At 39.6% G+C, this 60,948-nt stretch overlaps 1 long non-coding RNA gene across 1 annotated transcript; it reads right to left on the bottom strand.

Moving 5' to 3' along the window:
- Window positions 1–15,083: 15,083 nt before the first annotated feature.
- LOC135743724 (uncharacterized) lies at window positions 15,084–54,540 on the bottom strand. The gene is made up of 3 exons (XR_010530566.1): window positions 54,321–54,540; window positions 37,217–37,263; window positions 15,084–15,368 (listed from the first exon to the last, which is right to left on the bottom strand). It is a non-coding gene; the product is annotated as an uncharacterized lncRNA (long non-coding RNA).
- Window positions 54,541–60,948: the final 6,408 nt, after the last annotated feature.

Genomic DNA, 60,948 nt, shown 5'->3' with positions numbered 1-60,948 from the left:
TCAGTTCCTATCCTTTAGGGTCACGTTTTGCGGAGTTAAGTTTGAACCCTAGTTAAAAAAACTGAAACGACTAATCAAGGTCTTTGATTACATGAAAATTACAGGCAGGTGTGTAAGAACAAGGCCGGAAGTGAACTTTGCGGGATGTGGCTATCCAGGAACTGAACTAAACAGTGGTATAAAGACAGAAGAATGGTTTGGGATAAGTAGAAAAAACTATTTGAATATACAAAAAATTAAGATAGATGACGAGGACAAGAATTAAACAAAATGGAATCCACCAGTCCAAGGGACAAACCATCACCCCAACCTTCAGTCAAACTCTTGCCCTAAAAACCCTTGGCAGACTACATCTAACTCAGCTCAGCGTAGATCCACTTAGCTCTGTCGGAAACTTGGTCTATATGTACCCCAGCCAAGCCTGATCCACACGGGACCTGGGTCACCTATAGCTGAGCAGCCTTGGCTCCTGGGCCTTTGAGCAACTGATGTCTGAGAGGCTCTGCCTGGATCCAAACATCAGCCCCTCCCTGGTCTCCCTCTTCTCTTTCTTTTTCTCCTCCCAAGCATGGGAATTCCAGAGTGACATTATTACTATGATCAAAACAGACCCTATAAATACCAAAAGCTATGATGAATATAACAGCAATTACATAGGCACTGATAATTGGAGCAGGAGGAGAGGGGAAAATGCACAGAGATGGAACAGGCATTGATGTGCACTGTTTTTGTGTTCGGGAAGAGGGTATATGTATGAAATTAGGGTGGTAAAGGAAACGCTGATGGTACGGCTTTCAATCAGGGCCTAGGGGAACGTATGCTCGCTCGCTCGCCCTCTCTCTTCCGTCTTTATTCTCACATCTTAAAAAAGAAAAAAAAGATTGCATCTGCTTTTGTAATGATCACTTAGCCAACAAACAATTAATGGCCTTCCTTCACAGATGTTCCTACAGAAAAAACAGCAGGCCGTCCCAGAGGAGACACAGTGAACTTACAGCTGCCTCTCCTACTCTTAACTTTAGCCTGGCTCGGACCGGCTCTCGTTGCATCACCAGTATTCCAGAGCCCTGGCATCTGTTTTTTTATGCTTGTGGGAAAATAGCAGCTCATGTTTCATAAGATGCTTCTCACATTCCTCACCCCGTCTCCAGATCACATGGGCTCAATGAGTGGGCCGCACCGGGAGCACAAACACAGCAGCCTGATAATGCATGGAGCTTTTCCTAGCAAAACGAGAACAGATACCAAACAGTTTTTGGAGTGTATGTTTGTGTTTTGTATTCACCAGGGTTGTCAAGGTGACATCTAGAGCTTTCTATAAATTACTTTTTGCCAACAGGTTTCATAATACTTTGTATGATAGTCTTTAATATGCATGTGTATAATCTGTATTCATTAGAGAAAACATCTTAAAGTCATTCTGCAGTCTGGATCCAACCCAAGAAACAGTTTGAAAGCATAACAGAATAACACAGAAGTGTACAATCAATTATTCGTGGTTGAAACCAGCCAAACCATTTCATGAATCTTATGCAACAACAAATATGAGTGAAAAAACATCACAATCAAAGCGGAAAGATAAAGTATTACAATAAAATGAGACTGAATTTGGGTCTCCAAAGTTAGCTGTGACATTAAGGAATAATGCACTTACTGGATATCATGGCAACACTTTACAAAGTTGTTTTTGTTAACATTAGTAAATGCATTAGCTAACATGAACTAACAATAAGCAATACGGTTTTTCAGCATCATGAATTAAGATTATAAGATGCTGTAGAAGTGATGTTTATTGTCAGTTCATGTAACCTAATGCATCACTTGATGTTAACAGTGTTAGCAATATTATTATGCGTCTTCCCATTTTGAGACCATGATGCATAAATATTTAAAGCATACCCAAGGACACAATGGTAATATCACACGGGTCACCATTTTCAAGGTTTGAACCAGCATCCTTCCATCACCAACCCTTTAGCCTGCAAATTCCGGGTACCACTCTCATCATCCTAACAACTAATTCTCAACTAAATCACTCACCCATCAGCTCCCTTCTGTACAAGGTCTCTCCTGAGTTTAGCTTCACAAAATTCTACACTCTACAAGGCGCCTTCCTTATAAATCTTTAATGGCGGGGGGTCGAGTAGGGCCAATTACAGTGAAGCTGTAGTCTTCAGGGTCTTTGGACAGAAGGGGTGAGGGCAGTCAATGCAGGATGTGAGAGGGAATAGTCATCAATTAGCACCAATGAATCTTAACTTGGCTAATGACTGCTGAGTCCGTGTCTGGCGCTATACTGATGGGAGCACGGGAGGTACGGCCTACACCAACATCTCTGGACGTCACAGACTAGCCCGAGGCGATATGCTAAGTCCTCCTTCGTATCGCACATATACTCATTTACCCCCTGTCATTACACCAATTGAAGCAGGGATTCGGTCCGCATTGAGATTCAATGCATATCCATTCCATGCCGCAACCATCCCCACAAGAAACATTATTTCATTTAATATATTATGCATTCAGCCCTGAAAAACTCAGTGAGGCAGAGTGGCATGTGTTAATGTGTGTGTTGTGAAACCTGAATTTGAATCTTAGGTCCAGTGAATTGGCAAGCGTGTGGTTACACTATGTTTGGGTGTTGGAATATATTACACTGAGAAAATATACAAAGCTTTTCCGGAGTCTAAAATGTTATACATGTGACATTGTTTGGATATCAATTAAACTCACTTTGTCCGGGTTACGTAAACTCCTTCACTTGTAATTTGGAATGTAATTATTTACAGTGGTCTAAAAGAGCATTTTATTGTAAAGAATAATACTGGTGACATTTTTCAAGCAAGGCATGTCACAGAAACCGTTAACAAAACAATAGATGTACTGTTTAAAACAAAAATTTACATTAATATTAATATGATATACTATTAAATATTAATGCACACCCGTGGTTAAAAATCATTACAAAAATGAATAAGAAAAGTGAAGACACCACATGGTTTGGTATTATCTAATTCAAGCCCTCACACATCAGAGAGCAGCATCCTGGGCCCTCAAACATCAGAGAGCAGCAGCCCAGGCCTTAAGAGGTCAGACAGCAGCAGTCCAGACCCTCATACATCAGCAGCCCGGGCCTTCAGACATCAGTTATCACCAGCTCCAGCCCTCACACATCAGAGAGCAGCATCAAATGGGCCCTTAAAAATCAGAGAGCAGCGGCTTGGGCCCTCAGACAGCAGCAACCTGGGCCCTCAGACATCAGCAGTGCGGGCCCTCAGATTGCAGCTGCACGGGCCCTCAGACATCAGAGAGCAGCAGTCCAGGCCCTCACACATCAGAGAGCAGCAGCCTGGACCCTTAAACATCAGAGAGCAGCAGCCCAGGCTCTCACACATCAGAGAGCACCAGCCTGGACCTTTAAACATCAGAGAGCAGCAACCCGGGCCTCAGACATCAGCAGTGCGGGCCCTCAGATTGCAGCTGCACGGGCCCTCAGACTTCAGAGAGCAGCAGTCCAGGCCCTCACACGTCAGAGAGCACCAGCCTGGACCCTTAAACATCAGAGAGCAGCAGCCCAGGCTCTCACACATTAGAGAGCACCAGCCTGGACCCTTAAACATCAGAGAGCAGCAACCCGGGCCCTCAGACATCAGCAGTGCGGGCCCTCAGATTGCAGCTGCGCGGGCCCTCAGACATCAGAGAGCAGCAGTCTAGTTCCTTAGACATCAGCAGCCCAGGGCCTCAGACAGCAGCAGCCCAGGCTTTTCAGGCTTTCAGCAGCCCAGGCTTTCAGCAGCCCAGGCTTTTCACCAGCTCTCGAACTCAAACATCAGAGAGCAGCAGCCCAGGCCCTCACACATTAGAGAGCACCAGCCTGGACCCTTAAACATTAGAGAGCAGCAGCCCAGGCTCTCAAAGATCAGACAGCAGCGGACCGGACCCTCAGACAGCAGCAGTCTGGGCCCTTAGACATGAGAGAGGAGCAGCCCAGACCCTAAGAGAGCAGCAGCCCAGGCCCTCACACATCAGAGAGCAGCAGCCTGGACCCTCAGAGATCAGACAGCAGTGGCCCGATCCCTCAGACAGCAGCAACCCGGGCCCTCAGACATCAGAAGTGCGGGCCCTTAGATTGCAGCAGCACGGACCCTCAGACATCAAAGAGCAGCAGTCTAGTTCCTTAGACAACAGCAGCCTGGGGCCTTAGACAGCAGCAGCCCGGGTTTTCAGACATCAGTTATCACCAGCTCTCACCCTCAAACATCAGAGAGCAGCAGCCGGGCCCTCACACATCAGAGAGCAGCATCCTGGGCCCTTAAACATCAGAGAGCAGCATCCTGGGCCCTTAAACATCAGAGAGCAGTCGCCTGGACCCTCAGAGATCAGACAACGGCGGCCCAGGCACTCAGACAGCAGCAGTTTGGGGCCTTAGACATCAGCAGTCCGGGCCCTCAGATTGCAGCAGCTCTGGCCCTCACACATCAGAGAGCAGCAGTCTAGTTCCTTAGACATCAGCAGCCCAGGGCCTCAGACAGCAGCAGCCCGGGCTTTCAGACATCAGAAAGCAGCAGCCTGGGTCATCAGACAGCTTTGCTCCAGATGTCAGTCGAACAAATATTGTTTATTCATGTGTCGTGCTTTATGAACCCTACCTCAGAGAGGCTTCCCTCTTTCCGCTCGAGTCTTCAAGTGGCTCAATTAGAACACAAGACAGCCCTTGTCTGCACCAAACTGGAATCAATTTGGAAAAGAAACCATTTCACCTCCGATTAAGCTATTGGCTGTCTGTTCTGTGGCATGCTGACCTTTGCTAGGCTCTAGTCTTGTTCTGTGGGGACCGGCTGACCAGATGATGTGCTGCATTAATTAAAGGTCCTGACGTCAAACTCTCTTAGAAGCGTGAGCGACTTATGTTCGAACTCATAGCCACAGGTCAGATGTCTTTCAGTTTCAGAATAGCAGGAATGTTGTAGCCGCCATCACTGATGTATTCAACATTTCATTTTGCAGTTAAAGGCTCATTGAATTTTCTTTTGAGAATGATATTGATTCTTTCGTGCCCCTATTAACCTATTTCTCTCACACACAGACAGATACTACACTATACTTTGAGTTTGCATTTTGGAGTCCAGCCACATACAAACAGCTGAAAACAGAAAAGCAGACTGTAGATCTAATCTGATTGGTTGCAGGGTTGTTTTAACTCATGGTTGGGTAAAATATAACCAAGCTGTTAGTTTACATAGCAACCTAGAAAATGCCTATTTTGCCCACCATGTGTTTAAACGACACTGCTATGATTACTTTAAACCCAACGGTTGGATTTGTGCATATTTTACCCAACCATAGGTTAAAACAACCCAGCTTTTTTTAGAGTTGAGCTTCATGAAACTTCCAGAAGTGTCCACAACGTGCCAAAATTATACAATGAGTACTCATTTTAAATGTACCATCTATTTCAGCCCCCCCCCAAATGCACATAAAACAAAACCCCCATCGGTATCAAAAGCAGTGACTCTTCACAGTTTGCAGTCGTAGCCTTGTCCAGTAGTCTGAACTCAGCTAATAGACATGACGGCCATTGAAGAGACACCTCTACATGTTCAGTTGCATCCTCTGGCCTTTTATACACACTTGTTTGGTTGCGCTAGGAATGCACTACTGCCTGACCCCAGGGCACTCATCCAATCAGCTCGCTATCTACTGAAAGGGCTTCCATAATAGTGACATTTTTCCACCTCGTCAATAAGTGGAGAAAGCCACCCTCCACCCGCTACTTGACCGTTTAACTTCTTCCTGAAAAGGCCCTTTTCTTTCTTCCACCTTCTATTTCTCTCTGTAATCAATAAAAGTGGAGCAAGAAAGGCAGATCCGGAACCCACATTAAGCAGAGACACAGAGAAAGCGTGTGAGAAAAACAGAAGAGAGACGTGGCCTCCATAGGTTTCCATTCCATACAAGCCACAAAATCATATTATCATACTTATATTTACTACTCTGTATGCCCTGAGGACACATTACTGTACACCCACAAACACACAGAACATGCAGATTTATGAACTATGCACATATGTACATACATATGAAATTATATACACTATCGGTCAAAAGGTCATTTACTCATTCATTTTTATTTTTTCACATTTTAGAATAATTGTAAACTAAACTTAACTCTGGTATTACACAATTGGACAAATATTTTGAGACAAAAATATCACCTTGTGATGCTTAATCTTTCTTTTGTTATTCTTTACGCCATTCAAGAACCAGTTAATTCCTACACAAGTAGTGGCCTGTGGGAGGAAACCGGAGTACCCGGAGAAAACCCACGCTGACACAGGGAGAACATGCAGAGATGCTTATTAAACAGTATTGAAAGAGTTCATATCTGTACAGGGCTCTGCTTTTTCTTAATTATTCAGCAACCCATTTCAAAAACAATGTTAAACTCAAATTATAGTTTTAGAAATGAACAAAAAGAATACAGTATGTTGGCCAAATTTCATTTTCAACCAATTTTCAACCAATTTTCAACTTATTTTCAACCAATTTCCAACTAATTTTCAAAAAAATTTAAACAAATTTTCAACTAATTTTCAACTAATTTTGTCTAACTAATTTTAGACACTTGAGCATGTGCTTTTAGATGAAAAGGATTTTAACATCATGAGAAACATTTCAGTCTAATGATTTTAAACTTTGGAATGGTAATGGTATAGGCACAAAGAAAATGCTCTATATAACTCACTATAAAAAAAATCTCCATATATGTTACCTTTGATCTCTGGAGACTTTTCTTACAGAAGACGATGTTTTAATTTGATAGATTATTGATAAATATATCATACACACATATATCCGCTGTATGTGAAAAATTGCCTTATTCATTTCTAATTTTACCTCTTCAATATAATTTAGAATTTTGATGCTGATCTCTTTTAACATAAAATTGTCCTCTATGAAGAAAACAATATAGAGGAGCAATATAGAGGCCGAATGGCAGCAAGTAAGATAAAAAGGGAGAAATCTACATCTCTAAATCATTAAAGAGATATCTACGTATAGACATGCATTCCTGTTTGAGTTTCCTTCATTTTGCAGCTAATGATATACACTCGGTCATTACTCATTTGGCACTGCATTCACACCTCATCACTTGTGCGTGATGATTGACAATAATGGCGGTAGAGTGAGAACAAAATGTCTTCCGAGGAGGGAGGGAAGCGGAGGGGAGATGAGCGCGATAGGTTTCGTGAGCACACATGGATGCTAGGATGAGCATAGCGCTTTGTTTGGTTCCACTGGCTGAGCTGAAATTGATTTCTGTGTGAGACGCACACACCACGAGTCCCTCTGCATTCTGATGGAATAAATAAAACTGCTCTTATGCACCGAAAGCTGGGCCGCTGTATGAAAAGGTAAAGAAGGGATAGCAGGTAATGATGGATCAAATCCAGGAAAGAGAAGTGATGTGATTAAACTTGAGAAAGGCAAGCACTTGAGGGGTCGATCTCACAGAGTGCATTCTTGTGTACATCTGGGTTTAATTGTTAAGTCTATGTTCATCTACCAGATGAACGCCTTTGAAAAACGTGACGTATCTCGCACTAAAAGTGACTTCCATTTATACAACACTGTGTCAAGGTAAAACGCTTGACTTTAAAAATGTGTCTCGAGACCCCTGTGTTATATTCGCTTCACTCCATCTAAGTGGTTTTGAATGCAAGAATGCATCCTGTGTTAAAGGCCCCTAAAGCAGCTCTAGGTTCCTCTATCACCAGTCACCATTGACATACTGGTAGTACAACCTACATTTACATTAATGCGCTTATCCAAAGCGACTTACAGGTATACATTTTTTATCAGTATGTGTGTGTTTCCTGGGTTCGAACCCATGACCTTTGTCCTGCTAACGCAATGCTCTACCACAGAGGAACACTATAGCATAGTACACATGGCAATGCTAATGCTTTACCTGTGTATGTAGTACCGTATATGTGGGGGTAGCATCACAGAACAGGCCTGATACTGAGAGCACTGCATTGAAACCTCATCTTGTTCCAATTAGTTGGGAGATGAGTAGCTTTCATGGTTAATTTAAAAGTCTGGCTTAATTAAACCAACCCCTTAAATGGCTTGACCTATGTGACTTTGCCCAGGGCTTTCAAACACATGGTGGTTTAAAGGTAATGCCTGATCAGTAGGGCAAGGAAATATATAGAAAGAAAATATATTCACGCATCCATTGTGAGTCTTTCTTCAACATGCTTAATTTAAAATTTAAATTATTATGTGTTTATGGAAAAACCATGCATAGGTTTTTTTCTCCTTTTTTTTGTGCATATTAGAAAATTAATCCTGGACCATCTGATTATTGTAAGGTTTTTTGAAGAAAAAATGTATTTGAAAAAATGGGTCTTAGCTGTCACTGGGGCAGTACCCTTACAAAACGTACACCTTTGCAACCTAGGACAGTGGTTTTCAAACTGGGGGCCGCGAGATGGTGCCAGGGGGGCCCCAGTTTTATGTCATTTTATAAAATACATTCATTTATCATGAATTCTGTGTAATTAAACCTAAAACATAATAAGCCAACTAACCAAAAGCACTACTAGGTATAATTTTATATGTTTTGTTTAATTAAAATATTACATTTTAAAACTGTTTTGTCATCAATTTTCTTTCGGGGGGGGGGGGGGGCAAAAAAATTGCACTGAACACAAGGGGGGCCGCACGCAGAAAAAGTTTGGGAACCACTGGGTACACTGTTAAACATTTCTGTAGAAATTACAGTATTACTGGCAGCTGTTTGCCAGTAACTAACTGTAGATTTCAATTTGTTATTTACTCGCAACAGTTTGTTCATAGTTAAATGAACATTAACAAGTATTTGTCTTACAGAATGAACTATACAATAACAGCCTCATGCAAAGCATTCTGGGAACCAAAATCTAAGAAAAAAAACCCAAAAAAGGTTAAAAGGATTTCTGGTTCCCAGAATGCTTTGCATGAAGCTGTTATTTTAAAGTTTTATTCTGTAAAAACAAAAGACTTGTGTTTAATGTTCATTTAACTTTGAACAAACTGTTGTGAGTAAATAAGATACATTTAACTCTACAGTAAGTTACTGGCAAAGAACTGCATTACTGCAAATTTTTGTTACACTGATACTGCCCCAAGTGACACCTAGGGATTATTTTTTCTGAAAGTTTATTCAGACACATACAAGTGTCACGCAGTGTGTAACAATGCACAAACAGCATGGACGGTGCATCTGCAGTGTCATATATATATAGGCTACCATAAAATGTGTTGCATTACGTGTGTTGCATAATCGTATGCACGTATTGCATTATGTGCATATGATTACAAAACTGACAATTCTTTTTACAGGGGACTGTTTTAAGATGTCAAATCTTTGGTGTCCCCAGAGTACATACTGTATGTAAAGTGTTAGCTCAAAATATCATATAGATAACTTATTATAACATGTTCAAATTGTCACTTTGTAGGTGTGTGCAAAAATGTGCCGTTTTGGGTGTGTCCTTTAAAATGCAAATGAGCTGATCTCTGTACTCAATGTCAGTGGTGTGCTTGGATAGTGCAGATTAAGGTGCGATATTATCCCCTTCTGACATCACCAAGGGAGCCAAATTTCAATGACCAATTTTTTCACATGCTTGCAGAGAATGGTTTACCAAAACTAAGTTACTGGGTTGATTTTTTACACATTTTCTAGGTTGATAAAACACTGGGGACCCAATTATAGCACTTAAACATGGAAAACGTCAGATTTTTATGGTATGTCCCCTTTAAAGCATATTGAAGTATTTATAGAATGATTAGCTTTAGCCACCTGAGTGAACACCTGAACTTTATTGCATGCATGTGCATTGAGTCTCCCTTGTGCATTGAGTCTCCCTTATAAACTTAACTAAGCTAAACTAACTAGAAACAAAGGTATTAACAGTAGTAGACATCGACTAAAAACCTTTAAAAAAATGTAGGCCTGCTGCAACACGCCATGGCCGTGTTAGCAACACAAAGGTCATGTGTTCGATAACACACTGAAAAAGAAATGTATAGATGGATAAAGGTGTCTGCCAAATGCATTTATGTAACTGAGCTTTCTGTAGGAACTGCATCTCAATTTGGAAAAGTGAGGTCTTAAATGGGACAATTGTAGCGCCATGTGTGCGTTTGTGTAGCATCTCCCAAGCTCACCTGGGAGCCTAGACATTAGTAGTGGAAGTGATGTGAAAATGCTGATATGAGAATAGAAAGCCGAGTCCCAGGAGCGAAACAATCAGCTTGGGAAATGTAGAAGGGTCTAGAGGGTTTTCCATGCCAAAGGGAGGAACCCTTAAAGCAGGTGGGCTGACAGTACGCGTGAGGGGGAACCAAACGAAAGGAGGAGAAAAGGCAGGACATGACAGTGGCTCATTACGAGCCTGGCACTGCCTGCCGCCTGCTAATTTATGCAAATGAAGGTCTCTGACTCATGGGAGCTGGGACAATGGGGGGTGGACGCAGTCACAGTTTGGCTGCCAGCCAACAGTGCGCCGTAAAAACGGCGAACGCAAACTCACCGGGCTTGAAACTTTGGAGCTGGAACCACGGAGAGCAACGGAGCAACTTACCCGGCTAGCTGCTTGGCAAGGTGGGTGGGGAATCGAACAATCAGGGGTTACCCTGCCTCCTCTACCCTGGCCGAATGGCATGGCCCGCACGGCCCTCCCCTTCTCCGTGCTCCTCCTCCCCGCCACGTTGCTCCAGCTACCCGGGATGATTTTATAAACATTTTGCCAGCCGATCAATAGCCGTATTGATCAGGCATTGTGAGAGTGATCCGTCTAAAACCCCCAGCAGCCTGGAGCTCTGAGAGAGGGAGGAGCGAGGGAGAGAGAGAGAGGCTGTAGAAAGGACAGGGAAAGAAAAAGAGAGAGAGAGAGAGAGGAAAGGAGAGAGAGAGAGGCTGCAGAGAGGTAGAGGAGAGAGCAGAGGAGATCTCAGTGCTGAAGGTAAAGCAGTGTGGTGTGGACGTAAAGAAGCAAGCGCGTCGGGACCGCGTTAAAATGCGTTTTAATCGCTTTCTCGTTAAGCTGCGGAAGGGAGGGGTGACTAATGAGTCTCGCCGTAAGTATACAAAATAATTTACGGAGAGAGAGAGAGACTGGGCGAGAGAGGTAACGAATGAACAAAACATGCACGGGTTTGGCCTGGTGGGTAAATGAGTGGATGTGTGCGAGAAGGGGGAGGTGGAGGTGTGTAATCGCTTTGGGAGATGGTACACGATTAATTCTGATTGCTTTGTAAATTTAATTATCATTTATTCTCTCTAGGAAAAAAACGCCCGTGGTTGACGGAGATGGAGTCGCGTACCGTTAAATTCGAGACCGAATTTACCTGATGACTTCTCGCACATAAGGAGGCCTACTAAATACCATGATGATCAGTTTTTTAAAGGGATTAACGAAAAATGTCAACATACAACGAGTGGCTCCAAAGTATTTGATTCCCTCAAGGATAACCACGAATGCCCGTTTGAGGATTTTGTTGCCTACCCCAACTATGCAGTAAAGGAACGTGATGGGACTTTAATAAACGGGATATTAATCTCCAATCATTGGACGTGCGTTACTTTTGGAGTACGGCCATTTGCTGCAACCGTCTACTGACTGGATATTTTTGGAGCTTGAGCACATACAGAAGAAAATTCCCCAAATTTTGGATAATAAATAAAAGGAAGTCCTTGGCCAGTATGTGGAGAACAATGGATGTTGAAAGAAGCAAGGGCTGTTTGAAGATCAGGCCTGTCTTGCCACTCAGAGTCACATGACCTAGTAGGGGATCAAGCACAGCCCATGGGAGGCCTGTATTGATTCACACCAAAGTGTATTTCTACGACACTATGGTTTGGGCTCAGGGCTGATTGAGGATCAGGCCTGGTCCACAGGCCATAATGAAGAGAAATACATTGTCATAATGCAAGAGCTTGAACTGTTGATCACCTCCACTAACCCAGAGCCAAGAAATCTATTTCTATGGAATACTACTGTGTAATGGAAATGTACACACACGATCAATGCATACACCTTGGCATCTGAAGTGTGCACCTAATAGAGACACCTATATTACATAGTAGTTGGGTTGCGATTATGGTAGCAAACTTGCATTGTGGTATGTCAGCACACGAGAGGTTAAACAGGCAGGCGTGATTCCAGCACTTCCCATCCTTCACCTGTCACGTGCAATGCAACTACACCTGCAGAGCTAAAGTTTACTTTATCAATTAAAGATAAAAAATATGTAAAAAATTATATTGTAAACAATCAAGCCATTTTAACACTTTAAATTCAATACATTTTAGGTATACAACTAATTATGCTTTGTTCATTTTGCAAACCCAGAGTGACCTTACATTAAATTACCTGCAAATTGTCCTTCTGCTTTTATAAGGAGCAATAGTGTTCTATTAAATCATATTTTGCGCGCTTATAAAAGTAGAACGAAATTAAAGAAGAATTAATTGGTTGGCAAACCTGAACATGTCAATAAATTATGCCAATTAGTAAAAACACAAAGCAGGCGACTCGCTTGAGACGGCGATGCAGAAAAGCTTGAGAAGAAAGGGATCGTTAGCAATCCGCACTAATGCCGCGATCAGTGGAGGAAAACACTAATAAATTAGGGAGTTAAAGTAAGAATAAGGGAAATGACTGCATGAAAAAATAAGATAAATAATTCACTACCTTAGGCTAGTGGTTTAACCCACTATCAGAGGGACACGGTATATACCTGTGAGTAAAGCAGTGTGTGTGAATAAAATGATCAATAAGAGCCTGTGGCTGTGTGTTTCTGCGCATGTATGTTAGCACTACATTATGGCTGGATTATGGAGAGATTCCTTTGCAATGTCTTTAAGTCCTGCTGAGGAAGAGTTTGCCACAGGCCTGTCTGCTTGCTCCAGACAGACAGTCTGTGATCCACCTGTGTGTGTGTGTGTGTGTGTGTGTGTGTGTGTGTGTTAAACCTGTACCAGCTGTAACGATTCAGATTTATATGTTTGAAACTCATTCTAATCTGTACGCAGGGGAAAGATTCGAGAGACCACTGGAAGTTTGCATGCGAGTAAAGATGGGAATTTAATTAAAATTTTTCTTAGTGATTCTTAATGATTTATTTAGTGCTATACAAAATTAAATGAGGAGCTCAGATGCAAAAGCCGCTTAATACCACCTCCCTCAAAAATGAGATGATGATATTGACCGAATGCTCTTAGCATGTATTATACGTTCATCAAGTACTTTCGCTTCAAATCCACTTAATCCCGGCCTCAGGCCATTCAGAATTAAAAAAAAATTGCCAGAATCCGTTAAACGGCATGTCGATTTTTCAGCAAAAAGAGTTTTCTCAATGTCACTTTCAAGAGTTTTTTTTACCCGGTTAAATGAAGTTTAACGAATATATTTGGATATTAACAGTATTTTTGAGCCTTTTACCTTCATTCAGAAAGTGACTGGAGACTTTTAGAAGAGATTTTTGCATGCACTTAGAGGGTTTTGCAGCGAATAGTGAACTGTAAAATGGCAATAAAATGACTAAAGTGACATTTTTTTAAAGTGACAATTACGTAAGGAATAACTGATGACGGGCCGTTGAATTATTCGAAAATAATGCACACCCAAGGTGGTAATGTGGCACGACACGAAGCAGAGTGCTGTTACACCGTGGGTATGTGCATTATTTTCGAATAATTCAGAGGACCGGAGTCAATTATTCAACTTATAGAATTGCTCTTTTGGTTATTTTAAGATATTTGGTTAGGTGTGCATTTTACAGAATAATAATCAACATCCATGAAACATCTCTCAACCAATCAGAATAAAGCATTTAACAGCCCCATGTATAATGACTAATAACATTTTAATTGCCATTAAAGTGAAGTTACTGAACTTAAACACAAGAACCTGATTAAAAAATGCAATAAAAATAATTATTATTGTTGTATACAACCCTAAAGGTGGTCGCACACCGGACGCGCAGCTCAGCACCTCATAGCCCCACGCCATTCTAAAAAAATCTAACACATTGTTTTCTATGAGTATACACACACCGGTGTCGACAGGTGGCGCCTGTACGCGGCGCCCAGCTTTGACTCAGGAAGTTGCTCAAATCTCAGAGCGCCACTCACATAGTTTAACATTAAATAACATCATATTTGTCCCAAATTATTAATGATTAACATTGGCTGCATTTTCAAGTAGACGCTATCTGGCTAAGCTCGCGCTATTTAAAAGGCGTTCTAAGCGAATCTGCGAGACGTTAGTTTTTGTTGACGTTTGAATTGTTTTCAAACAGACGGAGCGTAGCTAACTCCTCCCCCTCCCTTCCGTGCTTTCATGAACGCGCCCAACCCACACCCACACCCCCAATTCCTTTTTGTCGTTTATTGGCTGGAACACTTTGTTTTGTTTTGTGGTGCAGGTTTGGCCACTGTGTTGTTATTGCCGTTTGTGAAGCCTGGGATGTCTACAGAGATCGCGTTTTTTTACAGTTTGATCAGCGGACAGGCAGCAAGCAGATAGTGAGGAGATGTTTGCTGTATGTAACAAAAAATGTTTTATGGTCTAAAACTTGTCAATTCGCTTAGAGCGCCTTTAATGTGCACTTTTGTTGTACGATACTCCGAGTTGTCCTAGACGTGATCTGACGCTGCGCTGAGCTGCGCGTCCGGTGTGCAACCCCCTTAAGCATCCTTTGCCAAATACTGAGATAAAAAATATTTAACAAAACATATCCTGTTTTGTACAAATGCAGTGTTATTACAGATTGTTTTATCTGCCACACAGGCAGCGTAAATGCAGTCCAATGAACTGCTCCTACTCATGTATTATTTTTTTAAACATACTACCTCCATCATCACCTCACCAATAGATCTCATTTCATTTCAAGTTAAACACAATGAAATTGATAACGGATTTACATTAAAACTTTGTTTAGCAAGAGTCAAAATACATAAGGGTCATTTAGCATTCTGACTGTAAAGTACGTCTCTGGTTCTAACTTGCTTCTGTACTTTTTTTAAACAGCTCCCAACCCTTCATGCATGCATTTTTCTACTAAGACCGTGTCTCTAAGAATGGATCTCTGGTTTTGATATGACATGTATCTGAGTGAAGTTGTGACGTGAAGCTGTCACTCTTGTCCTGTGTGTGGTCTAAGTGGGTGTAAAGACTCATGTTAGCCTCATTCACTCAGGTGCTGCTGGGAAATCTGTGTGAGAGCGGGAGTACGTACCGGCAGGCCACCGGAGATCCAGCAGTGTGCACCGTTCAAACACAGCCTCCCATCACAGAACTGATCCAAACCTAAAACATAGACACACACACAGAAACAAAGAATGATGTGTGAGAAACAAAGAGACATGCTTTGGGATTGTATTACCAATGTGTGTGTGTTTGAAAGTGCGTGCAAGAAATCTTCCTCTTCTCTTTTCCCATTGGCCATATAGACCTTGCAAAGTTTTGGGAGTGACAGCACAGTTTAAATGCAAAGTTAATTCACTTTAAATCGACGGGTGTGTGTGTATGTGTGTGTGCGTACCCAATATAGGGGTCACAAAATTTTGATCACTACTATGGTGATAATCGCAGCAATGATTTGGATACGCACAAGTGACTATAGCTAGAGTCAATTTGCAAAAGACACTTTCTCAATGTCATTTTCTTGCACTGTACTCGTATATACACTTTTAATGATGCAATTAACAAACAAAAAATGTGATGCCATTAAAGAATCAATTTTTAATCAAAGGTTCCCAAAAGATCCATTTCTTAACACAAAGGTTTTGTGGATCTTAAGTGTTCCTTATAAAAACCATACAGCACTTTTTTAAGAAACCACACCGGATATACTGCAAACAGGATTAAATGCCCCAAATGCTGCAGCCATTTTCTGCATAAACATGCAGCGCGACCATTGCACCACAGTCTAATTGTGCTATTACTAATTCATGTTTATTAATGCAACGATGTGTGAAGGTGGCAGAGACAGATTGCTGCTGTTTCCGCCGTGCGTGTTTGCATGCCCGCAACATCAACTGGGAATCATGGGAACTTTCTCACACACACACCCACACGTGCACAAAACAGCTTGACTGCTTGTTGACGATGCCAGGATACATGTGTTTCTCACCGCTGTCATACAACGTGGATGGTTGGAGTTGCCTAGCGCTGGCCCCGTGCCAAGGCCCTCTATTCCCAGAGCCTCTTGTCCCCTCGTGCCCTTAGGCATCTGTTGTAGAGTTATTGTTTTCACTGGCGTGCAATTAGCAACACTACACATTTATTTAGCCTTGCTCTAATGCTCCATAATTAGCTTCAGGCCCCAAACAAGCACCGCCTTCCCTCGCTTCGGCAACACGGTCGCAGGCTGGCGTGATTCAGCACGAGCGAGGGTACGCGGGAAGAAAAAGTGTAAGAAAACGAGAGAGAATTACTGGAGTTGCTAGCAGGGCCAGCTTGTGTGTTGGCTCAGCACTTCTTAAGAGCTCTTTAGGGGCCTGTTGGCTGAGCAGTGCGTGCGTTCGGGGAGGAAAGGGCAAACTCAGAGCGGTTACACTTTTATAGAATGCTTTGTGGAAAAACACCCCTGACACACACCTCAGCACTGCAGCCCTGTTTGTCATAGGGCCCAAGGGGCCGCGCTGGCCCTCTGACATGACTGTGAGCAATGACCTTCCAGGGCAGCAGTTTAAGAGACTACAGCATCCCCACCTCCTGTCCTGCGCTGCTCCCTGGGAAATGGAGTCTTTCATAGGTGGCATATATTGGCAGATGGAAATGCATAATTCTTATGCGAACGGCAGGAATAAATTATACTGAATTGTGCCAGGATTTGCTAATAGATTTTTGAAATGTTTAATTGCCATTAGATTTATTTACCTTTATTTAGCCGGAAATATCTTTTAGTTTTTGCCATTAGTGGAGAGAACAACTTTTATTTCACAACACAGTAAATAAACGTAGCTGTTTGTGGGTGTAATACGTTCCAATTTAATAAAAAAAACCCTGATCAATGCATGGAAACATCGAATGCCTTTATTTTCCAGAGGCTGCTGGCTCATATGTGTATATGTATATTGTTTACGGGGAGAAGGTCAAAAGCAAGTTCAAGTCAATGTGCATACTACATACATATTCATGCGTTGGCTATATCAATCTTTCTTAGCTGAGGCTGGTGGGCGGAGCCGACTGATGAGGTCAAAAGGGACACAGTCGCATGAATAACAGAAACGCGCTCGGCTCAGCTGCATCGTATCTGCGTGCGCTCATTACAGAATAAATAAATAAACTCATACAGTACTAAAACGCTGATGATAAAATTGAATTTCGAATGTTGAATAGCAAATTTACTCAAACCGCAAGCTATTTTCTTAACCGTCACCCTGTCCCTGACAAGGCAATATTCTGAAATCAAATTAAAGCGTCTCCTTTTTTACAGAGCAAAGGGTCTATGTCCCCAGAAATCACATCACCAAAACTGACCTCTGACCTGTTTCATTTTGCTATGCCTGCCATCATCCAGCAGAAAATTAGAAATGTCATGCTATTGTCTGGTCCTGCGGCGAGGGAGTGGATATGAAAAGATAAAACGCAGTAGCTACAATAAGGCATAGACGGGACTATTCTTAAATAGAGAATACAAGACGTACATGTTTGGCTAAGCTATTGATATTTGGCTGAACCACAAAAATAAACGCTTGAAGCATTTGGTAACATTCGTGTCTCTGGGTTACCAAAAATGCATTGAAATATTTCAAATTCTGAGGAGGAATGAAGAAAAAGGGGATGTCTCTGGTCTCCCTGGGCAACCAGGGTTAAAACACGGCTTTTCTTGTAAACACGAACAGAAGAAGGACAAAGCGTCTACTCATAACAAAGCCAATAAGAGAAAAGGTGACATGATTCCACATGTGAAAACATGCCCATAAATATGCACACGGGCGTAATGTCCCTCCCTCCTCGGCGTAAAATAAAAGAAAAAAACAGAACTGCATCGGTGCACGCGTTAGATGTACATTTAAATATATACATTTATTTTTCAGCCCTTTGAAACAGCAGGGTGTCCGAATCGCCGTCCCACATATGTGTTTACGCTTGGATATATCCGCCGAATATGTAAATACGTATGTGTGATCATTTTCAGCTTTCAAAGGGCTCAGCACTGTCCATTCGAATGCACATGTGCGAGATGCGTTTTAAATGTTATATTTCCATGATTGCTTCTCGCACCCATTTCCTGTCTTTTGTGCGGGACGCATTGTGTGTAGCGTCTGTGCGTGCGCCGGGCGGGGCGGTTCAGAAAGGACATCCCCCTGGGAGCCTGGCGCAGCCCCATCTTTTATTAATCAGAGGCCCCAGCGCCACACTCCACGCTTATCACATTTAACAGCCTCAGATGGAGATGCGGCTACGGGTGGAGTGCCTTGCTTCTTTATACGTCCGCTCGAGCAGGGAAGACCGAAGTCTGGCGCGTGCGTGCGTCGGAGGGGGTCGGGTGAGGGGGTTGAGGTTGAATGAAGGGGGTTTGGGTGCCGACCCATAATGCGTCTCCATCACCCGGCTATTGGGCTGAATCACAATACAGCAAATTACCTTCTGCTGACAAGAAAAAATGAGCAGGTCCCGCGTATGGAGAAAAAAGATTGTCACGAAGAGGTGACACATTGATTGCTTAGCATGCGTATCCTGCGGGCCTGGGGTTCACATTCTTCCCCTCCTATATAAATGTAGAAGAGTGGGAAAGGGGAGGCAGAGCGAAGGAGAAATTGAAATGCCAAGTTATATCGGCGAGCCCACTCTCAAACCGGCCAACAAACACAAACACACCGGTCTCGACTAACTCGTGGATGAAAAGCTAAGGTTGTTTCATGCACACGCGCCTCTGAAAGTCTTCCCCCCTTTTTATTCATTGTCTTGTCCGTCTCTTTTGCCCCCCCCCTTCAATCACACACCCCATCTCATGTATGTCATAGCTCAGATGAATCAGTGTCAGCAGTGTTGAGAGCACTTACTGTCAACCTCAGCGCCCCGGGCCACGCCACTGATGGACACAAACTATAAAATATCACCCCCCTAGGGAGACATTGTTCGAGCACTCCCCCTCCCACAGCCCTGAGGTGAACAACTCTCACACACTTTCTTCCCATCTGTGCATCTGCTCTTACATGTAGATTATCCGTACAACTTCTCAAAGCCATGACTAGGAGAGTCGAAGTGGTTTGGTTAGATTTCTCAGCCCTTAGAGAATTTGAGAAACTGAGATCGGTGCGGCCCATTCAGTTGTCAAACCTGTGAGCTCCTTTGTGCCGCTCCACACTGGAGTCTGGTCAAATGACACAACAGGAATCCCAGATCTGAGACCTCTGACAGCTGAATACTAGAAGACAAAAGCAAAAATCTTGATGTCCACTCCGGGTTTAAATAATGTAGCGGGGTGCACGCTGGGATTGCCATCAATTGCAGCCTCTGATGATGGCACTTATTTCAGCTGATAAGTGGAGTAGAAAGCAAGAGGTAGAAGAGGAACACCAACACCCCCCACTCGTCTGAATCTTGCCGTCTATTTGGGTCACCGGGCTTAAACTCTCCTCATTGCATTCACAAGGTCAACAACCAAATCACTTTCTTGTCTGTGTTTACACTTATATGTGATCCAATGTATTTGTATCCTATATAAATATACATAATGTACAAACAACTGTCTATAAAATCCAGTCTAAAGTCTCATAATGCAGGTTTAAGTCCAACAAAGTTGATTTTTACGTTGATTTCAATCTTTAAGATGGCCTTCCTCAAACAATTTTAAAAATATCAAGGTTATATTTTCACACTTTGTGTAGGATGATTTAGCTGGATTTCACAGGCTTTTTAAACTGTATATCTATTTTTCCTTACAGACAATAAGACACCCACATGCCACACAACTGTCGTACCTACACATGAACACAAGCAGCCGTGTGCACACAGTGTTAAATATTGACAAATCATTTCAATCCGTCTGGCAAACAGTTTGTTGCTGTTTGGCATCAAATTAAGCCATATTAGCAGGTAAACATCAAAATGATTAGTGTACATTAAGACGCTGTTGACCTCTATTGGCATTGGATTTGTTTGTGTGCTGATCTAATTGGTCCTGCTTACAGCACTGGCACGCTGTGAATTCTGGGATGTCTGGAGTGGGCGGGAGGGGGTGCCGATCTAAATGCAGTGCATCACGTGCAAGTCGTTGATTGCAATTTATTCCTCTCTTTCCTATTCCTTTCCTAACTTCTCCTTGGACCAGTCTGGGTATTTATGAGAAGCGAAGATTACTACATAAGTAAAAATAAGTAAAACAAATCTTGAATGTATTTTTTCACATTGACTATGTTTATATGTACACCAACAGTGTGATTATTTTTAATAATCATAGTAAGGACTTAATCGCAATAAGATGTTTACATGACTGGAGATAACCTCTTCACTCCTGTTAACATGCAGTTTTTATTTATTTTAAATAAAAATTATTTTATTATTCACACATAGCCCAATGCAGAACATAAATGATGCACTCACCGATGCTGTCCACGGTTTTACACAAAATTTTCTTATGGACGTATTTCGTAATTTGGTGCCGTGATGAAGACCGCAATATTATGACAGTGCCTGTAACGGTTTTATACGCTACTGTCGCGTTATTTGAGCCGTTTATGGACGAAGGCAGACTGCTGACAGCGAGTCATGTTGACAGAGTTCAGAGAAAACTTTAAACTAATGTCAAGTTTAAAATGAATTTGCACTTAAGGTGCATGACAAAAAACAAATGCGATTAAAGTGCTTACATGTCCGATTAAAATGTTCGTACGCCATTGGTTTTAATACGATTATACTTGCTGCGATTATGAAAGTCTGATCTCATGAAGGGTTGAGTTAAAGTCACAATTTTTTTTTTCTGTCCATTGCATGAAATGTAGCTTTGTACCTTAAGCACAAATGTCTTTTTCGTGTCAGTCGAAAATTTTTTTATAAATAGTTTTCGTGTCCGTGGCACAACTTTCTTTTTCGTGGCATTTTATGTATTGTTTTCTCATTCTTTTTCCTATTTTCTAACCATTGTCGCTTGAGGTTGGGGTTAGAATCACTTTCTGCTAAATTTTTAGACATCCAAAACCCAACTCTAACCCCAACTCCAGATTATTATAGTTTTAAAAGCCGAAGAAAAACATGTAGAAACCAATACATGAAAGTAAATCCTAAGCCAAACCCCAAATCTAACCCCAAACGACAAAGATTTAAAAATAGAAAAAAAAAGAGAAAACAATACATAAAATGACACGAAAAAGAAAGTCACTATTTAGAAATTTGTTAGACTGACATGAAAAAGACATTTGTGCTCAAGGCACGAAAAAAGCTGAATTTCGTGCCATGGACACGAAATCAAACACCAAATTTCTTGTGACTTTAACGACTTGCCGTGAGATCATGATTTTAGTCAAATTATTTTTATTGAATTATTTTGTTTACATGAGGTAAAGTACAATCGCAATATTGCCCAAATCCCATTAAAATCACTTTATGAGGGTGCATGTAAACGCGGTCAATGTCTTTTACAATGCACTCTGAGATTGCATAATAATAAGTTCATATTTGAGTGATGTTATCCGAGGTGCCCTCTGTGGCTGTAGTAGGGTGAGCCAAGATGGTGACGGTTGCCTTAGCAACCAGTATACAAGGTTGGAGGACACAAGTGTCAGCAGTGACTGGTGATATGGCTTCTGAATAAGTGTGTGTGTCGCTTGAGGATGTGAGCTATGGGTGTGAATACTGACTGATGAGGGACACTGTTCCTCTAGGTGACCTTTCTACCTGTAACCCCCCTCCCCACCCCCCATTCTCTATCTCCAATCACAACGTCCTCCCTGTGCCGGGGTCCGTGTTGAATCGACACCGGGGCCGGCGCCCAGAAACTCATCCATAATTCCTGATGAGCGTAATGCCATCTCCACTTCATAATTATGTGCTATTCCTTCACCTTCAGCGCAGCCAATGAGACCAGCAGAAGCGTTCGGCCCTAATGAGCTGTTGCAGCGGCCGGTCGGGGAGGGGGTGTGGACTGCAGAAATGCAAGATGCAGGAAAGACCAGAAGTTTGAGAGAGTGAAATGAAAAATGAATACTGCTGTTATAAACTACTAATATGTAATAAAAGGCTATAGCATCAGATAAATATCCTTCATCATCTACAACGGCATCCATTTTCCGTACATTATTCCAAGTCATCTTGTGATTCCATTTTAGCAATCGGCCACACACATACACATGTGGGGGCACGATCTGTCTCGCACAGGTTCAAGAGGCGGACAGTGGAGACCATGCGCATGAGCCGCTCTCTCTGAAGACCTGACACGACAGAGAGCGAGATGGCCATTAAAATCAGGCTCCCTAATAAATGCACCCGCACTAAAAAATAATGGTCGGCTTGTGATGAGGGTCAGCCACATTTGAGAACTCGGTGCAACCTCATTCTCCGTGTTCATTTTCCGTACCGACATCAGGGTGTCGTCGCCCTTCCACGATACAAACGGCACAATAATGTAAATAACAACAGCCTGGTTCTCATCAGTAAGCGGCCAATTACTCGGGACACATTTCTGTGTAAGGTTTCTGTTTAATATGTCCCATCTTTTATTGTTATTGAAATGTCAGGCTTATTTGGCTGTGAGATGAATAATAAATAAGGCGTAATTACTGTCCTGAACGAGCTGCATGGGTCACTCTCTCTCTCTCCATAATTAGATCTTGTAATTAGTTTTTCTGATAGATCAGGAAGGTCTGGGGTGGGCGCTGGTAAGTGCGGGAGAGGTGAGACAACTTTGTACAGCCCCCTGTTTGCTGTTCATTAACACGCTCGCTGTGGGCGAAGCTCTTTTTATGACCTCCCTCCCCTTTCTGCGAAGACTTGACCAACCAGATCCACACAAAGACAGCGGAGAGCTCATTTATAGCCTTAAACAATATGATATTTGGCTGTTAATTTAGATGCTGTGGTGCTTTTGAAGCATTCCTGCTGCACAAAATATCTCTTATATTTACGTTCGAAATGCATCATGTGCGTTCCCTGGGAATCGAACCCACAGCCATTTGCTCTGCTAATGGGATACTTTCACAGCTGGGCTACCGCCTAACCCTAACCTAACCCGAACCCTAACATGACTGGAAATGCTTGATTTTTGTATTATCAATAAACTGAACAATTTCTTGCCTATGCAAACTCACTAATAAATTGTGCCAGTGCATTTTTTATGGGTTGATAAGGTTTTAGGTGTGTTGCCATGCAGTTGCTAAGGCATTGCTTAAATATCCAAGTAAAAAAAATCCCACTTAACTGATGTTCTGGTCCCTGGTTATCATTTGGGTCCATCATAAATATACATCTTTCATAAGCGCAATGGTTTAGGAAAAAGCCAATCTCAGCCCTCTGGTGCTCTTATGTTCATACCATAAACAATGCAGTTAAGCATTAAAGGTTTTGAGCAATAATAATGATGATTATACAAGATATGCAAATAGACCTAGGAAGGGACAACGCTGAATGTAAAGGAAGTATTAGGGAGACAAAGAGGCCAAATACAGACAGAAAGACAGACAATTAACTTGAGTGTCCCAGGTCAACACCATTGAAATGCATCCTGTTGAGAAAAATGTGCCCCACATTAGTGGCATTGGCTTTATGAAAAACTTATCTGGGCTTGTAAAAATATCTACCCAGTTCTTATTCTAGAAGGCCTTACACACACACACACACACACACACACACACACACACACACACACACACACACACACACACACACACACACACACACACACAATCTCTCTCTCTCTCTCTCTCTCTCTCTCTCTCTCTCACTGTTAGCCAGGCTACACTAGACATCTCTCCCTAATCAGCAAGCTCGCCGCACAGACCCGTTGCCATAGTAATATGCTGGCTGGTCGACATGGCAACCGCACTGAGGTCCACTATTAAAATGATGAGAGAAGGAGAGAGAGAGAGACTGTCCAAGATAGTGAGAAATATGAGTAAAGAATGAAGAACGGCAAGAAAAAATAAACGAAAAGAACAATTGGGAATCGGGTGGGGGGAGTGCATGGGTTGTATTCACACATCCTGACACAATGTGTCGAAACAATGCCATTAAGCTAATGCATGACGTCAGGCGACATATCAATTCATCCACGCAAAACAAGCCTATTCATCTGGAGAAAGAGATTATAAACTAATGTAACGTTTTATGTAGCGACTTCCATCATTAACACCCTTAGGCTTCCACGCACCTGTTGTACAAGTTATTATTGATGAAATAGAAAGTGTTTTTATGGACTACTAGACCATTATGAGGATAAGTGGTGGTGTGACGTCATAATACACGGACAATCAAAAGTACCCAAGTACAAAAAAAGTCTTAAAGTCAGTCAATAGTATAAAGGAATGTTTTTTATATATACAAAACAAAAAAAATTGGGATGATGTTGATTAAAAAATAAATAAGAGTATGTAACCATTATGCATATAAGACTTTTAGACCAGTTTTCCTCATCAATGTCCATGTAAGTGTATTTCCATCAACACATATCTTATATTCTTAAAAAAAAAGTTCATTAAAACTTTTTTTTGCAGGGATGCCATAAAAATAAGCATTTTAACAATTTTTAGGGTTAGGGTTGGTAACACACTGGGTCACCACACACATCACACTTGTGCACTTTTCCTGGACTGGCTTCATTTATCAGGTATCATTTATCAGGTATCAATCTGTCTATCTATCTGTCTTTAAATTATACTTTTACCCTCCACCCTCCCAACTCTCCTTGTCTATCTCTTTCATATAAAAGTCATGTCACAATGAAGGGATGCCACTCGGGCGTCAACACACATAGGCGGTTTGTGTCAGCGCACGTGACATTCCAGACAGGGTCGGTCTCATTTTGTCTGGCTTTATGAACGATGTCCCACTGATGTATCTTTGTCCTGTCCTCACACCGCCATACTAGCCCTCCATTCACTGACAATTACAATGAGTTTAAACAGAGTAAGAAAGTGCGTCATCCTCTTAATGCAATTACAGCATGTGTGCGCACACAAACATGCACGCACAAACATATTTTTGTGCGCAGTGCGAGATAGGGAGCAGAAAATATTGTGTCCCAAACTTAACCTGAAAGGACAAGGCTCAAGACAAGAGCTGGATTCATCCAAGATAAGATCTTTCACGAATTTATATAAGTGGCCCAAAAAGTATTTGGCACATTTAAAAATGAATAAATACCGTTGCATTTTCTTGAAAGAATATGCATGCAGACTTTTTATCCAGATCGATAAAAATTACCTTTACCTGGTTTAATTCTGAAGCAGCAGATAAATGATATTACAGAAATCAAAGGTAAGTATTTTTTTTTTTGCACTGTAAATAATGCAGCATGCAACTATTTTTTAACCTATTATTTTAAGTTTTGACCTGTGATAAGTTGACATAACTTATAAAAACAAGTTGAAATTGTTTCATTTAATTTTTTAAGTTAAAGTAACGAAAATATATGTTTATTTGACAAATATTCTGCATTTTGTACACTAAATTGTTAAACATGAATGAAAACGCCAAGTGGACGCCAACTGTGGATTCTTGCCAGCGTTTCTTCAGCGAAGCGCTTTGGGTTGCTATGATTCTTCTGTTTTGATTATCAGTAGTTGTACGATGTGCCGATTTGTTGTTGGGGTATTTGCCCCTCTTCCACTATGAAAAGTGACATTGATGAGTGGAGCGTTTCACCCAAAGTTTAACATTTTTCAACTTTGGGCACTCAGCGGTGAATGTGGAAAAATGCATGCAGTAACGCTTGGCACAGCACATCCATTGGAAACATCTGAAAACATACGCCAGCCGAAGGAAAACACATCTTGCTATACATGCCCACATAGTGAAACTTAATGTAATAAACTGCACCTGTGGTTACTCTGCCGGAACTACTAAACATTACTCTGACACAGGTTAGTTATAAGTAACAAAAAATCACTCAGAAAGTTTGAAGCACTATGATAATCCATTGCAATAAAAATGAAAGTATTTAAATATTTATAAATGCATATATATCTTCACCTTTCCCTTTAAATCTTTTTAAATTGGTCGATTTTCTTAAAATTGAGTCTTTAATAGGTCTTTCACTTCACCAACAATCTGGATCAGACAATTACCAGCACTTGATCAATTAACAACATGAAACTCATTAACAAAACAATTTCAGATCTGTAATGGCTCCCAGGAGCCAAGATACACAGATGCCATATCATTTATAGGGAAAAATGCCCCCTCTCTCATCCACTTTCATGCATGTGTGAATGCAGTACATGTGTGCATTTGTTGCCATCAATTCCAAGGAGACTATGTGCATGTTCTTGACATATCACACTTGGTGCAAACTGGTGCAAAGAACTTAAAATACACGTATGCAAGCACACACAAGCAACAGACACATGCAAACACATACGCACACTCACACACACCCTCCCAGTGCATGGGAGCCCAGAGTGATATCTTTTGTTCGATGTGGGGGCTCCATAATTAGTATTGATCAGCCCATTATGGTGTATTAGACTCCAATTGGATTTCCCTAAGTTTAAAATCAAGTTCATTGGCTGGCAAGTGACAGCAGTTTAAGTGAGACATTGAGCACCCCACCGGGCCTACGGAACAATGGAGAAACTGTTTCAGACAAGAGCCATCAAGCCATGGACAAACCATTACATTACAGAGAACAGAGCGGATCACACTAATAATACAATCTGATACAAAATTCCATCTATTTCCCTGATATATGGCGACAGGACGGTAAACTGATCTTAGCCCGGACCATTAATGCTTCTGAAGAATGTATCAAAGTCAGAAATAAATGAAATTGAAAGAGAAAAAAAACCCAAAACAAAACCCTAGAATCTATCCGCTGCTGTTGAAATGCTCAGCGCGGTTTCTGCTCTCCATCAGCGGCACGCCGTTGAGATGAGATTTGACGTTCTCCAAGTTAAACAACTTTTAGGACAGCTCCATCTGCAGTGTCTCAGACGCAGAGGCTTCGGACGAGGGATCGTGTTTGTACAGATTCAATTAGAAAGTGCAAACAAAGGCAGCCTTTGACGGACTGCCGTAATACGTAAACTTAGCAAGGCCAAGAGAAGCATCCTATTCATTAACGCCCTTGAGTATTTAATAACTCGCCCAGCTCTGCTAAGCAAAGACGGATATACAGATCGGAAGAGATAAGGCGGCAGGAAAGCGGGCCCTTGATTACTCCGGGCTGTCTGGTCACATGGCAATTTCACCATAACTATAAGAAATCACAGAAGTCGCTGTGCTGGCTGGCAGCCTGGTCCCCATGGAGTAACGCAGGAACAAACTAAAGACAATGACAGGGTCCCCTCCGGTGCGTACAACCCACCCCAATTAGGCCCCAGCTGAGCCTTTTCTCTGAACAGGCTCTGCTAAGCCTGCTACACTCCCAATTAAAGGGGGCCCAATTTATCAGATCCCCAAGTCCTCACAACTCGCCACCCTAGAGTGTCCTCCACCCCTGCGCCCAGGTATCGGTCTTCATTTACAGCATGGTGCTCAGCATTAAATGGAAATCAATGGTGTAAGTTTAGCAAAGAGTTAATTACTGCCGGGCCTCGGATTGATCCGGGCCCCGAGTGTTGGCAACAGAGAGGGGCCATTTATCTCATTCATCTGCCATTAAAAATGAGAAAAAAATCTAGAGGGGGGAATGTGATAAAGGGTTGGGAATGGAGCATTCGTTAGTAAAACTACCACGAATGTGTTAGTTATTTATTATAACAATGTTTAAAAGCGCATCTGACAAAAATGTGCTATTTCGGGTGCCTCTAATAATAATAATAGTGTAAATTAAAAAAAAAAATTCTGGGGTAAATGGCTTGCTTTTAAATTTTTCAAAAATGTGCCATTCCCCATTTCGCAGCTTCCTTCCAATTAAAAACGTCCTTGAGCTCCACGGCATTCGGCTGATTGCAGAGTCCGAGCAGCGCACGCAATCAGCGGCGAAGCTACGAGGACCGACAGGCTGGATGAAAAAGCGCACACAGACAAGTGGAACAGACTGTAAAACGTAGATTTTTGTGTGTGTGTCTGTGGGTTTGGGGGGGTGGACGCCTGTTCTGCAATTACAGCCCATCCTGCATGGGCCCCTTCAGTCCAACACTTAAGGGTTGCTGTGATTCCTGACAGAGAAGGTTATTAGTTTTTATTGAAGGAAATAGGTGCTAGGCGGCCCGAAATGGTGCCGTAATGTGCAGGGGGTTGGGGGGCACTCCTGACCCTGCTCTCCCTTGGGTCCTTTAGAGCTGGCTGAATGTTGGACACGTTGAGCCCATCACGCCATTCACGATTCCCCCTCCGTGCATGGGATCAGCGTCTCTTTCCTTGGCCTTGAACTCAACCCGACTGTCCACCTCTCTCTATCTTCAGCCTTGGAAACCTTTTGGCTTTGACATTTTCAGCTTCTGTTCAGCTTCTCATTACAACTCAGCCATGTGGCTGCGCTGATCAATATGTCTGTGTTCATTAATTAGCGCTGCTTACAGGGTTTTATGGGGGGGGGTTTGTATGCAAAACTGATCCAATCCTTTTACATAATATTTTAAAAGTGTCCTTATCACAATAATTTACTTCATTTATTTATGTTTTGTGTGTGTGCTACATTTTGATGCTGTCAACCTTATTGACACTGGCCCTAAAATATGACCTTTAAAATTCTGTCCCCTTAAAGTATCATCTTTAATGCACCTCGGTACTTGTTAATAAGTTGTAGTCTACCTAACAACATTTTCAAAAGCCAACTTATTTTATATTCAGAGTAGCAAACCAACATGGGTGAAAATGGACTCAGACACACATTTTCCCAATGCAGCAGAACTGTGTGTTTGCTCTGTATGCTATAATGACCGGTCCTCTATGTCTCCTCACGTGTGTGTGCGAACAAAAGACCAAAAGGGGACCGAGAAGGCCATATTTGCTCTTGTGGTGTGTGTGTACACTGCAGTGTGTGACGTTAGTTCAGTATGTGTAAGCTATGATGTAGCCGAGCCGCTGATGAAGTGCACTGCACACGTCTACGCACCCGTGTGGCCGCCATCTTGTCTCTTTCCTCTCCAGCACTGAAGATGCAGTAAATGTGAGTGTTCAATCACTACATGGCCATGGTAAATGTGTGCGTGTTGTCCGTTCACGGGCCTGCTGTGCTCATTTGTATTCTAGGCAGGTAGACTCTGCCAGTGACTCTCTGCTCAACCAATAATAATGGACTGATGGGAGTCTGATGGCCACAAGGCCTTCACATGTACACACACATAATCACCTCAAAGCACACAGGCATATGCATCTGAACATGAAGTGTAATTTAAAAACGGCACACATTTTGCCTTAAACGGGTATATGTATTTAAAACATTATTTTGCATGTACATACAATGAAATTCCAACTCTCGAGACTCGGCCCATACATCAAGTGCACCTAAATTAGAGATTCTCAGTTATTTTTTTCTGCTATACATACGTTGCTATACATTCGAGTATACACTGCATCAAAAACTGCACACTATCCATCTGTAAATAGTATTCAGATTTAGAATTAGTATGTCCAAGCAAGCAATTTTGCGTTTAAAAGGCGTCTAATAGCTGTGCAAAAACACAGCCCAGATGTCCAGTCTAAAACAAGGCACAATTTGGCCTGTCTGTTACGAAATATCTAACCAGCCCAAAAATAAATGCAATATATTACTGTAAATAAATAAATGCAATATTTTACAATCACTGTTGACTTTGCTTACACGATAGAAGTTATTTTGGCAAAAACTATCCAAATCTAACCAAATAAGTCTATTTTGGCTAGAAGTGGATTACTCATAGCCAGGCTATATCGAGGCTATAGACAACCTAAATCAGCCTATTACTTGCTGGGGTAGTATGTTAAAAATAAGTTTCCTTAAAGTACCCAGATGGCCTATAACTTCCGGTTAAAATTCAAAGTGCAGATTCATAAACTCCAGCTGATATTACCAACGCTATCTTATGGCAATTTTTACGTATTTTACGAGGTGGCTAATTTGTATAAATTTTACATTTTGCCTTGACCCCTGTGATGTTGGGGTTAGGGGTTGGGTTTTGTTATTGTTTTTGGATGAATAAATACGAATTAGCCAACTCTTAAAGGGTACATTTCACAAGACTTTTTGCCAAGAAGTTTGCCAACTAAATCGTTGGTGTCCCCCGAGAACGTATGTAAATTTCTAGCTCAAAATATCATATAGATAATTTATTATAGCACGTTAAAATGTTATGGGTGTGTCCCTTTAAATGCAAATGAGCTGATCTCTGCATTAAATGGCAGTGCCGTGGTTGGATAGTGCAGATTAAGGGGCGTTGTTATTATAATAAGATCCCCTTCTGACATCACAAGGGGAGCCAAATTTCAATGACCTATATTTTTTTAAATGTTGCAGAGAATGGTTTACAAAAACTAAGTTACGGAGTTGTTCTTATTCATATTTTCTACGTTTACTGAAGCACTGGGGACCAAATTATAGCACTTAAATATGGAAAAAGTCAGATTTTCATGATATTTTATTTTTATTTATTTATTTTTATTCATGCATTTGGCAGACACCTTTATCCAAAGTGACTTACAGTGCATTACAAGCTATACATTTTTATCAGTACTAGTGTTCGCTGGGTTTGCAATGCTCTACCACTGAGCTGATTTATCCATATGTCACATTTATGTCTTATATCTTAATATGAATAGTAGAATTGAATTAACACATTCAATTATATCAATTTTACTAAATAGTACATAAAGCATCATGAATTAAGTATACAATGGGAAAACATTCAGTCAGTATGCATTTTACTGTACTTGCATATTTTTTGCTGCGCACTAAACTGTATTTACTTTCCCATAACATAAAAAGTATAAATAATTTTAGTGCATAGTAAAAGTAGTTGGGTTGGGGCACTGCAATAGAGTCACCAGGAAAACATTTCAGTTGTAACATAACACAAATAAAGAGCACTATATAGAATACAATAAACTTTAATAGTAGCAGATAAGATGATAAGTTTTAAGCATTTTCCAGGCAATTTTTCTTCACTACCTTTTGGGACACAATTTGATCAATTTATCCCACAGAGTTATTGAGTAAGCAATTAAACGAGAGCACTGGCTTCTTTTCTCTCGCCGCTGAAGTTACCGCAGTTATTCGGCCTGTTTAATTGCCTCTTCCACAAACGCTGCTAGTGAACCGCTGCCTCTCTTAGCTGATGGGCAGGAAGTGAAGAGAGGAGAAAATGAATGTCACTACACAGCCTGTAAATTAAAACAAGGCTGACGACAGGCTCTAACTTAACCGAGGAGAAGATTGGCCCGTGTCTGGTGTATTACTACTCATTTAGAGTCAGTGCCCTGCACCGAAAAACCTTATTAGTGTGTGGTGCTGTTGTACTAAGTGAATGTGTTATTAAAACTCTAAAACAAATGACATCACATACTAGACATGCAAAATATATTTGGATTGGATGATATCGTCTATTTATTGGCCAATACTGGATAATTCATTGTGGACTCTAGATGTTTGTAGATTCGCCATCATGAAGCTCCCAAACTATGGAAGTAAGGTGACTTGCATGAAGAATAAATACAGTGTCACATAAATGTTATGTTATCGAATTTATGGAACACGCACGGTGATAAAAATATAAAAATGTATACTTTGTAAGTCACTTTGGATAAAAGCATAGGCCAAATGCATAAATGTAAATGACATAGACTAAAATATAGCTTAAACTCTCTCCATTACAACCTTCTTCTTATTAAGTAATATGTTATTCAAAATTATATTATTTTTTGAAATATAGTTTAATATTTATTATTTGATACTATATCAATTTTTTTGTATAATATATGTTAATACAGTTTACTTTGTGTGACTGCTACCTGTGTGAGGCCAGTGAGAGATTAAATGCATTTGTAAAATATATAAAAATTGTGTATTACTTCCTTGTGCTTATCCCAGGGCTACAAAATATTCAAAGAAACCATTATTTACTTCATATATCATAAATAAAGACATCCCAAATGTTCCTAAAGGGTAGTATTATTTAGATTTAGCTTACTTCTGAGGACAAATTTGTCTCCAAAGTATTTATAAAGATGTATCCTCACAAACATTTTTTATTTAGACTGAAATTTTTATTTTCATTTTAAGTTTAAGTTCTAGGTACTACATCTTTTTATTAAAAATATCACTGGGTTCCTATCACACATAGATATGAATAAAGTTCACTAACTTCAGTTTAAAGTTTTTAATTTATTAAAAATACAACGTATCGGTTATCAGCGATTGTAAGCCAGAATTATAATATCAGTGGATTCTTTTCACCTATATAAAAAAGGGCCAACTGAAACAAACTATTCATTTAATAGGTCTGTCTCTCACATGCTCAGACTCTCTCTCTTTCTGACCGCAGGCTAAGTGAGTACCGGGCCGGATCGGACTCCCTCAGTGGCAGCTAATGTTCCTGACCCAGCACTCCCCGAGCCACCTCAAGCCCCGCAGGCCTTTGAAGGGCCGGCCCGCTAGAAGGTCTCCTGATGGCTGGTGAGGAAATTTGCAGGAACAACTGAAAGAGGCCTTGTGTTTATTCAGCTCTCTTTAATGAGGAGAGAGAAGGATTATCACTGGCCTGGATCTCCACTGGAAGGAGAGGGGAGAAAACAAAAAAAAGAAAAAAGAAAACGACCGCTCCACATGTTGTTCTACCTCTGACCACTCCAGCAGATTTAAAGCACAAGGGAGGTGGAACGAGAGAAAGGGAGGGGAAGTAAAAGAAGTGAACGGAGCCTGCTGTGCTGATGTATTTCTAGGCCGCTTTCTGTACTTCCATGTCCAGATGTTTCTACTGCAGGGTCAGCTGGGGAGGATGAGAGATGATATTACTGTAGGAGCTGGACATGGTTTGGATGGGGTGGATTGAGGAAATCTAACACCACCTCCTCACCAAACCATTTATTGTAATTTGTGCTGGGGGTTTATCCTGTGTCGCTAAAATGCGGTATAATTTGAGTATTTTACACAGTTTTATTGTAATTATAACTCAAGCAAAGAGAGAGGCATCACATGAGGCGACAGCGAAGAAACAAATCCTTCATGTGTCAGGATTAGGGGTAAAATGGTGTATGCAGTGCAGAAATTTGGAGTATTTCCAGAAATAATTAAAAAAGTTATTTAAAAATGACCTATAGATATTTAATTTATATGTACAGTATTTGGGTCAGTGACAAAAACGGTTTGGAAAGATGAGATTTTTTAAACTTGTTTTAAAAGCATGCATTAGGTTTATTTCAATGCACAGTGTATTTATGTTAATTTTATGCAATAAAAATACATTTGAACCTTTTTTATGAAAGTTAAGGCTGAATGGACCTGAAAATGTCAAATATTGTTAATAGCGCCAATTGTGCCAAAGCATGACAAATATTAAATATTTTTTTCACCTTGATGGCATGTAAGCGTAATCATAAAAAAATATTTTAAAATATAATTTATTTTCTAAATGCGTTTTTGTAATATTTGTCCTGACATATGCTGAAAACAGCTCTGTTCTCTAAATAATCTTTGAGAAACGATGTAAAAATGTATGTAAAAAAATCATATTACACTGAACAAGATGATTATATTTAATTCCACATATTTTATGAATATATTTATATTTTAATAAAAAAATACTAGTTACATCAATTCACACAGACCAGTTACACAACATTTTTGCAACTATCCCCCAAATATTCTTTTAAAATGAAATAAACCCAGAAATTTTAGACTTTGTCCTCAAAAAAGAGACCGTATGCAAGTAATCTGCAAATTTATTTAGAAATTTTTACCGTTTTACATTTAATTTATCCCTTCGGACATAAAATAATTAATGTCACGCCATTGACCCATTTTACATAAAATGATGTAGCTTGTATGCACGGTATGTCACTTTGGATAAAACCGTACAACAAAATGTAAAATACAGTTTTAAAATCTGATTTTATTGGGAATAAGTTCAATTTCAATCATTGATTTCGATGTACAGGGAGGGTCACAAATATAAAATTGTAAATGTTTTGAGCTAACATTTTAATAGTTAAACAAATTTAAACTTGACATACCATCTTAAAGCTTCAGTTTTTCTTGTGTTTTTGAAGCTTTGGTTGTGTTTACGGTGCGCAATATAACGTGTTCATGTTTTGTGCGTAATAAAATGCAGTATTTAAGTGGCTTTAAAACGAATGGGTTTTGTACACGAAAGTGTTTAATCTCAGCTGAAAACGCAGGCGGACGCTGACTGTAGGAACTTGCCAGCTTTTTTCAGCTGAGCTTTGTGGTTGCTATAATTTTTCTGTTTTGTTATCAGTCGTTAAACAATGCGCCACTTGGTTGTTGATATTTGTCCCGCCTCTTCTCCACCGAGTGAGAAGTGACATTGACAAGCGGAGCGTTTTACCCAAATTTTTTAACACTTGGCCCTCAGCATTGAGCGTGGAAAAAACAAAGAGTGTTGGCGCTCAGCTTAGACAAAACCCGCCAGCTGCTGGCATTTTTGAAAAGCGCTGCGCTTTCATTGGAAACAACTGAAAAAATACGCTGGTCACTGGCATAAATCCATTAGTGTACATACAATAAATAAAAATATTGCAAATGGAACCCAATTCATCGCATTCTGTATATGTCAAGTTATCACACAGTCAAAATAAGCAAAACACATATTGCTAATAGACGTTCGAAAGCAAGCCGACTGTGTTCTTTAAACAGTGAGACAGCGAACATCAGTGGATCAATAGCAGTGTCTATTGTTCACTCATTGAGAAGGGCATTAGGACTGCTCATGCTGTATCATGCATCCTTCACTGATGCAGGTCAGAGGTCATGAACCCTGAACCTTCAACACACAGCTTACACATGAAGTAAACCCAATCGCCAGAGGCTGTGCCGAGTCCTCCACCCTTCAGAACAGAAGTGCAAACAAACCACTGCTTCATAATCCACACGACAAGATGGACCTCAGACACGCAGAGTGACCTATGACCTTTGACCTCCATCCAGCATCACCAAGTTCAAGGCTAGGCTCGGGAGGAGTGGACGAGCACCCAAATGGCCAGTGGATCAACATCGGTTTACAAATGAGAAGAGTGTTAGCTTATACGTGTGTGTGTGTGGTTTGCTGAGAAACACGTTGCCAAAACACTTTTGCTTTCCATCTGGCACCCCTTTGAGAGAGCAGGCCTGTTGGTTTACAAGTCAACCACTTCAGAGCTATAAAACTGTACTTGAGTGGATTAATAAATAAAATAAACTTAAAAAAATACAAGTACGCCACTTCATTGGTGTTGATTAGCAAAACCACATAATGTTGATATCCAATTATGCGAGATTGCCTCAACATCTGCTTTTTACACTAAAAGTGTCTTTAAATTTCTCATAAAAGACAGCCTGATATTTATATGGTAATTACTCGCTTGCATTTAAAACAGTGGGGCTCTGATAAAAAGTATTAAAAAAGCAGCACTCCTTTTAGGATCATATGTCTTGGTGGAAAGTGTGAAACCAGAGCAACGTTTTTCAGGCATCATTAAAACAGATTGTTTTGGCACCCTCTCACCTTGAAAAAAAAACTAAATAAATGCTTTTTAAAAAACGAATGCTTAAAACGTGTTACTAAATATTCTAAATAGCGCATTATAAATATTCCTTCAAATAGGAACCTGATTCCCTATTGTTGCTATACTCTAATGCCATAGAAAACCAATGTGTTTAAAAAAAAAGGTTTGTTGTAGTGAAAAACGTTTTTTTAGATTATAGAAAGGTATAAAAAAAAAATGGTTCTTCTGAATTGTTATTTGAGGAAACATAAATGGTTACTCAATAGCAGTGGTCACAAACCCATTTCCTGGAGATCTACCCTCCTGCATACTTTCGATCTAAAAAATTAGAATATTGTGAAAAAGTTTAATTATGAAGACACCTGGTGCCACACTCTAATCAGATAATTAACTCAAAACACCTGCAAATGCATTTAAATTGTCTCAGTCCAGTTCTGTAGGCTAAACAATCATGGGGAAGACTGCTGACTTGACAGTTGTCCAAAAGACGACTTTTGAAACCTTGCACAAGGAGAGCAAGACACAAAAGATCATTGCAAAAGAGGCTGGCTGTTCACAGTGTTCTGTGTTCAAGCACATTATTAGAGAGGCGAAGGAAAGGAAAAGATGTGGTAGAAAAAAGTGTACAAGCAATATGGATAACCTATTGGTCAGTTGGTAACTTTTTGATAATATTCTAATTATATGAACAGCACCTGCATATATAAATACACACGCATAAAAAAATATTTATATATATATATATATATATATATATATATATATATATATATATATATATATATATATTATGTAGGCTATATATAATATAAAATATATAAATATATAAAGAAATATACATTCACAATTGTTTCTTAAATACATAAATAAATGTGTGTGTATTTATACATAATAATTACACATCTGAACTTTCAATTGCAAAGGTAAACATACATGTATATAACACTGGAAAATCTATGAATATAATTATTGTATTTAAAATATTAGATTACATTTTGATTTATTTTCTTCCTGAATAAAACGTTAATGGCACAGAGCTCTGGTATATTAATTTTGCTATTCGGATCCATTCGATCTCTGGTTTCAACTTCCCTTTCACTTGCTTGCAAAGATGTGACATTTTGTCATGCAGTGGCATCACATTTTTTACCCATAGTTCTCAGTGAGTGACAGAGGCCAGGAATAGCACATGGCAAATGACTCCAGCGTGAAAGATCAATATTGTAGTGTGGCACTTTAGATATACTATCAGATCCAAACCTGCACAAACGTCTTTGCCACAGCAGCGACAATTCACTCCCCTGTTAAATGCATTGTGGGAAATCTGCCCTAGATGTACTGTACGCCATGTTGCAAAATTACACGCGGCACGTCGGACAAACTTTGAATGTTTTTTGCGTTTTCGTACTCACCGACAGCCGACGAAGAGCGGAATCCCTTTCCAGGTTTCCTCACAGACCTAAAAAAGGACACACAAAGAAATAATCATAATCAAACAGCCTTCAATCAAATCTGAAATTCAATTTTCCTCATCCACTTCAATCAGCCGTCTCAAAGAAAACACCAAGGTCTCTAATCGGCAAGTTGACTGATCAGCATTCTTATTCGCATACTTCCTGACTGTTCCCAATCATTTCTGGCCCCAAGGCCATACTTGACAACACCATATAAAATCAGCTTGTGAATAAACCTTGAAATGCACAAACCGGGAAAAAGACCAAGCCGAATTTCTGTGCAACATTTGTGACAATAAAAAACATATTTTACCAAACAAGTATGTAACACAAATTATTTGCACGGTACCATGCGTTCCCTTTCAGCGCGGGAATTTTATTTTCTTTATATTAAAACCATAAATACAACTGCAAAATGTAAATGTTAAGTGTAGTATATTTTCTTAAGCATAAGCATCATATTTATTAAAATATATGTAATATTTTAAAGTAGCCTACATCTGTAAGTGGGAACCAATTGCACAACTTTGGCACAGGACTAATACGAGATGGAAGGAAATCTTATGCATTAATGTCTTAATGTAACGTCCTTGTGCTTCCTCACATAATCAAAATCGCACTCAATGACACGTATATTTCAGCACACAGTACTTTTATGCGAGGTTTGGTTTTCTGTCACTGTATTACACCAGCTCTGGGGCAATGGGCTAATTACCGAGCGTGTTTAATAACAGGCCACAGACTCGCACACACCCAGACACACCGACAGATTTATGGTGCCCTATGGAGGCAGCAGAGAGGACCCCTGCCTCCAGTGGCCCACCACAGCCGAATGAGATATAGTGAGGTATTGATTCCAATGCCACTTCATTTCGCAATAACTATTACACAATATTCGCTTGCCTGCTCCAGGCCACTGATTTATACTGCCCTGTTATTTGCATTAGCGGTAAGTGTTTTTCTATACCGCAGCTATGGAAGGTCCATAACACATATGTACACCCGCATAAGTATAAAACTTTCAGCCTCTCGCATATATATACGCATCTATCAGAGTGCAGCTCTGGAAAGCACGGACATTTCAATCTTATGGATCTTAAGTGCATGTCCTCAGAACAACTGTGACATAAAGTGTTTCCATACATCTTTATTCCTAATCCAACACGGGTGATGGACAGAAAAGCAGACTTCTCCTGATCTTAATGGACTCAACTGGATCACAGTTTGAACATCAAATCCTGTTTTCGAAACATTTTACATTTCCATTTTTTTACATTTATTCAATTGGCGGATGCTTTTATCTAAAGTACAGTACAAGGTGTACATGTTTGCAGTTTGCGTTTTACATTTGAAACCCCTGAGCGCTATTCAAGCTAGTGCTCTGGCAGTATCAGCTACATTTTTTTTTCTTAATTAAATGGTTTGTTATTTATGTGACTTATTTATAGATATGTAGATTATGAGTAGATGAGGGGAGAACAAGATTTGGAAACGTAAGCACTATTCAAACCTTCAGTTGTCTCCAAACTTTCTAAAAGATCAAAAATAAAATTCACAACTGTGAAGTGATCCAATAGCTAAACAGAAGTTTGTGGGTTCGATCCCCGGTATTGCGTCGGATTTGGCATCTTGATCTAGCTATAAATAAATCCATTGGTTGTTGTGACGGTGCATCATCTGTGAGCAATCTGGAAGTCCATTACATGCAATGCATGTCATCAGTGCCTTCTGCATGCAAGCGATGCACGCTCTTCATAGTCCCAGGCCTACACCATCAGACCACCTAGCGACGGGGACGCGCATGTTCAAGCCGAGCGTGTGCAGAGAGGGGAGGGGTGGCAGCAGGAGCCACGTGCCCAGCCGAAATTCTCATACATATCCTCTCTGGAGGCGTTAGAAATGCCCGCCCGGCTTGCCCACTCCACCGGACTAAACAAAAGCACTAAGCAGCCTTAATTGCTACTTGGCTCTTTTGCATCTGGAGGGTGTCATCTCGGCGGTGATATGTAAATCAGCGGCCCCGCCTTCTGCTCCCCCACCCACTGCCAGGGCATAATAAGGTCTTTATCTGCATACGGGGCGGGCAAACGAACAGGCTGGCTGCCAAGTTTGCGGGGCTGGTGAGTGTGGCAATGCGGAAAGAGACACTTGTTGCCTGTTATGCCAAGCCGAGCGATACGCGCGCAGATGGCCGGGGTCCGCTGGCAAGCAGGCAATCATTCGCTGGCACTTTAATACCAGCGGGAGAGAAAAGGCACGTGGCACCCTGACTCCATATTTACTTCATTCATGAATAGAGCCCATTCATATGCACAGTCTAGGCTAATTTTATGCTAATGTGGCAAAGGGGAGGAGGCAAAGGGGCTAAGTTGCTGTTTGTGGGTATTGACTGCCTGCTTGTATGAATTAGTTACTGCTGTCTGCTAAATACCCAAAGGGTCACGAGAGAAGAGATTTGTGCGCTAGTGTGAAAACAGCTCTTATTCAAACTTTAGCAGAGCTATAATTATTATGTTTTATCTTAAGTGACATCTATACAGATCAAAGATTAAGAGCAATTAAAGGCTGGCAGGGCGAATATATTGCTACTTTTGAAGATAGAGAGGAAATGAAATTTTTGGACTATTGAAATTTAGCGACTGCATATTCATTTTTGATTAACTTTCAGCTTAACAACGCCTGGCAGGCGTAAAATTCATTCTGTCGTACAAAAAAGTAGCCGCAGAGACCCGGCATGGGAAGAAATTCCCACAAATGTTCCCAACAACATCCGATTCCAGATTTTTAAAGGTAATGGTTGAAGAGTTGAAACGCTGAGGTATTGCTCTTGCTTGTGTGTTTGCGTGCATGTGTGGTGTGTGTCAGCGTCGAGCAATGGTAAAGTCACATTCCCTGGAGCTTTATGTGTCCCCATGCTTACGCTGCTCCTATCAACATCTCGCCTTAATGCATTTTCTATACCTGCCTGTGTCCCGGCTACATGGACTCTCCAATGATTTAGAGGCAGCAACAAACCTGTCCCATTTTCAGACGGACATTATTGATAGACTGTCACTTCAGATTGTACAGTAGCTAACTGCTAATGGTTATTTTATAGTGCATATGTCAAATCTGATGTGGAGTGTGTTCGTTTATTTATTTATTTTTTACCTCTTTCTCTTTGTAATCTTTTCAAGCTGGTGTCCTTTGCTAAGCTAACGGATGTCACATTAACAAAATTAGACTTGACATGCATTGACTGTGTGTGTTTAACTATAGCTGCCAAGAAATGGAGAGTAGCAGTGTTTCACGTGCATCGTATTGAAGAACGCAAGGAATGAGACTGAACGTGCTCACTTACAATAAGGAGATATGAATGCGGTGGGCATAACATTCAATCTGCTTGGTAATGAGACTCTGATGTATATGATTTAAATTGTTTTACCAAAGTAAGAAATTTAAATCTTGGTAGGCCTTGGTTTAAAACCTATATCCACAGATACATATAAAAGTGCTAAGTATTAAACTATACCAATGAATCTTATCAGCTCCTTGAAGCCAGTGCAATTTTATCTTGACCATAGAAAATCAGCTAAGCATACAGAATTTTCACACTGTGATCTCATTTATAATAGGATGGAAACCATTTGAATGCAATAAGTCACATTTTTACAATGTATCTCCATAATTTATTTCGCTTTGTATTGCTATTCTGCAGATATTTCAATCCTATAATTATAGAAAAATTAGGTTTAATTTCTGCTCGAGTAAAATCAAAGTGGTGCCAATATTACAGCCTGCAGTGCGATATATTTTATGACCCATTTGAATTACAGATAAAATAGTAAAACCCTAAAAAAATGATCTTTATTGCAAGCGCATCAACAGCAAGTGCTGTTCATTGTGTATTTGTGGACTAGACCGCTAGTTTCTTTCATGCCTGGATCTTCGAGGGCCTCAATTTTGTGGGTATTAATGAGAGCACCTGCTCAGGGAGAAGATCCAGCGTCAGTAGATCAGTCTCTGTATCAAAGCCAGGCTTTTTGTTTCACCACTTGAATCATCCGAGTCGTTCGAAATCAATTTAACAATCGTCCCTGAGACCGATTTGAGTATGTAAATGTGGCCAGGTGGGGAAAAATAGGGTGAGCTGCAAAGAGAGAAAGAGAGAAGGAAAGACAATGAAAATGGCAGCGAACATCTATTACTGCACTAAAAAGTCGAATCCTTAAATTCCACACGCAGCAGGGCATGAAACAAAAGCAGCGAGATGAAAACGGGCAGAAAGATACATAAAACATATAATTGCACGATGACTAACCATAAAAGAACAAAGTAAAAATGAAAGAAGAAACAAATCACAAAAAGTACAAATATTTGCTCTCTTTCCTTAGCCTAGTGACTGCATATAAAAGTCTTTTTTAAGGTTTGCATGGGTGCTTTCACCATGTGGGTTGTTCTGAAACCATAACCATAATCTTAATAAGGAATGAGTCAACTAGTCAACTAAACGACTAGTGAATGTAAATCTTGTTGAGGTTTCCCTGTAGTCGATAATTTCCACCTAAAATTAATCTTTAAGGATCATAATAGCATATGTTAAAAAAATTCAGGTTGAATGTAACTCTACACCCTTGCCTCATTTAGTATTAGCGGGTCAGTGAATACTGTATATGAAATAGTCCCGCCTCCACCAGTGAAGGGCAGGGTCAATGTATAAACAACCTGCACCTGACCGACGCTTTCAACTAACTCTTCCGCAACTCGGACCGCAAAAAACATTATATATTGTACCCAACCCGCTTCCTGGCCCGCATTTTTTTTAAAGTAGTAATTGTTTAAAATAGTTAATTGGCATCTTTATTTTAAAGGACCCGACCGAATGCGACCCGAATATCATAAAAAATATTTTTGGATGACTCGTAACTGCTCATTTTGGATCAACCCGCACATCACTGGTCTACACTCTTTTGAATCACTTCGGATTAGGGATGCTAAACAATTAATCGTGATTAATCGTTAGCAGAATAAAAGTTTTTGTATACATCACATATGTGTGTAAACTGTGTATAATAAATATGTATATATATAAATATGAACACATTCATGTATAATTTTAAGGAAAAAAATGTATATGTTAAGTATTTATATTTATATATAATATAAATTATACATAAATGTACAAATGTATATACACATGTAAACATTTCTAAAACATATACATGCATGTGTGTACATTTATTTATACAAAGTTATTATACACAGTTCACACACATATATGATGTAAACAAAAACTTTTATTCTGCTAACGATTAATCACGATTAATCGTTAAGCATCCCTACTTCGGACCATAGATATATTTGTGAATAGATGCTACATTCGTCAGTTTCAGACACAAAACTGCTAATATATATATATATATATATATATATATATATATATATATATATATATATATATATATATATATATATATATATATATATATATATATATATATATATATATATATATATATATATAATGATTTATATATACATATATTACCCAACCTGCTTCCTGGCCTGCATTTTTTTTTAAGTAGTAATTGTTTAAAATATTTAATTGGCATCTTTATTTTAAAGGACCTGACCGACCGAGACCCGAATATCATTAAAAATATTTTTGGATGATTCGTAACTGCTTATTTTGGATCAACCCGCGCATCACTGGCCTCCACTCTTTTGCATCACTTCGGACCATAGATATATTTGTAAATAGATGCTACATTCGTCAGTTTCAGACACAAAATTGCTAATTCCGGTTTTACACAATGCATAAGTGTCTATGCGGCATCCATACATAATATCTATGTCTCGAACTTCTAATCTATTCATCTGGTTGTGACGTATAAAACCGAGGCAATTTCAAACTGCGGGAAAGACTTTGAAAAATCTTTGGAGGAAATACTCAACAGTGATGTTGAATGATGAATTTGCACATGGTTTGTCTTAAAGCATATTAAAAACACCACATAGACATATAAACAAAAATAAAAATGTCACCACAGGGGACTTTAAGTCTTTAATCCTTGTGCAGAAAAGGATGTGGAACACCCCTGCATTCTGTTCTGTTACTCTTTTTCTAAACGTTTTGTAATCCGAAATGCAAAAGCTCTCTAAAACATATTTGTTTTATCAGTTGAGTTACGCAGGGCTTTCTTAAAGCTAATTATTTTTGCACATCCTTATTTTTAATTACGCTCCCTTCTTAAAACCTCATTTCTGCCCTTCTAAGAGAAAAAATATCCCACAATGCATTTCAACAAAGCTCTTTTATACAAATGCATATACATGCTAAAGAATTGCAGCATTATAATTATAATACAGAGCTCAGACACTTATAATAATCCATGACAGTATATATAAGCACAATGACACAGAGCTATTGCCATTCAGACATGCATTGGAAACTGCACTCTCACATGCATGCATGAACACACAAGAAATGAAAAGAAAGTGGTGAGAGACAAAGGAAGAGTCATAAGAAGAAGATCTGTGGTGTTCGGACACAGAGGTGAGCACAAAAGCTGGAGAAAGATTCAATTAAACATCATATCCACTGACCTCATTGTCATGGTTACCAAACAGAAGAAAATATTAATCAAGCCCACACTTGAGAAAAGCAGAGAAAGACAGAACAGACGAAAAGAAAAAAAAAGATGCAATGTGCCCAAAAGTGAGTGCAATTTAATAAGACCCCAAACTGCATTCTGTTGCGCCTGTGCCTCTCAAGCCTCCCGCATACGGGCATCTTTATGCTGATATCGAAACCTGGCAGTCCACTTGACCTTGTGATACAAACGGAGTCTGGTCCCTTATAATGTGCTTTTCGTTATTAGGCTGAAAATTCGGTACTTTGACTAATGGAGACACAAAGAAGGAAAGGAAACGGGGTAGATAATTTAAACACTCGATCTGTACAATCAATTTTCTTCATTCACTACAGCACCGAGCACTGCTTTTTCAATAAATAGTCCTGATGTTTTAAGATACCTTGTTCTTTGGAAGATCATGGATTCAATTTACAAAGGAATGCACAGGCACATAAATGTATAGCTTTGCAAAAAACAACAAGGTTGTTTCGGATAAAAGCACTTGCTAAATATAACATAAATATGTATAATTAGATCTATATGTCCCAAATGCATCTTTAGAGACGGTTAGGTGAATGAATCATATGCTTCTGAATATACCCATGCCATAAGTGATTCCTAAAGGGGCGCACACCTGTTTCTGATCCTGGAAAAGAGAAAGTAAAACAAATTTCACATGCATATCGCTATAGACTTTAAAAAAAATCTGACAATCATTTTCAATCACCCCGAGCCGCGGCGCGCTGCTTTGGCGTATTTGGCTGCACAGCGCTGAGGGGGGAAGTTAAGCATTGTTCTATTTGATGAAACTGTGGAGTGTTTGCTCGCTGTCTGCGGGGACTGTCTTGAAAACAAGCTATCTGAAAACTCCCCCCGCTGTGCGAAATGTTAAATAAACAAAGGCACGGATAAACAAAATCCTTCCATTTTAATGTCACCGAGAAAAAAGACCATGTTTTAATGCTAAGATTGCTGCAGGAGCGACAGCACCGCCGACACAGTTTCATAGAAAGTTTACACATCGGTGCAACCCGGATTTCAATCAGCGTCAGTAATTATGGTTTATGAGAAAATAGAATGACAAAAGTCATTTTACAAAAAAAAATTTAATGCTAGAGGAATATTTTGCGGAGATACGACCAAACTAAACTTGCCATTCAAGGAGAAATATTCTCTAATTAAATATTTTAAATACTTGTAATAACTAGCTTTTGAAAGGTGCCGTATGTTATGTTAGGCTGAAGGACAGCTAAAAGGAGCGCTCTATGGTTCAGAAGATTCAACAGAGAGCAAAATTATGCTGTATTTAAGAATATTTCCTTCTTAGACGCTTCTTCGAAATTCATTGTGAGAAATAATTGACACACATTATAACTATATATCTCTTCATGTAGATATCATAGGTCAGACAAATTAGTCCTGCAAGCGTTTAAGATTATACTAAAAACTTACATTTTGAATTCTTACACTTTTTTTCTGAATTTCCAGAGGAGATTATTAGAGTCTTTTTATCAAAGAAAAACAAATGCCTCCATTTGTTCTCCATTTAAAAGCCATTATTTGTGATTTTTCGTTCCTTCAGGAAAAAAATGAGACGACCTGAACCATCCTACAGGTGACAGAATTGCATGTGGCATTTTGTACAGGCAGTGCAAGAGGCACCTCATGCATGTAACCACGTGACCATTTCAGATACAATTCAATTCCTAGGTATCACTCATTTCTACCTGATACAATCCTGCAAGGTTATTAAGCACCGCCCCTGAAGGTCATGTGATTAATGAGTGGCAGAACCTTAGCAATAACGTGTATGAGCACATCTCATATTCATTGGACAGCAGGGCCTGGTTGAATAAATAGCGAGGGACGGTCTGACCCTTACAAAGGACCCTCATTGCATCTTCAGACTTTGAAACTAATAAAGGGATTTGATGCCTTGTTTGTACAAAGAGATAAATTCTGCCTCCAGTGTGCTTCCTATGCGTTGTTCTGAGTGGCGTGAGCACTTATAATACATGAAGAACAAAACCTGAACGTTACGGATGTTTAGTTTATTTGATGACTTCACAGCTCCATCATAAACAATGATTACTCGGCCATTCACGAGTCAGCGCCTTTTATTTGAGTCCAGATGTATATCACACAAATCAGGTGAAACTATGCAAAACAATTTGCATGGATTATATGCCAAGAACAAGATCTAAATATTTTCTTGGTAAATGGTAAGATAAGGAAAACCATATGAAAGGAGATAAAATGACGGATCATTGTTAGACAGCCAGCAATTGATGCAAAATGGATGGAAAAATCCAAAAGAAACACACAGCAAATTCTGCTACCAAAGATCAGGTGTGTAATTTCTGCAAGAGTTGTGTTACTAAATGAAATTGCATGAATAATACTTTTATTTAAACAGATATTTGAACTCCACCCCACCCATGTTTGTTATTGGTTAGACTAACAGATTCATGCCATTGGTTAAGCCAGTGTTGCTTTGTCAAGCTGGTCAGGATGCTCAAAAAAACAACTTTTTGAATGCACCACTCAATTTCTGAGAAAATGATACCGTGATTGCTAACCTGTCTAACTGAAATCAAACTTTGATAATCTCATAATTAAATCATCAAGCATCAGCCTGGATTTCACAGATAGGGTCACACATTTATAGATAACTGCTAACCTGAGATACTGGGAAACATTTTACCCCCCAAAATGAGCAAAAAATAGCAAGTAAATATGGGAACGTGTATGAGGAATGTAAGCAGAATAAACACCAGCACAGTAAGAGTTACTCTCTTCAAACCCACACACCATGAACGTGCTCACCACATCACAATTTCACCTTTTATTTATAGTGAAAGTAACCACTTGCCTTATGCGCGCAACAAATACCATGATTCAGCTGCACCGGGGTAAATTGTAATGATGATGGTGAAGTAAATGTAAATATTTAAACACACTGCTGTGTAAATTTTAAATAGAAATTGTAATTTAAATGCAGCATAAAATGATTATGAAGAGTTGAGTTCCAAAACGCGATAAACGCCATTTAAAAAAAATTAGTTACAGACAAAATCAGTATTATATCAGGTCAGTATTTAAAAGTAAATTCTACGCAATTTTACGCAAAATGCAATATCCGCCGTGTTATTCTGTCATCTTTTCTCCCTTTTTTCCCAAAACGCAATAAACGCCAGTCCTCCTTTTCTGCAGAATTCAATAAATCTGCTCAACAAATCACAGCGCACCATTCCACGTATTGTAAACAAACAATGGTGGCGCGTTGAATACACAGACTCCTAGTTTTCCTCATCTTGTACGTTGTGATCAAAAACAAACAAAAACAAAATAATACTTTAATGGCATTGATAAACTTGTGGTTGTTTTCTGTGACGGGAAAGAAACGTAAGCCATCAACATCTAATAATTTACGCAAGAGGTACTCGGGAGACGGAAAATGCCGGTTGCTTGTTTTCCTGACAGCATCAAGCTTCTCACATTGACCCCAGGAAATCTTATGAAAAACTTTCCATTGTTTTACGCGAAGCCAATGAAAATTGAGCAGGACCAAAACATTTTACAGCTGATTGAAAATGTTAAACGACGAGCCGACAACGTCCCAACAGCAATGACAGTGTTCTTAATATGAAAAAGTAAGTGTTTTGATTAATGCCATTAATGTTTATTTTTTTAATCAGTGTATACCACTAGTTAACTAAATGTATATAAAATGGCAAAGATGAAGCACATTTATATATATATTCAATAGATTTATAGCATTTTGAAAAAAATTAAACTCTTTGTGGAAAAAATAATCAGTTTTTATAATAAATCTTTGAAAATCAAGATTTTTTTAATGTTTTTCTAACCTAAAGATGCTATGTGAATGTTTGTAGCAGAAAATAGTGGTTTTCATCTTGTCACTTTTTTGGTATAGAAAACACATTTTTACCGAAATTAGTTAAAATGGATTTATTGCGTTTTGGACCTAAACTCTTCATATGTAAATATAAAAGACTACTTTTCTCTATCTTTCTCTTTTTTTGGCTGTCTATAAAATGTCAGGGTTGTAGATTCCCTCTTGACCCTCAGCATGAAGAAACTCTCTCCAGATTCAAGAGCACATGATCGCATCAAACAGACAGCAGATTTCTAGTAGTGAGGTCATATGAAATACAGTAATAACAAATAAAAAAAATATATGACATGCTAACACTACATATGCCGGTCTTCTGTATGTGGCCAAATATCTTTGCCAGTATATTTCCCCATTGCTGTAGATAGATTGTGTACATGTGTAAACACACAGACACAACAAATTCCCACATGCCGCGCAGATGCGCCATCAATATCACGCCTGATCATAGCACGTTTTGTTGAAAGCAAAATACATATGGATATTTGGGTTTTTTTAACAAACAGGTAACCTTATGAAAATGAAACATAGTAGTAACCATGTTTTTTCTAGCGTATTGATTACCATTGGCAAAACCATGGTTTTACTTTAGTAACCATGGTTGTGCTACTGTACAAAACTTGTGGTTTTACTATAGCAACCATGTAAAGCAAACTATGGTTAATTTTCATAAGGGTAATCAGATGCAATGTTCAATTAAACATAAGAATAAACCTTAATGATTTTCAGAACAGTCAAAAAGTGTGACCCTGGACCACAAACACTCATAAGCATCTTTTTTTATTGAGATTCATACATAATCAAAAATAAGCTTTTTATTGATTAATTTGGCAAATATATAACTATTTGGGAATCTGAGGGTGCAAAAAAATCTAAATATTGAGAAAATTTCCTGTTAAAGTTGTCCATATGAAGTCCTTGGCAACACATATTACTAATTATAAATACATTTTGATTATTTATGGTAGGAAATTTACAAAGTATCTTCATGCAACATGATCTTTACTTAATATCCTAAAGACTTTGGCATAAAAATCCACAATTTTGACCCATACAATGTATTTTTGACTCGTATAAATATACTCGTGCTACTTATGACTGGTTTTGTGGTCTAGAATCACAAATGAGAAATGTATGGTTAATAATGTTTTACATGGTAATATGTTAATTTTTGTGTATATGTTTTGTCTTTTTACAGCATGATAATCTATGTGTGTGTGTGTGTGTAATATGTGAGGGGCGGGGAGATCACAAGTGGAAGTAAGGCCATGCTGAGAAAAGGAAATAGGCTAGAGGACATTTCACGCTCATAGTGGCCAGTGAATTGGAATGACTGCAGCGCGGCATGATTTGAAGGTCAGGAGATAGTGGATTATATTCCAGAGGTAGAAAGAAGAAGAAGATGATTGGGGATGGGGGGTGTGGAATAAACAGACCGCTCATTCCCTTTCTGTCTTTCTCTCGGTTTCTTTTTCCTTTCTTTCCATCCCTCTATTTTTTCTCTGATTGCAGGACAGGCAGGCGGAATAAAAACACAGAGGCACCAAACCGACACCCATTAGTCTCGCACATCACGTCCCATGCGCGCACACGCACGACACGCTGAGAAATCTCATTTTAGTCTCATCTGACGTACTGCCTCCTCATACTGGCCACTAACATCTACCCTCGGCCCAAAAGAGAAAGAGAGAGAGAGAGAGAGAGAGAAGGAGAAAGAAAATGTGTTTTACACAAACAATAACAGCGCTATCAGGCAGAGCGCGGCATTCCGAGATCGTGATTTAATAAAAACAGAGCAGGATTGAATTATCATATTTTAACTGGATGTGTGTTTCAGTTAGAACGTGTGATCCGGGCCTACAAATGATCCGAATGCTTTTCGGAGGTGCAAGACAGCTCTCTCTCTCTCTATTTGCTTCTGTTTTCTCAAAAGAAAAGCAGGGGGGTCAAGAATGTAAACTAATAAGCCCTTTGGATGTCATTGACATAGAAAATAAACCGAGATGCTAAAAAAGCCAAAGCTCTCATCTGATCTGGCTCCACATGTAAGTGCAGAAGTCCAGCCACGAGAGGTTGATGGGGATTATCTACATGATTGCAGTAATCATAGAGAATGAGATGCGAGATGACCGCGTGTATCTTCCTCGCTCCTTAAACCCTCAGAGGAATTTTACACATTCAACTAATATGGGAAAAATAGTACGAGGGCAAAGGATCACAATAAACAACAACAAACACTGAGGCAGAGATGTCAGGAGATGTGTAAATCATGCAAACGTCCGCAATTAAATTCATTTTCTGAAAAATGGCAACTTTACGTTTTGTATCTGCCTTCGGCATTCTGTGTTTCTTTTGTAATCACATCCCAACACGAAGCGGACAGCAGCAGGCGAAACATGAAAGAGCTTATTTTTCTTCCACCTATCTAACACATTTCATTCTCTCTCTCTTTGATTCAAGGTTCCTAGGATTAAAGATTTGGTGGTAATGTAATTCAGGGGTCCACTTCCAGCCAACGTCACAAAGGGATTGAGTGACGCCTGGATGGGTAGAGGATTCTAGATTGTTGTGTCTCTGAAGGTGCCTGTAAACATCTCATCAGGAGCGAACAGCCAATCGAGAGCTCCCAGATGCTCCGTATACACGGATGGAGATGTCTAATAGGTAAAGAACAGGTGTCAGTCATCTCTTGTAGCCAATGGGGTTCGCTCTTGTGGATGCAGCACGCTGGACTCGCACGCTTGCTTGTGTCTTACAACCACCTCATCGCAAAAATACAGGATTTGGAAGAATTATATATATATATATATATATATATATATATATATATATATATATATATATATATATATACATACATACATACTTACACATATACATATATGTATACATACATTCATACATTTTATATTTTACAATTGATTAGTATAATTCGCAGTAGTACTATTATAAACAAGTATTTCTAATTCTCATAATTGTCAAGTTTCTGCTTTCATTCTGAAATACTGTCTATTAAATATTCCAAAACCTCTTAAAAAGCAAACAGCCCAGATCAGATCGCCTGCAATACTGTGTTGCACATCCTCAACCAGAACATCCACATGTCCTCAGGGCATCACACAGCAGACAAGAGAAATGAACATGTCTCACATGCACAGCTTAGAAACAGCAAGTAAATATGAGATCAAACTCAAATGTATTGTTACCTAAAAAAGACAAATATTACCAACATTAAAGGAATGAAATGGAATCTGTATACTGTATATTTATTTATGTAAAACATTTAATATATATATATTCATAAAATTAAATTTGTATTTTGTAAAAAAAGAATTTATTTTGGTCTAAATATTAATTACTTTAAAATGTAAAGGAAATTAATTTATTTATATACAAATATCTTCTGTAAATAAATGTAAGTACATATAATTTATACTGAATTATATTCCTGATAAAATGATGCAACAAATTAGTATTGGTAAGGAATTCATTTAATTGACCAAAATCAAGTCACATTCTAATAATTAATCTAATTTACATATTTAATTATAATTTTTAAATAATATTTAAAAATATTTATGGTACAATATTGTGTTCCTGTAGCTCACCTGGTAGAGCATTACATTAGCAACCCAAAAATTCGAGGGTTTAATTCCCAGGGAACACATATACTGACATGGTGATAAAAAATTTGGATTTGAATGCACTTTAAGTCGGTTCTGATAAGTGTATAAATGAAAATATAAGCCTAATGCACTAAATATAATTTTATACAATTTTGGTATAAATACATGCAATTTCCAGGAGTGAGTCACAAATAGTGAAACTATTCCTCATAGGACAAGCTTTGCTGTCACGATGGTCGCATGAACGACCATGACCAACCACAGACACAAACACATTGTGTACTGACATAAGTGATGTGACGCATGTTTAGTACACACAGACACAAACAGCTACAGTTCAACATGGCCAGCATTGGAAGCCATAGTGAAATGCACACATGTAGTGCGTTTCTGTCCTTTTCCAGACGATAAGATGGCTAAAGGCCTGCATGCACTTCTCACCCATACATATATAAATGGCTGCCTCTGTTAAGCCTCGAAAACTATCATTAATCCTGGATTTGAGGTACAGAGCCGAATTTTGGTCGAAATATGCCTTATTCACCAGCATGTCGATCTCCAAACGCTGTCTTATAAATTAAACAGTCATTGCTGAATGTTACAGTCCTCCTCAAATTTAAATTCATCGGCGAGAATAAAACCATTATCTCTGGAATGAAAATATATCAACATCAGGCTAAACATTGTAGCTAATGCATCAATATAATGTATTCAAATAGCTTCAAATTTAAATGGTATATAAATGATCATTTTTGTATAATATCTCCATAATAAATACAAAAGCCTAAAATGATGTTTGAATGAAGTACATGTTAAATTTATGAAATGTGTGATGTCAGATGTGTATGTTTGTAAATGTCCACAGCTCTCTCTCTCTCTCTCTTTCTCTTTCTCCCGTTCACCTTCTCGTCTGACACAAGGAGGCCAAGCTCAGATCCCAGCCGCTGATACCACCACCCAGCCAAACATACACAGAGTATCGGACCACCAAACATTCACCTGTCTGCTTAAATCATGCCGTCAGCACACCCTCCGGTAAGATGTATGAGGATTGCCAAAATATACACACCTGACCCAATCCCAAACATACGCGCATCTTATGATAAAAACAAAACATTAACAGCACACGCAGATCTATTTGTGCATGGCATTAGGAGCTAGCATACGGAGAGACCGTGTGTAATGTATGATGATTCTGATAAATGTGCCTGTAGTGTAAAAACCTCAAGAAGTGTAAAAATCACCAGATGAAGACACATGCACACAGTCAATTGGATGAAAAAACATCTAAGCTTGCCAGCAGTACATTACGCTACACACAAATACACGCTGTGAAATTCAACATCATGCAAACCTCTTGCTGATAAAACTGAGCTTCATAGTGTATATGTGTGTGTGTGTGTGAATACATTACACTTGTCCTCAGTATCTTCATACAGGGGCTGGTGGAGAGCAGACATAGCACAGCACACCATGTGGTTTGGAAGTAGAATGATTTCCTTTTTACCTTTCACATTTGGCTGTTTGCAATTGTCGTAACATTTAAAATAAATAAGATGAAAATCAATTCTGATCTATACTGTTTTTGCATGTTCACCAATCATAATTAGCATATGTATGCACATTTATGCATGTGTTAATATGTTTTCTGAGGGTTTGTGCGAGCGTTAAGTCCTCCAGCCAGACCGGGTCACGCTTATTTCTCCATCACCGCTCAAATGGGCTCCCGCGCTGGAATAAATCACTGTCGCCACCGAAATGCAGCGACAGCCATGATAGATGGCTGAAATGTGCGTGTTGATGTCTTTAGTGTTGCCGACAATTTTGTAATCTCGCCCTTTCCTGTTTCTCTGCAGCATTGCGTGTGGGGCGTAAGACATTTGAATTTTGACACGAACCCTGAGTCCTTACAGCATGTACATCAGCGTGACACAACAATTCTGAGTTTAATCCCTACTGTGGTAAAAAGTCTGATATACACTAGTACATTCGGTATAAAATTACTAATGCAAATAATACTAATAAGTAATAAAGGTAACGTAAATTTATGAATAATGAATATAGCATATTTAAATAATCTTCTTTAATTACAAAACTCAATTATTTTTAATTTTAAAGTACTTTGAGATTAGTTTTTGTTAGATTTTCTGTAAATTTAGTTTTAGGTTCAGTCTAAATACAATAATGTTTACAAAAAATCTGTAAAATTGTTGTTCAGAGAAACTTTACACTACACTATCCGAAACCATCGATCCAATAACGTTTTCATTTTTACGATGACGTTGCGCTGCAGGACTTTAGGTGACATTGGGCAGAGCTTTAAAGTGTGTGAGTTTGGGTCACGAGTGTGGTGACCCCGGCATGATATGTCGTGACACTGGGCGGCGTGTGTACGAAGACACGATCGCCATGACTCCAGCGAAATGGTGACAAAGCAACTTATCCTGTTTTCCTGAACACCCCCCAACACATAAACACAATTTTTTTATCTGGCCTCCCTGGCCGGTGAGCCAGCCCCCTCGCTGTCTAAATATAGACCATGACACCCCCATATCACACACATAAACACACCCATTTCCCATTCAATCTGGGCACAAACGTGACATTTTCGGCCAAATTCGCTCGGAACACAAAACGCACCTGTAAACTCGTTTACGCCAGTGATGGCAGTCGGCCTGCTTCTGAAACCACAGCCCCCCAACAAGCCAACACTTGCACCTGGCAAGATCAAACAAGCGTGCACTCCCCACAAACTCTCTTACAATCAATACTTTCAGCCAACACCACGCAGCAGTCCCAGCCACGGCACACACACACATACACACACACACACACAGAAAGAGAGAGAGAGAGAGAGAGAGAGCGAGAGAAGCATCACTCCAAAGAGCAGTAAGCAGAGTACTGACCTTTCCTTGCCTCTTTCCTTTCTTTCTTGCCCTCCTTGACGTCCATTCCACACTTGTCTACAGGCTGCTGGTGCTGGGGCTACAGTAGTGGAGTAAAACGACAGTGTGTGAGCGAGAGAGAGTGAGTGAGTAATCTCGCTCGACCTGACTAGAGCGAGAGCATTAGTGTGATTTCACACCCAGGCTGCAGCCCTGCCTACTGTCCTGATGGGGTTCCTGAATGTGCTGCTTATTTAGAAAGCCGGCGCGCTGTACCTGGGCTTGCTGCTTAAAGCAAGAGCCAACATCTAGAGTGCATAATACCCCCACTCTCCCTCTCCCTCTCTCTCTCCCTCTCTCTCTCTCCCTCTCCCTCGCACACACACACACAAACACTAGTACGCTCTCCTACTCGTTGGCTGGCTGGAGAAGCAGACGCTGGCTCAGGCACACATTTAACCACACGTGTGGTTCTCGGTAATCTCCGTACCTCCGGCAGGGCTGGGAACCGGCGTGTGAATACGCGCACATGCACGCATGCACAGTTGCGTCCCGGTTTCTTTTCTCTAGAAGTGTTTAGAAGACAATTTCGACAAGGGATTGCTCGCAATCTACTCGGATGATCCACATGGATGAGTTATAATATGCTTTCCACTCTTCTGGCTTTCTCTCTCTCTCTCTGTTTTCCTGTCTTTCTCTTTCTGATGTTAGTTGTTGTATAGCCTATTATCGAGCCGCCACATGTTTCTGTTCTCTTTTGGATGTGGTCCCCCAGCCACACATGGGACGTTGGGGTTCGGGGGGGTGAACTGGATTGTGACTCAGGCTGAATGTGTATTAGTCAAATTTATTATTTATTGCCAAGCTGCATTCAGGTTTTCTCATCTGCACGTGGGTAGATAGAAATGGGGGATGGATTATTATGGTTGGGGTTGCGGGGGTTTGTTTGACGGGGGGTCAAGGGTTTTATTGAGGGCTGGGGGGGTTTAGCCGGTGGTCATATTTGGTGCACAGGCCTAGAGGGAGGTGAAAAGAATATATAAGATATTAATTTAATATATTTATTTATTCAGCGGGTGCACATGCCTTATCAGGTCCGTGTCTCTTAATGACATCACTGGCAGCTTCTCCGAGCTGTCCAGAATCACCCTGTCTCTCATTTTTCTTCAAAATGACTTCAATTCATTGTGTGTGTGTGGCTGCGTGTGTGTGTTTGTGTGCTACTGCCCATATCTAAAATTGAGAATAATGCTATCCAATTGGTCCACACTTTCATGTAAGATAGCTGTAGATCAAATAGCTTTCTGTATAAAATGCCTACAAAAAATAAATAAATAGAAATTTTCAACGCTATATCATAGCAATTCGTACGTATTTTATGAGGTGGCGAATTCGTATTAATCGAAGACGGCATTTGTGCATTTTTGTACGATTTGCTTTTTCCCCGTAACGTTGGGGTTAGGTGTTTTGAATGTGTTTTTTTTATGGAGATTCACTTCGTACAAATTTAAACAATGTAGCCAACTCGTAAAGTATGTAGAAATTCTTAGAGATTAGGCTCAAATTTTAGAAATAAAAAATAAATAAAATTGCACTTTTGTCGAGTGGTTTTCAGTACACTTTTTGTAAACTTATAAACAGGAATTATTGTCTAAATAATTAAGAGCAAAAATGTCTGCATTTCATATGTGACCCTCTCTGTGGAAACCCATTTTTTATGATTTACATAATCTACATAAAATCATCCTACATAATGTTGATAACCTCTTTAATATTGACTAAGGTCATGTCAAAGATTGAAATCAATGTGAAATTAAACTTTGATGCTCCTAATCTTATCATTATGAGATTATCCGGTTGTTAAGTGATGACGTAAGGAATACTGTTTCTGGGTCCAAACCTCCACTTATTTCATTAGAGGATATTATTTAAATAGCCGATTATGAGCACTATTTAATCATATCACACATTTAAGCGAACATTTTATAAACTCACGTGTAAACTTGCAGTCTCAGGCTCCAAGAATCAAAGACAGCAATATACTAATAATTCATAAAAAATCCAAGTCTGGTCATCTCGGATTGTATTATGGAGATTAAAGTTAGGATCGGGTGTTTTTTGTAATTTTTCATTATGATACGAGTGTATTATAGCCGTGATTTTTTTGTTATTTCTCTATGACATCTGTGAGCGATTGGACCCGGAAGCGACGCATGACGTCAGACTTAACAACCGGATAGCCTGGATTTCAAAGGAAGGGTCACATATTATTCCCAACATTAATGTGAACAAATAAATGTAAGCGATTATGTTACAAAAGTGCAGGCAAAATTTTGGCATCTGTTTACAATAAATATTTCAAGACTACTGTGCACAAAAAATTTGTCAAAAACAAAAAAAAGCATTGTCTATAGATCAGCATATACTGTAGGGGAAACTGTTTAGCGACTTATACCAGACTGAGAAACTGGGCAAATCTCAAAGTTTGTCCCTCAGCTTGCTCTCGAGTACTAAACCTTTGACACCAAACTTGGACACAACCACAAACCCTGCAATACTTTGACATCAGACCCACACTCAGCATAGACATGACAACGCATATCATTTTTTTAAATCATAAAGCATGGATTCTTGTCTTTCCCATCTGAATGTCTTATTCTCATGAAGTTCAGAAATCCATTGTCAGAAGATGAGGGTGCAGAGGAAATAGGTCATTTTAGCACAACCATTAAGCTTTAAAGCAGAACAGGTACTATTACAACTTAATCATTTTAATACATTTATAATCATCCAAATTTTTATACATCATTTTAAAAGCTATGCTTAAAAGAAGTTCATTTCCCTTAGACAGACAGAAACGAACGAACGAACGAAAGGTGCAAAAAGAGGATATAAAAGATGGAGTGGGTGAGAGAGGAGGGATGTACGTGAAAACCTCAATGGTCCTGTCATCTTCAGCATTCTACAAGCCCACTGAGATATGGATTGAGTAAAATTAACACGAAGGACAATTAATATTAATAAGGGGGTCTCTGTTGGCAGAGACTTTTAAATGGGTTAAGTACAAGTGCCCGCGCTGATGGGGAGGGGGGACCTGTTAACGCTCATTCTCAATTAGTCTCCTCTGAGGAGAGCTCATCTGGCACACCCTCACCAAATCCTCCCCATGCAAAATTACCTGCTTCAAACCTCAACCAGTCCAACACTGCACTCACATAAAGCCGGCAAAACACTTAACATGACAGAACTCCTGTCAGGACCCTCCCTGTGTCTGCCTGGGTCTCTCCACCTCTCTCTCTTTCTCTCTTTTGGTCTCTGTTCTTTCCTGCTGTTTTTGAACTTTCAATTCTCCCGAACAGCATTATGATTATACATTATTAATATTTTTGAATTATTACTCATTTTCTTCCTAAAAATGGAGTGCTTTAATTCACATTTGAAGTACTCATCAAGGCCGGCTAGCGAAATGAATGTGGACGGATACATTATATTTGCAAAAATGCAAAGAGCACATCAAATATATATGGAAATAATAAAATATTAAGTGTTAATTTTTAAGAAAGATAATTTGCTCAGGCAAAATCACCTTTTCATTAATCCCACCTTAATGTTTTTTATACTTTTAACTTAAGATCTGAAACTTTCAAAGAGTATAAAGATATTCTATTGTCGATTAAAAAGTTGTATTGTGTATTATCTATGTAAGCAAACTTCAATACATTGGCCAAGTGAAAAAAAAATATTCAGTGTCTTTGCACAAGATAACAAAATATTAATTAAGTGTCATTTATTATAATCATGTCATTACGAATATGTGAATAGTTTCTAGTCTATAGTTTATACTGCACCTGTGGTTATTTTACATCTGTGTGAATTTCTGGTAAGCTTCCTTTCCTAAAAATAACCTTCACTTTAATTTAAATTAATTGCCAAAATCAATAAAAATTATAGTGTTGAGAAGACCATACAAATGTGAAATTTGGAAAAAAAACATCTGTCAAATGCAAAAACTATAAAGGGTCAAGCATCATTTGCATTTGGTTTGGTATTTTGCCGCATTTTCATACTAATAAAATGTATGAAATTAAAGTAATTAATTAAAGTCTTCAATGAATTAACAGTATTCATAAAAACAAATTTTAGTGTATAGAGATGAACATTACTTTTATATGTAAGCGGCAATGTTGAGCTTTGCAACATTTCTGGAAAGACTCAGTTTCCCATAACCACCATTTGCCCGTGTTCAGTAGTGTGGTGTCCATTCACAACATTGAAAGTCACACTGCTGGCTGATGTTGGCAGTTTGTGTGTGTGTGTGTGTATGCGTGCACGTGTGTGTGTGTGTGTGTGTGTGTGTGTGTGTGTGTGTGTGTGTGTGTGTGTGTGTGTGTGTGTGCGTGTGTCTGGTAGGCTTCACTGCGACCACTTTAGGACAGTAGGGATATGGGTCGGATGCTGAAGTATTTACTGACATGAATACAGAAAGAGAACGAAAGAAAGAGGGAGAAATATAAAGCTATTGACATCAGACCAATATCTTTAAAGTGTACATTTTTCTTTAGAGTCAGTTCTTCTTTGCCATTTTTACAATTTAAGTGGTTCCCCTACATAATTATTAATAGGCCTACCCAATTAGCAAATCAGCTATATTAGTCAATACAACCTTTGAAAAAAGACAAACAAATTATTTCTTTCATATCTCAGTCTTGTAAAGAGCAATGAGATTGAATGGAGACGAGCATATGTATATTTTTAAGAAAGATTTTAAAAAGTTTTACTATAAGATTTTTCTATTCTTAAACTAATGCAAATTGACATGTGTTTCCTCTAGAGTTTTAAAAGACATCTCAACAATATCAGCCAGATTTGCCAAAGACATACTAAAGACAAGCACCAAAAATTTAAGTCAAGCTTAATGTCATTCCAAGCATATATACTGTAGCAGTGCAGTACATAGTGAAATGACACAATGTTTCTCCAGGACCACGGTGCTACATACAGACACTGAACTACATAAAACAAACCAGTGCTGAGGACAAAAAAAGTCAATTTTAACCTAGCAACATAAAGTGCATGTGTGCAACCTACTGCAAACTGTGCCAGACAAGAGACAATACAACGCATAACACAAAATAAATAAATTCAGTATGTAATAAATATTTCTCATCAAATTCTTCTAATTATTAATTTATTACTATGTGGCAACAATTTTATTTATTTGTATTTGTAATTAAGTTACATTTAAATGTTGGTATCTCTTGAGCTACGAAAATGCAACCACTGAGAAATAAAATTAAAAATTTTAATTTGAAAGAAATGATTTGGTTTTCCCAGCACTATTTTACATGCACAGACCAGATGAGAGCCCAATGGCTTACTGAAGGCTTTTCCATTATCTGCCATGATGAACTTGAGGTCTGCTCTCAAACCCAGGGGTGTGTCTGTCTAATCCTGACACCCCCCTGCAGCCCCTCGCCCCCCCTCGCTACACACTCTCCAGCTGACGCCCGCCCCGATGACCAGCACATCACCACACCACTGAATAAAACACCCCGTAATGAGACAGGCCACAAAATGGCTCCTCTACCAGCCGACGCTGGAGCTGATGATGCTGGATGAGAGAGAGAAAGAGAGGGGGGGAGCAAAAGATGGAGAATAGCAAAAAGGTCACCTCTCTGCTTTTAATACTTCCTCTTTTCAATCATTCCCCCTCTTCTTTCTTTTCCATCTGTTTTCGCTGTGAATTTCCTTTTCACACCTTTCATTTTCCTCAGCGGTCATTTCCCTTTTCCTTCTTCCTCCATTCCGCATGAGAATACATATTATTGAGGAGACAAAGGAAGGGAATGCTGAGAAGAGACAGGTGGCTCTGTCTGAGGGATGAGAAAATTACGCCACTGAAATCCAGTCTTCACAGAGGATAATAAAAAAAAGGGTGGGGTTGAAAAAATGTCTGCATTCCCATTTCTACTGCATTTGAGATACGAAAGAGAGGACAATCTGTGTTCTGTCTCTATTTTTTGCCCCCTCCTGCTTCAGGAAGATATTAAATCCCCTAAGAGAAGCAAGGTCCAGACCAACCCATCCATTCAGACTCACTTATGCCATTTTTCTGCATTTGTTGCAGGCCCTGTTATGCACACAATCCTCCAAATGCATCTGAACCGCTTGATTTTTATTTCCATAATAGCAAACTTCAGCTTAAAGAATATAAATGCATCGGGAGAGGTGATTGGAAGACGGGTCGGGCTCCAGGGACACATAGCGCCGAAAAATCTCTACATCATTCTATCTGGAAGATGAACGGCGTGCTTCGGACTTCATTGGCTTTGGTTTCGGACCAGCGCGCTGTGCGAGACCTCCAGTGTCCCCAGCGGGAAAGGTGATGGTGGACGGAGCTTTGCTTGGTAAGGTGCTGCAAATGAAGTGGGATGCACTGACCCCTGCTCTCTACATTGCTTAAATGCACATTCATACTGCCACTGAACCAATAAAGATTCAAACAAACAAACAAACACATTGTTTGGTGCTAAAAATGCACACACAAAAAAAAAATGTATATGCACGCCCAAAAAGGATACATGACAAATTTAGAGTGATCAACTCTAAGAGGGACGCTATTATCCGTGTGATACGAGTTGAGCACAAT

This window comes from Paramisgurnus dabryanus, chromosome 2, assembly GCF_030506205.2.
Source record: "Paramisgurnus dabryanus chromosome 2, PD_genome_1.1, whole genome shotgun sequence".
NCBI lineage: Eukaryota > Metazoa > Chordata > Actinopteri > Cypriniformes > Cobitidae > Paramisgurnus > Paramisgurnus dabryanus.
Note: the sequence above shows the minus strand (reverse complement) of the source record. Positions and strands in the feature narration are given on the sequence as shown.